At 32.6% G+C, this 72,089-nt stretch overlaps 3 protein-coding genes and 1 long non-coding RNA gene across 13 annotated transcripts; 3 read left to right on the forward strand and 1 right to left on the reverse strand.

Moving 5' to 3' along the window:
• Positions 1-3,436: 3,436 nt before the first annotated feature.
• On the reverse strand, positions 3,437-5,511 carry LOC112283491 (putative eukaryotic translation initiation factor 5-1). 2 transcript variants are annotated; one of them, XM_090251121.1, is made up of 2 exons: positions 5,370-5,511; positions 3,437-5,027 (listed from the first exon to the last, which is right to left on the reverse strand). In XM_090251121.1, the coding sequence occupies exon 2, from the start codon at positions 4,980-4,982 to the stop codon at positions 3,627-3,629; it is 1,356 nt and encodes a 451-aa protein (XP_090107247.1). In that variant the 5' UTR covers positions 4,983-5,027; positions 5,370-5,511; the 3' UTR covers positions 3,437-3,626. The 2 variants fall into 2 exon arrangements, with proteins under 2 accessions (XP_090107247.1, XP_024377973.1); XM_024522205.3 differs by lacking the exon at positions 5,370-5,511 and having other exon boundaries at positions 3,437-5,039.
• A 5,733-nt stretch (positions 5,512-11,244) lies between these two features.
• Positions 11,245-13,091, forward strand: LOC149989139 (uncharacterized). 3 transcript variants are annotated; one of them, XR_016503497.1, is made up of 3 exons: positions 11,245-11,798; positions 12,236-12,507; positions 12,639-13,091. It is a non-coding gene; the product is annotated as an uncharacterized LOC149989139 (long non-coding RNA). The 3 variants fall into 3 exon arrangements; XR_016503496.1 differs by having other exon boundaries at positions 12,236-12,501; XR_016503498.1 differs by having other exon boundaries at positions 12,329-12,501.
• Positions 13,092-23,231: 10,140 nt separating this feature from the next.
• LOC112283141 (dihydroceramide fatty acyl 2-hydroxylase FAH2) lies at positions 23,232-27,805 on the forward strand. The gene is made up of 8 exons (XM_024521501.3): positions 23,232-23,998; positions 25,059-25,198; positions 25,549-25,639; positions 25,923-26,015; positions 26,180-26,376; positions 26,593-26,698; positions 26,842-26,988; positions 27,181-27,805. The coding sequence occupies exons 1-8, from the start codon at positions 23,813-23,815 to the stop codon at positions 27,304-27,306; spliced, it is 1,086 nt and encodes a 361-aa protein (XP_024377269.1). The 5' UTR covers positions 23,232-23,812; the 3' UTR covers positions 27,307-27,805.
• Positions 27,806-40,807: 13,002 nt separating this feature from the next.
• LOC112283750 (uncharacterized) lies at positions 40,808-48,082 on the forward strand. 7 transcript variants are annotated; one of them, XM_024522844.3, is made up of 16 exons: positions 40,844-41,340; positions 41,562-41,656; positions 41,872-42,248; positions 42,624-42,807; positions 43,097-43,165; positions 43,335-43,433; positions 43,563-43,642; positions 43,857-44,042; positions 44,192-44,689; positions 44,956-45,196; positions 45,505-46,211; positions 46,340-46,424; positions 46,656-46,707; positions 46,826-46,875; positions 47,228-47,275; positions 47,547-48,082. In XM_024522844.3, the coding sequence occupies exons 3-16, from the start codon at positions 41,950-41,952 to the stop codon at positions 47,721-47,723; spliced, it is 2,775 nt and encodes a 924-aa protein (XP_024378612.1). In that variant the 5' UTR covers positions 40,844-41,340; positions 41,562-41,656; positions 41,872-41,949; the 3' UTR covers positions 47,724-48,082. The 7 variants fall into 7 exon arrangements, 6 of the variants coding, with proteins under 6 accessions (XP_024378612.1, XP_024378611.1, XP_024378609.1 ...); XM_024522841.3 differs by having other exon boundaries at positions 40,919-41,340; positions 41,562-41,696; XM_090251124.1 differs by having other exon boundaries at positions 40,967-41,340; positions 42,637-42,807.
• The last annotated feature ends 24,007 nt before the right edge of the window (positions 48,083-72,089 follow it).

Below are 72,089 nucleotides of genomic sequence, written 5' to 3' on the forward strand. Positions count from 1 at the left end.
GAATGCTTCTCTTGTAGATAATCACATATTTATCTTAATATAGAAGAATGTATATAAATATTTGTTCAAAAAAATCATAAAAAAAAATCACATAATTCTGTAAAATTTCTTAAAAAAAATTCTAATCTAATCTTTGACCCATATATATATATATATATATATATATATATATATATATATAATGATTAAATATTTTTTCTATAAAATATATAAATCAAAATCGATAAAATAATATTTTATATGACAATAGATTTTTTTATTAAAAAAATATAATATTAATTTCTATGCAAAATTTTAGAAGTATGAATTTTATTTTTAAAAGCTAATTAAAACATATAAATCATACTATCTTAGAAAATATTTAAATTTAAATTTAAAACTTACGTAAAAATAGTATTTTAAATTCTTCAACAAGAAAAAATATATTGGCTTTTTTATATGTAATATTGCATGGTACTTTAAATAAACTTTAGTATATACTCTGAATATTTTGAAATTCTACTTATTATTGTAAACAATACAAAAAAATGCCTTCAATAGGTACACAATCTATGCAATGAATTAATTTTTATTTATGTCTACATTCAAGTAATAATCAATAAATCCAATGTTCTTCTATATGAATTATTTTTGTTACTTAGACATTTAAATTTTATCTGAAATTGTCCAAAAAAATATGTGATTATTGTATAATTTTATTTTTCTTTGATAATTTATTTTTAAGTATGCAAAAATAGATATTAACTTCAATTTACTTGCTTTAGCTAAAAAAACACCATCTTATAAATTTTTGTGCTTAAGATATAGATAATTTGATTTTTCATATTTATTTTTAAAAAACCAAATCAAATATAAAAAAGTTCTAACATTGTGGAGTTATTTTTCTATTGTTTCATTACTTCTATTATTATATTTTAAATCAATATGGTTTGTTTAATTTAATATAGATCTACCTTCAGCTCAAAATACTTATGATGTGTTCTAGACTTATTTCTAAAACTTTATTATATTTAATACTTTAAAATTTTCCAACTATCTTAATAAATCTTATAAATTTCTAATACATTCTATAAAATACTTTGTGGGATCTTATTTTATTACTTAAAACATTTAAAAAACCAATATGAATTTATTTAAGTATTATTAAAATCCAATAAAAACATCATATTTTTTAGATTTATTACATATTTCAGTTTTATTAGATATATTATTAAATTCATGCCATATGTTTCTACATTATTGAGCTTTTTGTTGAAAATAATTTGGATCTTTCTTAACTTTGTTTTTATTTTATGTTAATATATGGTATTTTTTAAAAAACAAAAATGTTACAAAATAAGTTAATGAAAACATATAAATATTAAGTTTTGATTGATTTCTAAAATTATAAAGATCTTTCATATTTAAAATATTTTTGATAAATTTTGTTCATTATTAAGACATGATAAGAATAAGCGTAAGTAGATTGCAAAAGTGAATGCAAATACAACCTATATGGTCTTAGATATGCTGTTAAAACAATTGCAAAAGTATAACTTTATTAATATAAGATAAATTATCTATTTGTAATAGTGCATTTTCGTTGATTAAAGAATATTTTACAAAATAATAGTTTTAAGAATACTTCAAAAGTCTCATCCATCATATTCCAACCTTCAATAATAATTTATAATCAAATCCATTTTTAATTTTTAATTTCTATAATTTAGTAATTGTTTAATTCTCAAATTTTCATCATATTAGGTAAAGATTATAATAATGGTGGGTGGGTCAGTTGTGATGGGTTGGTCAATTGTGTAAAAATAAAAATAAATAAAAAATAAATAAACTTCTAAATTCATTTTTTTACTATTGGTTTTTAAAAAATCAAACCTAATCACATTCATCATGATTAGCACATTCTTCATTATAGATAGGTTGATTCAGTAAAAATATAGGTCTATTCAACATTCCCCTATATTTTACATGTATTTTAGATGAAATGATTTTATATAATAAAAAAAAAGTAATGGTAAAAGTTAACATATTAATGAGTAAATCATGTATATATATATTTGTATATTTACATATTCATATACATGAAATGTTGACGTAGAAAGGAATTCATAAAAAGTACTTATGTAAAATTACTTGTATACATAGATTTTAAAATATAATTTTTAATAATAAATCAACTCATTTTTAAATTTTAGATACAAAATATTTGATAGATAACAATTAAACAACTAACAATTACCAACAACCAATTACATGGCCAATATATATATATATATATATATATATAATATTTTTTTTGTAACAATCATGGTTCTAATGATAACATCCTTTTGTCAAGGTTAGGAATTTCACAACAAGGATTTGAATCACCAACTTGCCATCTTTAATAGTTTAAGGTCATTATTGACCATGTGTGCTAGATTTTAGATATAGTACTTAAACTATATATAATACAATATTTCTAAGTTTGTAAAATTCTATCACTGTGGCTTTAATGAATAAATGAAATAAATCGAATGCCACACACTATTTCACCGAATGACAAGTTCGTACACATTCAAATGAAACTAAATTATACATACATGATTGATAAGATTCTATATCATCTGTTAAACAACTACTATTTAGTGTATTCTCTGAAACTATATCAAATTATCAAATTATTAATACTAATGTAGTATTTCAGAGAATCAAATATCATTATAAGCACAATTAAACAATATATTACTTGTTTATTTATTTATTTTCATAAGTACGCAAGTAATCTTTACTTTAATCCTTATCTTCAACCAGGCTAATTGTGGTTGTTAAATGTTGTGGCACACTTGCTAATGGTTCGCGGTCCTTAATTCTATATATCTACGATATAATATTTCTCATTTCATGTACATGTGCATTACTGTCGGATTTAGATTAATAATTATTTCATCGATTGGTCCAAGGGAATATAAATGCAAGGATAGGTAGTTCTACGAGGTTTAGGTTTCCTTTCGACTGTTTCGCATTTGTTGTTGTCCAGCAGTAGACATACCGGTGTATTATTCCTACATCATCATTCGTTCTCAGATAAATGAGGATCTAGTTATTTGAGATTAATAAAAGAAACAAACTTTCATATTCATTGGGTGCCTCTTATAATCTATAGACATATATATATATATATATATATATATATATATATTTCAAAGATTTGGAGTTTACGAAGCACTTAAACTTCACAAAATAAGACCACACGGGACACATTCGCAAATTTAGAGTAAACGTAGATGAGCCACTAAATGGCTGGGCCAATATTGAGCAGCCATCTCACCCATACATGGCTGTCTGTATGTTCCATCAACCCCTGTAAGCAAATGGGGAAAGCAACTTCCGGTCAGGTTAGACGATAAAATATTCTTTAAAAGTAGAAATCAAAAGAAAGATCCACACACACACACAATTGAGGAATACAATGAAGCCAGAAAAACGCTCCATGGAAAGTGCTGCATTCAGGCACATATGAAATGCATCGTGAGAATGCCACACACGCATTGGCTTTCAAGGAGCCGCTTTATCAACCTCCTGTCTAGAAATGCTACCCGAAAGAAGATACTTATCGATGTCGTTACATACTGGAAGCTACCAGGATATCAATCTTCGTCTTCCTCCGATTCAGCCTCGGCGCTACGAAGCCAGTCGATAAATGGAAGTGCGGACTTCCTCACGCAAGCAGCCTTCGATCCTGCACCAGAGCCATTTGCTGAACTTTTCCCGGATGGCACCGCATCGTACCAAAGCAGAATCTGCTCCTCTTCAAGAATCTCTGCATCATACAAGACCTTGAGCAAAAGCGCTATCTCCTTGCTCGCGTTCAGAGGGAGAGCAGCGCAGAAGGTTTCAATCGCAGCCAAAAGATGCTTCTGAGAGGTTTCATCTTGCACAACGGCATCCAAATAAGCTTTCTTCTTGCTAATCTCTTTGTGAAGCCCCTTGCCGCAACCTTCAAACAGCGCAACAAAGAATGCATCCATAGCTTCACTTTGCGGCTCAGCATTGTTCAAAATAGCCGCCATCTGCGCTGGAGTCATCGACTTCATCAAACATTCCTTGAAATCACTTAAAAACTTATCTCGAGGACTGATCTCCTCTCCCTTCGGAGACTCTACTTCTGTCGTCTCGTTCACCTCATTGTCAGCCTCAGACTTCTTAGACGACGACTTTTTCAGCGTCTTGGGCTTGGCAGAAGTCTTAGCTTTAGGAGACGACTCCTTCAAATCATCACCATTCCCAACCATAACCATCTCACTTGTTGCCGCAGTCAACTGCTCAATAATCCTCTTCTTCGCAGCCTCGGCTGAAGTATCAGTCTGCCACTGCACATCGTCCTCCTCTTCATCCACCACAGCTTCATCCTCTTCGGCTTGGCTTGCAGATGGAGAATGTTCTTCATCGTCAGACCCCGTTTTCTTCTTAACAACTTTAGCATCAGATCCTGATTTACTTTTCTTCAGAGCCTCTCGCTTGTTCTTTTTCATCAGCTCGTCCGCAGCCTCTCCCTCCTTGAGACGCTCCTTCTCCGCACGCCGCAGTGCACGGTCCTTCTTTCCGCCCTTCTTCTGTTCAGGAGGGTTCTTTAAAATAAACGTGGTCAACTTATCACGCATGTCAACATCAGACACGTAGCCACAGGCAGCGCACTTCAACGTGATGAGCTGGGTCTTGGTAATGACCACCTCAGTCTCGGGGTTACTGCATCCATAACATTGCACGTACTTTTTGATAAAATTCTCCAGCAGGGACGCAAGTTTTGAGGTATCGTGAGCACCATTCACGATACTGGTGCCAGTCTTCTCGTCATACTTCGATTGAGCCCCGAGCTCACACCCAAAGTACTTGGTGGTGTACGCAGGATTCCTTGCAAGTGCCTTTGCCACATCCACCATGTTGACGACGTTGGTCTTGATTCCGTTTCCACGCCCCTCAATCTTGGTGATGAGCTTGGGCATCTTGTACCTGTAAAAGGCGTCATCGCGATTGCCAGCGCCGATGTTCTGAAGCGCCATGACTGAAGCGTTAAGCAGGCGATGAAGATATTGACTCACGAAAGCGTGACGCGATAATCAGATGAGCCACATGCAACCGAATAGGAGGACTGGATGGACACACGAATTGTTTGTGTCTCTTCCTCGTAGTGGGACAATATTCTCCCAAGAGCCCAACCGACCCCAGGTAGAAGCAGCCGGTTTCAGACATAAAAGAGTATGCCGCCACCTTGCTGTTCACTTCTTCTTCCTCACACCCTCCCTGGGCAACCACTAACCTCCCCCTCTCACAAGCCAATCTCCACTGACGCAATCAAACAAATTCAAATTTATCCACGGAAAAGATCGTACCCGAAACCCTCATATAACCTCCCAAATAGAACAACAAGCGTTCTCAGGAGCCGTCCTGGAAACAAAATACACGAAATCAACTCACAAAAACCGAAAACACAAATCTCCCAAACCAAAACCGGAGGCTCCGAATCTCCACCACACCAGAACCCCAACAGCGTGAGATTCACCCTTAGATACCCAACTCGCGGCACGTCGACGACTCCACACCGATTCGCTCACCGAGCGGCTCAGAAAACGCACATGAGCACAGGAATGCTTGCGTCCGAGAGGGCGATACCACAGCAGCACCACAGCAGCACCACAGCAGCACCACAGCAGCACCACAGCAGCAGAATGCGGGCCAGCACGCAGGGCGAGGGGAAGAAAGATAGAGAGAAATGGCGAGGAACGAGGGTTGAAGAAGCAGCAGCAGCAGCATCCTGAAACGAAGCTCCACAAGTTCCAGAAGACGTGTAGGGTTCCTACCAGAATGGTGGCTGCCCGGCTCGATCTGCCCGCCCCTCCGCCAGCCCAAAACTTTCCCTGCTGCTCCTGCTGCCCCTGCTGTCCTGCTGCCCTTCTTCTGTGCTACGGTATCCGTCCTCCGCGTCAGGGTACGGGTATAATTAAGGGTAACTGTATATTGCTCGGATACGGGTATCGTCTCCCGCATATTGGATTGTGGCGGGTGAACCGGTTTGTGTGTTCACACCGCTCGTTATTTGCCCATTGCTTTTGTTGATTAAGGAGGGATTACCATCTATGCTAAAACAATGATTTGGAACAATCATTTATGTTGCCTACAAATTTTTCTTATTTATACTCAGAAGGCATATTTTTTTTATATATGTTTGTATATACACTTTTTATAACTGTTTGATTAATTTATGGTAAAAATAAAATAAAATAAACTAGAATTCATAGATTTTGATTGCTAAGTCTTAAGTTGTTAGCGATGAACTTTGAAAAGTCAATCGTTGTATTCAATAATTACAAAAACCCATAAATCTTATTATTCTGGTTTAATCTCGAAATTATAATACAAATGTTAAAAATAACATACATATACTTTAAACGAGTTTAATTTGAGTTCAAGTACCTACATGACAACATTGCAAAATATATCTAGATTTCGCCTGAAGTTTTGGATGTTGGTTGTGAAATTACTACTAAAGTCAAAGTTGTATTATAAAATTTGAGTTTGATGGTCAGTTTTCCAAAAAAATAATCAATTGTTGTCGTTATTCTTATTGACCTATTCAAAGGGGAACTTGTCTAAAATTAAAGATTTGTATACATGAACATACATATGCATCCACTTGAATATTTTTAAATAGTGATTCAGCTTTCATTTTATGAAGAAAATATTTTACATGGAATGATTTTCAAAACTTCTGGAGAAGGGTTTTTTCTTTTTATTTTATTAAAAAAAAAAAAAAAAAAGGGACCAAGGGATTCTACAGTGTCTTGGTTTTAGTACTCAGCAAAATTGATGGAAGAAAAACCACATGTTGGTTTGCATTCAACAATGCAAATGATTCTCTTACTGATATTATTATTTTTTTGCACAATAATTTCAAAAAAAAAAAAAAAAAAAAAAAAACTGAGAATTGTACAAAATGCTTTTTTGTGAATATTGTGCAAGATAGTTTGTTTTTTGAAAGATATTGGAATATGAGATTTATTTGATTTTATGTGATACAAATACATCTTGTTCAAGAATAAAAGTTGATCATTCAAATAATATCCATGTTTACAAATAAAAAGGAAGTAAATACATAAATTGAAAATTTGAAATTTGAATAAAAACTGAGAACATTTGGTATTATTTTTGAATTCTAACTTTTTGACTATACAAATGATTTGCATTGCAAAATTTAAAGCTGGAGTATTGAACCGCCCACTTGCATGAATATATATATATATATATATATATATATAGGTGGAATGTATTAATTAATTTTTTTTTCAACATGGATTGATTATTGTTATTTTTCTTTTCTTTTTAGTTATTTTTATCTTCATATACACATAAAATAACATAGATAAAACTTTTCAAAGAAAAAATATTATATTCTATTTAACATTTTAAATACAAAAATCTACATATATACAGTTACCAATAGAATGCTGAAACAACAAAATAATAAAAGGATGGTTGAAATATTTTTAATATGTACATTATTACAATATTTTAAAATAATGCCAACAATACTGGCAAATGCTAATTTTTATTTTATAAAATAAAAACATAAGAATCATAAAAAAATATGCACACAATAAACATATATAAAATAAATTTTATCTTATTTATGAAGCTCTTAAAGCTAAGAAATACATATGATGCTGCTTGGCTTGGTCTTAGGTTGACTTTGTCAAAGTCTTAGCACTTATAAATTCTAGCTACAACCAAACAGGACTATTAATTGGTTTTGTGGTCAATACCCTTCATTACTAAATAAATACAAGAAAATTTATTTTATAGCTCCTTTAGTTTTACTCTTCATTGAGAACCTTTCTATGCATATACATATTAATTATTTACAATTATTTAAATTATAATTTTAAAATTTTAAAATAAATCCATTAGCATAAGTTTAATTTTAAGATATTTTTTAATTGATTATTTTATATTATCTACAAAAGATCATCATCTATTCCAAGATAAATATATGAGTCTTATTCAATTTATTTTTTATTTTATTTTATTTTAATATTTTATACATCTAACAACCAACCACAAATATTCCAATTGAATTTTATGTACTACCAATCATATAAAAACTCACACTTTTTAAACATTATAAAGTAAAATTTTAATTTCTAGTCACTTAAAATTACAAATGATTCATTCATTTAAATTCCTGTTTCTGAATATTTCGAATCTACATATAATTACACGCTTTTATATATTTTTTACCCACTATTTAATTTAAAGATAAACATTATTGTCATAAAAAACATAGAATATCTAGCAAGTAATCTTCTTTGCAATGACTATAAATAAAATTGGCTATAAATACTCATATTTTTAGCCTCTACTCAGAGTATTACATCAAAGATTCTACAAAAAAACTAAAAGCTTTTCTCTTAGAAAAAATATCAAAAGTTGTAGTAATGATGTCTTAACCAATTAAATCCCATCTACAAAATTTATCAATTATCTCAATTTACACTTCATTGCTGTAACCATTCATTTCCAGAAATTATTGAATAAATGTTTTCTTATAGTTGACTTTATCCATTTTATAAATGAATTGTAATTATTCTACTGTCATTAGTTCTAGTAAAAAAAACCTAGGATTCATAGTGAGTCCACAAAATCTGTATGTAGTTTTAAGTATCACATAATTCTTTTAATTTTTGCCCAATTTTTTGGACCAACTTTTGACATGTATTTACTGAGCAAAGTCACATGTACAAGCTCAACCATTGTACTCACCATAGCATACATGGTGAGCACAAGAGTTGAATCTTGCATGTTTGCAAATTTTGGTATTTTGAACTCTGTAAATATATATATATATATATATATATATATATTAATTGGTTTAATGTGATAATGACTGTAGTTCAATGTCTTATCTAATTCGACCTTCATTCAACTATTTAAATTTCGAAGGTTATTCATTGTATTTGTTTTATCTAAAATAATTTTTATTTTTATTAAAAAATATACTCTAATAATTTGATACAATTAAACTTCATAGTTTATCTTTACTTGATAGAAAAAAATGTTATTATTATTAAAAAAAATACCTCTCATTATTATAAGAACTTAGTAAATAATAAATTAAATTAAATTATTCTCAACAACTTTAGACCATAAGCAATAATAATAACAACAATTGTGTATGTATATACATATAGATAGAAAAGATGAAGGTGCAAACATCAAATATTCTTTGTTATAGTTAATTAAAAAATTAATAAATATTAAATTATATATATATATATATATATTTATATATATTTGGCTCCATCAATGGCCATGATCACCACATAATCAATGGTTCAATTTAGTACATGTCAGTTTTTTGGACAAATCAGTTATTCAAACAAAATTTTATTCATTTATTAACTTTGAGATTACAGCTACCTACAACAAGACTATCATATATTGCTTCAATATTAATTAAAACCATACAATGTACTTCTTGTAATTGATAAAGTTGGGTGGTGTTGTTAAAATATAACAGCGACGATAAAAGAAGAAATTTTTATGATAAAACTATTGATTTTTAAATTATAATAATAGATTTGTACATAATTGTTTTTAAATTTTATAATAATGAAATTAATAAATTTTTGTTCCAATTTTACTTCAAATATTAAGGCAAAGGTATGAAATTAATTTATTTAAGTTATCCATAATTCAATTTTATTATACTATATATATATATATATATATATATTTATATAACAACCAGTGCACACAAAGTGTTGCAAATATGTAGTTACTGTACATTGGTATTTATAAACAAACACAATATATAAACTTTATCTTTCACAAAACTACATATGAGTAGAGGTTGTCAATATACACACTGTTGTAATTATTACAAAGTTTGATTACTAATAATGCCTCCACACTAGATTATTATATATATATTTATATGTCATATTTTTATTTTAGAGTAAAAATAGGCCACAAATACTTTATAATGACCAGACCTGTTATAGACTGAATAACAAAATTATGGGTTACAGCAAAATAAGAAAGTATAATCAGTCTTTGTTATATTCAATTTTTTGGGAATAAAGAAATGATTGATTATACAAAGTTGACTATTTAGTATAGTTTAGTGTTGGTGGTGCAAATTGGAATTTGCAAGATAGATCGACTATAATCCAAAGTTGACTTTAATGATGTTGACCATAACAAAGCTTCACTATATATATAAATAATGTCATCATTTATTTACATTTTTTTGGGGTAATTTTAAAGTTGTAATTGAAATTAAAAATATTAAGATAAATATTTATTTGAAAAATAAATTACCTATACATAATTATTTCTATGCAATTGACAATTTATTTAACAAATATAGATTTGAAAATTTTCAAATCATACTTAAAATCTACATATTCAAAAACATTGTAAACATGATTGCAAAACCTATAAAGTTTTAAGAGCAATTTAAGTTAAACCAAATATATATATATATATATATATATAAGAGAATGTTAAATAGACCCATGCCTATACTAAATAGACCCACTATTGATGAAGAATATGGTAATCATGATGAATGTGGTTGATTATGTTACAACCATAGAATGTTGCAATTTATTTTTTTCATTCAATGCTGCATATTTACTATCTATATATATTTTTCAAATATGCATTGAATCAAAAAAAAAAGAAAAAGAAATAGCTATTCCTTTTCAATACTATTGGGAATAAAAATATTCCTTTAAATAATCACCATTAATGAGTATATTATATTCATGATTGTCTTTGTATAAGTTTTTTAAAATTCTAGTAGTTCATTTTGAAAATATAAATGTCATTACTATTTTAAAGATTTCAATTGTTTTACTAATGTCAATGTATATTAGTTGATACTGTCACACATAATTTTATGATGTGAGACCCAATTCCGTCACCACTTCCAGAAGCATCGTCAGTGACCAACCGAGATCGTTACTCCAATGAATGAAAATTCTTTTATCATCCACATATCCCCGCACCGCCACTTTCTTCGGGACAACGAACTTTCCTCCGTGTGGTGATGAAAGTCGCACATCTGTCCATATATCATCCAAACAGTCAACGACGGTGACGGCTTTGACGACCGTGGGCGTCCGTCGAAGTTTGTCGTCAAAAGCGGCGGAAGGCAAGGTTTTCGTCGTTTTCGTCGTCAGCAGCAGGCTGTGAGAGTCGCCAGTGGATCGTTTCATTCCACAACTCAGGATGCGCTGAGCAATGGTCAGGGCATAGGTTGTTACAAGAGTAACGAAGAGTCACGTTATGTTAAGCTTTTTGGTGTCAAATTGTCTTGAGCTCTAGGGGTTTTACAAGGTCTAGCCATAATAGGCTGAATTAGAAGAAGCAAGATTCAATAGTGCAGTCTTTCAGTGACATCTACTTCATGCCCGTGTTGGAGATCTCATTAAAGATCAAGGTTCTGCTCGAGCAGCTCAATTGTATTTCTGGTTGAACATTGTCTTCGATATCCGGTGCACTGTCACCGTTGTGGAGAATCGATCTTTCTTTATCTTTGTCAGTTTTTGAACCCTTGTGGTTCTATCTTCGGTATAAGAGGTTCATGCAATTATTGGAACTGGTATGGCTTTCTGCAGTAAGATGTTTGGAATAGGAGGTTTCTGGCGCTGAGAATGACTGTTCCTTAAATGGATGCATTTCACGGAGCAGAATATTTTTGTGACAGAAGTCAACCTGTGCGATTTCACTGGAATGTTTTGTCGGTGGAATTTCAGATGGTATGATAATAACACATGAAATATAATTCTGTAGTTCTTTCATACATGGAGTGTGTACCTTCAATGAAATTTTGAAAACTAAGCTTTGTCGTCATGCATTTCTGGTTTCTCAAGCTCAATATCGCTGGAAGCTCTGTTTTGTTTTGAAAGTACAGTTGATGCTCGCTGGGGGTGATTGCTTATATTTCACACTCTGAGGTTCTAATTGCTGTTAGTCTTTATCTGGTGCAAGGACGAGCATTAATCTTAAACCTCAGAATAGAATGTAAAACCTTTCGCATGTACAGAATGTACAGGTTAATCTTGCTGGTTTATAAGCTCTTCTCACTGCTTTGAATGATGGTACTATGGAATGTAAAACATCGCTGAAGGTGAGTTTATTTGATAAGGAAGCGATTGAAGCAACTTCATAGATTACATGTATCTCCTCGTTTTAGGCAAACATCCAATGCCGTCCTAAAGACGCTGGAAAAGAGGAGCGACGGCACAAGGCGCACAATGTGTGTTGACGGAATGGCCTACGTGTGCAGCTGGGAATATTATGGAGTATTCACTGAGAAAGTGGGCTACATCGCATCTTTAATGATATTTGTACCTCGAATAGACTACATGCATTGACTCATGAACGGAGTTTGATGCACATGGAACTGTTCGCTCATTAATTGTCTGCACAGCATCTCAATATCCCATCATGATCGAACAGGTCAGGGTAGGATTCTCCATCCTGACACCCTCTCATTGCTGGTTTCCTATGTCGAGATCGATGTCGTTGAACTATATAATTCTGCACTATAACTCGCTCCCTTCAATAGCTCAATCATGTGGTTGCATGGTGAGCAGACGCGACACAATTCGGAGCTACTGGAGCACGCTTTATCGAGGACTTCATGCAATTGATTCTGGACCCCGTCAAAAGCTCATCCATTCAATTGTACGCTCAATTCCTGAGATGGCGGATCGACAGTAAGATCTATTTTTGAGCATATATTCTTGTGTACACACAAACTTCTTAAAATCACAACTCTAGTCACTCGGTGGATCTGTGATCTTCGAGATTCCGGTGGACTCCCGATGAGCTCATTGCCGTAGCGTCAACTATTAAATAGTGTTTCGACATTCAGATGTGTAAATGGTACGTGGTGAGGTCTGTAACGGAAGCCTTGTGTCTTCACATTTAATATGATACGACAAGAAAGGAGTTCACGTAAAGGAGGCATTGCACATCTGTAAATATAAAATTACTCTGTGGAAGACAAAAACTAAAAAATATTTCCAGAGATTTATTGTTTACTACTTGAAAGGTTCATTTATCAGTTTAACAGGACATCTAATGCAACTATTTCACGAGGGATCCTTTTCCAAAGGCACCTCCTCCTTCAAGGCGTCCATCCGTTGTGGACCTTGGGCAATACGTTACTGAATGAGGTCAATGGCGAGATAAACACCCATACTTTTTTTCTTTTTTCTTTTTTTTTTTTTTTTTTAATATTATTATGCAAGTTGCATACTTGGTTAGTAATTAGAGTCAGGAATTAAGATTTAAGGTTTTGGAATAGAAGGTTAGGATTTAGGGATGGACAATCACGGGCCTAAATGACAACCAAAGAATTCCTATCCATTTAATTATCTATTTTATCTTAAATGAATGTTTAAGAATGTACACTTAAAATACACATTTCTTCTAAGAAAACTATAGAAAATATCATTAGTTTCCTTCTATATATTAAATGTAAGTTTGGTTTTATTTTGTTACAAATAGAAGAATTCCATTGCATTCATAATTGAAATAATAAAACATTAATTCATGTTTTCATTTGCTTTAAGGAATATAATAGATTGTGATATATAATACTTAAATGATAAGAATGTATATATATATATATATATATATATATAGAATAGATCATACATGATTATATTATCACATAGGTCATTGGAATGTCATCTTATTGACATTCTCTATTTACAATTTTAAATATAACATGCCATGTATAATCAATCAAAATTGTTAAAACATATAATTTTAAATCTATTTAATATTAAAAATATTAATGCTACTCAACTTCGATATTACTGAATCATGTTCTTAAATCTTTACTTTACTTACAAGATATAATAAATATAATTATTGCACAATCTTATTTATTAAAGACTTTTGTATTGCATTGAATCTATAAAGTCTATACATGTATAAAAAATATTTATTTTTTATTTTTTTTTAAAAAAATTAAATATTTTAATTAAAAATTAAATTTAATAACCAAGATTATATATTTTTAATTTGTTTTTTTTAAATACTAAAACTAATTTTCTTATTAAAAAGGTTAAATAGTTTTGATTTTATTTTGATTTTTCTTTTAATTTTATTTCTAAAATTTACAAAACCAGTTTTATATCTTAATAGAATATAGAAGTGTCAAATTCTATTGAAATATTATATATTCTATTACATTAAAAATTTTACCAAGCATTAATTACTACATACTTTATATTTTTAAAAACTATATTTAAGTCATACATACGAATAGTATATATATATATATATATAATATTTCTTATATTAATTAATATTTAATAAATTATAATATTTAATAACTATTTAAAAGTTTAAAAATTGATTCTATTTTATAATAAATAATTAATAATCTTTGGTTTTTAATTAAAGATAGAGTTAATTAATAAACGCTATATGGCTATATGTGAGTAGGCAAGACAAGGCTATGTGGCCGTCAAGGCCACTTAACTATATATGATTGGATGAGACAATGCTACATAGTGAAAAAGGCGACATAGTTATTAGAGTGGAAGCAACCATCCTGAATTATAAGGCCTTAAAAATAATGAATTCTATCTTGCCTATAATACAATAATTATAATGATTAATAATTTTTAATATTTGATATTATTATTTTACAATAGATTATATTAATTGACAAATAATACACTACATATATTGAAGACTTGTCATGTTATGTAGATATCTCTATCTTTAATTAAAAACCAAAGATTATTAATCTATGCATAAGAATCTTAAGTGATTACTATGTAGTCATGTTATGTAGATAGTCTTAAGTGTTACTTTGCATTGTATCAGCGATTTAATTTAATTTTTTAATTATTTTTGTATACAAATATTTAAAGTTACAAAGTCTATATTGATTTGTAAATCAAATTAAAGATTTTAATATTTTATTCCTGTCATTTAAGCAAGATTGCTACTTCTACTGTACATATATATATAATCAGTCATTGAAAAAATTAGGTAATATTTAGTTAATTCTAAATTCTAAATTTAATATAAATATTAATTAATTAATTGTAATTACCATAGTGATGTATGTAATTTTTTTTTCTTTTTTGATATAGTCTAATGCTAATTAATTGTGTTGGAATAATGTGACAATTAACTATTTAGTAATAACATATATATATATATATATATATATATATATATAATAAACTTGAAAGGTGCATGTAGACCAGCATTGATATTTTTATACTATCTTAGTCAAAATAATTTAATAAAAAAATTCTAAAATATGAAAATGGTATTTTTAATATTTTTATATTTTAAATATTTAATAATATATTTTATTTTAGGATTTTTTAAAAAATAATTGTACTATTATAAAATAGTAAAAAGAGATAATAAAATAATTTAAAAAATTTATTAATTTCTTTGTTGAATTAAGTTTTATTAATAAAAATATAAAAAATGGTTATCTAAAATTAATAATTTATATATTTTTAGTTTTTAATAATATCTAAAATTTTAATGTATTAATTTATTAGAATCATCTTTTTTTATTATAATTCTATAATTTTTTTTCCACTTAGGTAATTAAAATTTCTTTGTAATTTGTTAAAACTTTGGTCTAATTAGTTTTCAATTTTTAAGGACATGAACCCAAAGAATTTAAATAAAAAAGTGAGCAATTTTTTAAAGAAAATGACAAAAAAAAAGAAATTTTGTTTTTTCACGAAGAAATTGAAATTCCCATTGTAAAAGTTTAAAAAATTAAAGACTCTTGAAACTACTTTTAAAGCAAGAAAGAAGTTAATAAGAGTAAAAAATTCTTCACTCATACCCCTATATATATTATTTAATTAGAAGATACATGGAAACATTTTATAAGACCTTTGATACATGTTTAATTTGCAAAAAACTGGCCAATTTGTACCACAAATGTTTGACATGTGGGATACATAGCCAATTTGTTGACTAAGATTTTAACCTAATAATCACCTTTAGATACATATAAAAGCAAAGTCGTATCTATGAAGATTCTAAAAAGATTCTCTACTTGATATTATCAAATTTATCTACTTTTATATACTACTATATATTCATATAAATACTTATTGAAGTAAATATATATGTTTGTAACATTATCTTTTTTTTTAAAGATATATCTTACAAAAGTAGTCATCACATATTGAAGAAGATCAAGTCACAATAAATTATATTTACTACATTCTTTGATCTTTGGTTTTTTTTTTTTTTTTTTTTTTTTTTTCTAAAGTAGTTGATAGATCATCTTAGCCATTGAAAATGTATCAAATTAAGATAGGAATGCTATACTAATTTTTAATCATTTTTGAGGCCTTTATTACTTTTTTAAAATGAAACGTTTAAAATACCATCAAGAGTGGTTCATATCTCTAATAATATCACCAAACATTAGGAGTTTCTTCTAAGATTATGATATCAAATGCATTATATCTCACCATCAATTTAATAAAGAACATGTTGTTTTTGAAGATTTTGATTTCTATTATATCATCTTAAAAGCTATGACAATTGCAATGTTTCATCTAGTAAGTTAATAAACAATAGTTCTTAGGTTGAATCTATTAGTGTTGATCTTCTATCTCTTTAGGACCACAAAATTAAAATAACTACAATTAAGGATAGTAAATAAATTATAATTTTTATTGAACTTTTTTTTCTTTCTTTGTAGTAAAAAATTCTTTGGCTCATTATTTTGATCTTAATGAGTGTCATCAATAAAAAGTTTTGCCTTTACTACTACATTTGCAAGATTTCTAAATGGCTTCCATGTGCATTCACTAATATCATATCCATACTAATATAAAAAATATTGCAACCTATTCCAATACAACTTTTAGTTTAAAACTTTTTTGACCTCAAATTTTTGATTATTTTCCACTTCTGTAAGACAAAATAACATTTGTCTTTTTTTGAATATATACACTATCATATATGGCTTAAAAAGATATACACAAAATATATGATGGATCTTCATAGAATTTGATATGTATCATTAATAAACAATTAGATTTATTTATTCACAAATAAAAAATGATTCAAGTATATAATAAACCAACTTATCACAAAAGTAATTAGTCTTGATATTACGACAAAGTAATCATACCTTCTATCAAGGTTAAATTTAAGTTTTATTTTTGTAATAGATATTTACATTGATCTTTTATTATCTTTGAGCTTTTTGTAGTTGTGTCTTTATTTTTACATGTAGCTCTGATAAACAATTTGACAAATCTTTTGCTAAAAGATTATGAACTTTTGAGAGGTGTTTATTGAGTAGAAGAATGTATTGTATTATTATAAGCAAACTTTGTTAATGAAAAAAAAGTTGTACAATCATCTAAATTGTAATTAATGATAAATTTCAAATATTATCCCAAAATCATCATATTAATATTAATTTATAGCTTAATAATGAAATTTCTCTAGTTTTAAAAGAATTGATTGTTTTTGATAAAAATATTATATTTTTTTAACTTTTAGAATAAGATTAGAACATCCAAAAAAGATATTTGACAAACCTTATTGTTTTTTTAGCTGATATGTCATTTTAAATTCAAGTCTTGATAAAAACATGTTTTAAAAATTTAATTGATTTGAAAATAATTTAAAAGACGTGGTAATATAAAATATTTGAGGTTCTTATGATTTTCATAAATAGTCACCAAATTACCTTTTAGATAATGGCAACATTCTTAAAATGGATCCACAATGGCAAAAAATTCTTTATTATAGATCTTGTAATTGATCTTGATTACTAAAAAATTTCTTAAATAAAAAAGAATATAATAAAGTTTTTTATTTGTTTCTATTTGTGATAATAATCCACTCAAAGCAAAGTTTAATATATCTATTTTTGTAATACATACTTTAGTGAAGTTGATGCAATATAATATTAGTGGAGAAGTAAAAGTTATCTTATAAAATTCAAATAATACTTCAGCTTCTTTATTTCACTTAAGTTTGTCTTTACATATCAAAGGTGAAAATAAACGTTATTTGAAAGAAATTCTTCATAAAGATTGAATAGTAACTAAAAAATTTCAAAAAACATTAGACAGCTCTTATTGCCATTAAAATCTTTGAATCTATGATAGTTTAAAATTTTTTAGAATCTATCATAAGACCATCATTTGAAATAATGGATTTTAAGAAGTCAATTTTAGTAATATGAAATACATATATTTTTTAAAAATTTTAGTATAAATTCTTGCATCTTTAAATTTTTTTAACACATAACAAACATATAATTTATAATCTTCTAAGTTCTTAGAATAGATTAAAATATAATTTAAATAAAAAACAAAAAAATAATCTAAAAAATTTCAAAAAATATCATTCATAAGATGTTAAAAAGCCATTGATACACTTATTAGTCTAAAAAACATGAAATTATATTTGAAATGACTATCTTTAGTTTAAAATATAGTCTTTTATTTATCTTCTTTATTATGTATATAAAATTAAATATTTTTTATAGATTTATTTTTGTTTAAAGCTTGGATTGATTCAATTGATCAATGTTTTTGGATATTAAAGATAAAAGATCTTTATTATTCATAGTAATTTTATTGATTCCTTGATAATCCATACACATGTTTAGTGATTTACCTTTTTCTTCACAAACAAGATAGAGTCTCAAGTTGGAGATTTTGAATGGCATATAAAAATTTTGGCAAATTTTTCATCAATGTATTCCTTGAATGTAGTTAAATCATTTTATAATAAGCTATAAATTGGTCCAAATAGTAGTTGAGATCCTTCGTAAAGATCAATTAAAAAATCATAAAAAAATATTTTAAAAGAATATATATATATATATATTTTAAAAATATCTTAATAATCTTTATACTAGCTTAGAATTCCACAAAGTCTTTCCATTATTAAAAGTAGATGTGGCATAAATAACACAAAGTGACTATTTATTTGCAATATGTAGGAAAGTTTTTGTATCTATAAGTAAAGATTTTGCTAGACTTATAATTTTTTACTTATTTAATAAAATTCTTAGTTATATTCTAAAAATAATATAGATTAAAAGAAATCCAATCTATTTTAAAATTATCTTTTTTAGCCATGATAAATTTAATATGACTATATTAATAAAAAAATCAAATTATACAAAATATCACAAAAATATTATGACTATTTTTTGCTACTTTGATAAAAAAGATTTTATAGACAACATCTCCAAAAGACAAAAAATAACTATCTATAACTTCTTTCTATAAAAAAATATTATTTTTTACCAAAGATATGCTATATCTTTTGATAAATTCTTCAATTAATATTTTTTACGGACTTTCTGTTTTCTGGTTCTAAAAAAATTTCAATTGTAAAATAAGGAGACAATTTTGAAGAAATAATAAGACCTTCATTAGGTGTTGTATAAGATTCTAATTACATAGTCTCTATTGTAATTAATTTTTTTTTTTTCAAGATATTATCTTTTTTGATAATTATATTCTTCATTTTATGGTTGTATTGTTTCTATAAAGAATATTAAATTGTATGTATAGATTCTTCACAATACAAGTACAATCTTTCTTAACAACAATTTTTTTATATTCAAAAAGATGTTTAAAAAGTAGGGCATTAATTTGTGTGTCTTCCACTTTCAAATATATGTGTTGAAAAAGCATTGATGTAGATTTTGAATTATAAAAATATTAAGGCCAACTTATGTAATTTTTAGCTTAAAATTCAAAAAGCCAAATGTTACACTTTAAAGCAAAGTCAATTGCTTGATTTAATGTTATGGGATCTTATAAGTTCAACATCAAATTCTTTACCTCATATTGTAATTTGTAGAAAAATTGGCTAATAAGTGTAGCATTATCTTACTTAATATTAATTATAAATTATTAAAATTATATAGTATATGATATTATTGATCAATTATCTTATTATAAAATGTAAATCTTATTAGTTGCAATATGAATTACCTCATGTTCTCTAAACAAGAATCAAAATTCTACAAAAAAATATTTTTAATTATTCCATATTGAATCATATCATTCAAGAAAAGATCAAAAGTATGATAAAATAGAACTTAAAAGTAATTTTTTAATAAATTTAACTTGTGATTTTGGAAATGAATAACTTTAAGGTAGGATTTCAATTACCAAGTTTATTTAATTGATATATTCTTGAAACTTTGATCTTGTATCATTAAACTTTTCAAATAAGGCAATTCTTAATTTTCTAATACTCAAACAATATTCCTCTATAAGAGATAAAATATGATTTGATAGAGGGGTTGAAGCAACTCCAACCATTTCTATATCTATACTTCCTACCAATCTTATTGTATCTTGTGGTTGTAAATTGAATTGATGCATTATAAATATTAACTTTGTAATTTGTTCTTGCATTTTTTCCATTGCATTCTTATTTCAATAAGCTTTGTCACAATAATATAATAAGAAAAAAAGATGTATAATCTTATTTAAGATAAGTAAAAAAAAAAACTTGACTTGAGAATAAAGAAAATTTTAAGAACAATATTAATTTAGAAGTAGATAATCCACAACTTCTAATATGCTTATGTCTTATGAAGAAAAATCAATGATCTACTCTTAATGAAGAAAAGACAAAGCTCTAATATTATAAGTGCACTCTTGTCAATCTTTCAAGAATAAGAAGTCAAAAAATATAAATAAAAAAGTAAGTTATTTTTCAAATAAAGACAAAAAAATATATTAAAAAAAATAAAAATGAAATAACTATTTCAAAAGTCTAAAAAATTAAAGATTCTTGAAACTACAATAAAAGTAATTTTTTTTTGAGAAGAGCAAAGAATGCTTCACTGTTACCTTCGTATATACTATATATCTGAGAGCTATGTAGAGACATTATATAGGACCTTTAATATTTGTCTAACTTGCAAGACAAGTTTCCTACATGTATGCTACATGATCAACTTATTGGCTAAGATTTTAACCTAGTAATCACGTATAGACACATATAAAAACAAAGTTATATCTATGAAGATTCTAAGAAGCTTCTTTACTTGATATTATCAAATTTATCTACTTTTACATACTTCTACGTATTCATATTATAAAGATAATTATTAAAGTAAATATGTATGTTAATGATACTAATTTAGGTACTTACATAAATCTTAAAAAAATAAAATTTAATGAATAGGAAACCAATATAGAATATATTTGATGTTAAACGACTTATTAAAAAAATTAATGAAATAATAAATATTAAACTTATAGATTTTGAAATATTATCAAAAAATTAAAGTATAATTATAATAAAAAATTGGATGAAAATAAGCACCTTCAAAATAAAAACTTGTAATTATAATTTTTACTATAAAAATTTATACACTGATTTATTTTCTTAGATAATAAATTATTAAAATTAGTATTTTAAACTCACCAATAATTTTTCCAATTATAAATCTTTAAAATATTAATGCAATATAAATTAATTAAAATAATTTATTAATTTACTTTTAAAACTTAAATATTTATTTATTTTATATACTATGATTTTTATATATATAATTTAATAAAATGAATATATATTATTAAAATATTAAAGAATATTCTATAAAACTTGTACTTATTGTTTAAGTTTGTTGGCAAAACTTACATGCTAGAAATAATTTTTAACTACAATAGGTGCTTTTACTTTATAATAGATGTGGTATTAGCATTTTGTATTTTTTAGATTTTTTACGACTGGAAATAAGTTATTTACTATATGGCTATAAAAACATATTAGAAATTTTAAAAATGAAAATTTATTTGAAAAATACACACAAGTAAATAAAAATAGACTATATATTTAATAAAATAAATCTCTATAATTAATACCTTTTAAAATGTTTTAATGATATATTTTATTAAAAATCATCATTAAACTATTTAGATGTAAAAATTATCTAAATCATATTAAAAAATATCTTTAAATATTTTAAATTTAAAAAAATCTAAGGCTTAATATATTTGTATTAGATATCTTTGGTTCTTAGATATAATCTATTAGTATGTAAATAATAGAAGTAAAATTTTAGTTTAAATATTTAATTTTAATTTTAATTTAATTTAATTTTAAATTTATGTAACTAAATGCTATTTGATACTTTGTAAACTTAAAATGATGTGGTTTATAAATTTTTAATAATATATATTATTTGATCACAAGAAGACTCTAACAAATTACATTTTATAAATAAATGAATATTATGAAATATTCTTGTAATATTTGGTATAGTAGTTTATAATTATCAAATATAGAATTTATTTATTTAACATATTAGATAATATTATTTAATCTTTATTAAAATTTGATCTTTAAAGTTACATAAAATTTACTTGCAAAATAATCATTTTTAGCACACTAACCCTAGTAGTGAATAATTCTTATTGACACAAATTATTTTAAGTTTTGTATAGTAAAAAAAAAAGATCTATAATAAAATATGCTGCAAAGAGTTATCATTTGCCAAAGAGATGGAAATCGAATGCAGGCAAGGATTTTGTCTATTTCTTGATATTGTATTCTTTCTAAGCTTAGGAAACAATGGACAAAGGCACAATATTTTCTGTAATTAATCTTCTCATATTTTCTCAATGAAGCATGCAATATGCACCCTCTGTTCACCTCATTCACTTAAATATCTCTTCTTTAAAATTACCCAACAATATTTGTTTCATATTTTCTTGCAAATTGATAGAGCAAACCATAGTATCTTTCTAGACACATCTACCTTCATCTAAGCCATCTTTTCTCAAGCATCTTCTCTTGGGCTACTAGACTCATCACCAAATTTAAGTCACCAAATGACACAAACAATTTTGTTTAGGAACACACCCAAATCCTTCATTGAATTGAATGAAGATGAAGATTTGGTGTTTAAATAGGATTCATCCATCTTAGCGAATAACATGGGTTTTGTTGATTATAGAAGGTAAGCCATGTGTTTGTTATTTTGTTTATTTGTTTGATTGTTTTGCTCTAATGCCTCTCTCACCGATGCATCCATCGTCATCCTACCATCACCAAAATCTATGCAGTCAGGCGCGTCAGAAAAAAGACAGAATCTAAGGGGCATGCACTGCACTGCACTGCACCGACTGAAATGAATGTTCGTTGTTCGTTGGTTTGCTAATTTATTTGTTCGGTCGTCGATTTCTTTGATGGAGGCTGTATGGCTCCCCTCTCTCTCTCCCAGCTTCGGGGTCGCCAGAGCACGATTTCCCCTTTTAATCATTTTGCTTACGAGTTCCCTTCTTGTCACTGCGACGAGGACAATCATCAAGGGCTTTTCTGCTGTATGCCATTCTGAGTACGAGGCGGCCATTGTGATGGTTATTTTATCGGGGTTTGTTGCGATTTTTTTTTGTTATTGTTTATTTTTTTCTCGCTCCCTTTTTAGCGGATTGAATTCTAGGGGTGAGTAAGCATTGCGGATCAGGGGAGGTGTAGGAATGTGTCTTGGTTGATTGCGATTCTCGTAACCATTTGGATACATTGCACGGCTGCGCGACCATTGAGACCGGGGGGGCGGGGGGGTTGAGAGTTTGTGATTTAAGAGGGAGGGAATGGGCGGGATTAGTAGTAGGAAGCAGGTGCCGTTTTGTTAACTTAAGGCGGAGATCTAGAGTTTTTTTGTTTGGTCAGGAATGGTGGTTCGTGGTGCGCGTTTTAGTTCGAGGTTTTAGACCTTGGAGCTGCCTTTAAGTTGCGCGGTGCATTGAAGATGGCGCCCTTCGTGGATGTCAATGGCGGGAGTGTCGAGGGTGGAGGTATGGAGTACGAGAAAGGAAGGAAATTTAGCGTTGAAGAGGTTGCAGCGCACAAAAATACGAACGACGCGTGGATAGTGGTTGACGGAGAGGTTTACGACGTTACGGCATTTTTGGAGACTCATCCTGGCGGTGCTGAAGTGAGTAGAGAGCTTTTTCCAATGTGCTTATTTGCAGTGAACATTCTGAATCTAAGAAGTCATTTAAGAAACTCTACTTTCTTGTCCATGCGTAGAGGGCTTTGAATGAGAATTGGAGACTAAGACTCTGCGATGCAGTTCACAACCCTGGAGGAAAATGTCGACTATCTTGTGCTCTTAGGGTGGTTTTCCAAGTTCTTCATCCTTTTTTGCATGTGTCAGCACCGAAGTGTATAGGTCATCATATGAATGATTTGATTTGATTTGATTTAATTCACTGGTAGTATTATAATCATTCTACACCTCTTAACAATGTCTCCATCATAAAGCGTCAGAATACTCTGAAGCTCTGTGATTGTTATTGTTGGTTCTACTATACTGGTTAAATCTCAGTGCCATGTACATAGATGAAGGTTTCACGTTTCGCGTGAGTCCACTTAATCAACATATTTTTTCCGAAGCTTGGCTTGAGAAGCATTTTGTAGTCGACTTGCCACCTTTGAGCAATCTACTTGATAGTTAGAGAGATTACTCTAATTTTCTGCAAGTTCTTTGAGGTTCTCAGTCTCTTTTTAGGCGTTCGGGGTTGTTTTACCTTGTTTCCAGTAGCAAGCGCGCTGTGCCTAAAACGTGCCATTCTTATCCTTGTTGAGTTTTGCTTACAAATGGAATTTGGACTCGATAACCGTAAAAGATTTTGAACGATATTGCTTTAATCTTGGATTTTGACGCTTTTATGTGTTTCTCATACTGTAGAAAAACGTGGCCATATGGGGTGCTTCCGGCCGAAGTGTGGCATAAGCGTGTCCATAGACTTTGATTGATAGCTGGCCTGTAGAATCTTACTTTGTCGAAGATGCCAATTCATTTTAAAATACCCACAAGGAAACATTCGCGCCTCACTTGTTTGCGCTAGCTCGTTAAGGAGCACTCTTTCCTCGGATACTACTCATCAATCTCCTTGACTGCCAGTTACATACTTATGCTGGTGTACGCTAACTTGACTTTGGGCGTCGGGAGGCAAAAACATACTCGTGTTTGACATCTTGGATATGCGCAGGTCATTCTAGAGCACCTGAAGGAGAGTGATGTAGGGCAGCTAATGAGGGGTGCCACTAGCACCTTTGACCATGCTCACAGCGAAGCTGCATTCGGTATGCTCAAAGACTATCATGTTGGAAGTCTCGACGGCATATATTGGTAAATTGGCTAAAACTTTAGCCTTTTCTATGGTAGTATCGTACGATCTCTGCTCAGTATCTTTTGTATTTTTTCATGAAGCCTACACGTAAAGAGTCCGCAAGATTTCAGCTTAGCATATTAAGGATTTAGGTACTGGTTTCGAGATAGGCAAAATTATATATTTTTATATAAACGCACATACACATCCACATACACACATTACGCTTGCAAGGAATACGGACTGATGAAAGAGCCAATCCTAATCACATGATGTTGATGTTAAGGGACTTGGTCAGGATGAATAGTTGTTGATCTTATTTACTTCACCCAGATATTTGGTTGAATTTGTGAATATGTTTGGAGAGCAGTGCAGATTCAACGGCTATGCATCCAGCGAAAGAGGTGGATGACAAATCCAAAAAGTTTATGGTAGACTTGGGCAAGCCACTTGTTTTTCAGGTAGAAGTCTTTAGTTTCTAGTTTGTGTTGAACCGTCTGCATGCCGTATGATGTCTGAACAGATTGAAGTAATTAAGTCGGAGTTTAGAAGTGTGCTTCGTCTTTGGTTTGAAGAGAGTTACTTGATTACTCTGAGATTGTTGGGCTTGTAGCATGTTATTTATCTTCAAAATCACCAACGAATGGCGAAGTCGACTGCGACTGAATATTTTTTCATTTTATAGTCTTGAGCAACATCTGTGGACTTAAACAATTTCAATGGTTTTATCCCTGCACGAAACAGGTTGGGCATCTTGGAGACGGATACCAGGAGTGGGTACATCAACCCATCGTGCAGAAAGAGAGTCCACGATTTTTTGCCAGTGATTTTATGGAGGTATACAACCTTGGTTGGCACGCTCATTTCCACGTGGAAACGACGTCCAATATCATCAACTACTCTGCATGATTCAGTATGTCAAATCAGAATAGGAAATGTTAAATGAATAAGTGATTTGGAGTGAAGAACTCTCTTTGCTGAAGCTGTTCAATTGTTTGCAGTCAACAACGAAGACTCTTTGGTGGGTCGTGCCTTTGATATGGATTCCAGTTGTATGCTGGTTGCAAGTCATTGCCATTCGCAGGGGATTTCCTGTTGATAAGTTCATTACTACCATGCCCTTGGGCTTCCTCATTTGGTCACTTGTGGAGTATATCTTGCATCGTTTTCTTTTTCATGTGAAAACTACTAGTTATTGGTAAGTAGAGGATTACTCGAGGCGCATCTTGTCTTTTCACTCAAGTTTTTAGTTTAGCCTTGGCATATGTTATGTTGTCTCTGTTAATTTCGCTGGGTTTAGTCAGCCATTACAAGCAATAATTGAAACAACCGCATTGTGTTGAAGAGAATATCGTGTCATCAGCAGCAACGTGATGGCAGTGTTTCTAATCCGCAAGTGGTCGAATTCTTGTAGGGGAAATACGCTTCATTACTTACTTCATGGCTGCCATCATAAACACCCTATGGATGGTTATCGACTTGTGTTTCCACCAACCTTTGCGACTATGTTCGCTATACCTGTAAGTGCCTCTCCTTGAGATTCAAAATATTCGAGCAACATCATCACTTCGCATCACATGTTTTGATTTGAACTTGCGCTTCGTTCTTACTGTTGACAGAGTCCCAGTTGGGTTTTTGACAAATCTATTGTGTTTTTCACCAGTTATACGGCATGATTAATCTCATGTTTTCAAGAACTTGGGCTCCATCAGTCTTTGGATTTGGTTTACTTGGATATGTTATGTATGATGTCACACATTACTTTATTCACCATGGTTCTGCAGCAAATGATTTTACTCGGAATTTGAAGGTATGCCGACTACACTTTTGATGCTTTATTTACGCGACTGTGTTCCAATAGTATGTTTAACCGTTGGTAATACTCGCCTCGATATCTTATTTTCTTTACCAAGTTTCTGGAGCATTAGGCCTAAGGACTCGTCAGAGACTACTGAGTTGCATAAAAATTCATTCCGAGTCATAATATGAAACTTTGTTGCAGCGATTTCACCTCAACCATCACTTCAAAATGAGGGAAGATAGCTACGGCATTACATCCCCGTTGTGGGATTATGTATTTGGCACCCTTCCGGCTAAATTGAAATATGAATCCAGTGTGCTAAATTGAAGCCCGAAATCTTCATTTGAATACTTCGGGTCTCCGAATGGACCTAGATGCCCGAGAAATGCAGTCGGCGGATTAAAACAGGTTATTGAGGTCATGTTGCTTCCAAACTGCTTCCAGCACTGGACGCTGTGTACTATTACTGGATGGATTCCTGAGATCCTCGCTTAGTCCTTGAGGGGTAACAATGACACATGGCAGTGATATCAGTAGTTTGATTTCTGCGTGTCATATTTTACTTAAAGAAATTAATATCTTAGTGCAGTATTGTCCATTGTTCATTACACTTATTATTTGGAAGCTGTAGGGAACGTGTCTTCTTAGATGGCGTGGGAAATGAACATTTGTGTTCTGCACACTTCATCTCATGCTGTGCGTAGCATGCACGGTACAACTTTCTTTGGATTTTCTTAGAATAGCCAGCACAATTCTTTGTAAAGATATGAGACAAATGTAAGCAGTGTGCCAGAATAAGGTGGAAATAAAGCTTCTCCTTGCCAAATGTGGTTGTTGGAGCAAATGGTTATTCGTTTGTTTTGTCCACGTGGTTGTGTTTTCTAGCTGATCTTTGTAATTGGCATATTAAGAAGAAAACAATTTATCCACATAAACTTTCATTAATAAAAAAGTTTGATTTGATGAGAGTGCCTCATCAACTTTTCAAACCATACATCCTCATGCATTATCAGGAATTACAAATTTGATGTAACATATTTATATCAAATTTGTAAATCAGAAAAAAGTAAAAAGGTGAGTGTTACCTTTTTGTAATTTTTGAATACTTGAGCTACAAAAACATTATTATGGTTCCCCAGACTTGTAAAGAACTTGTTTCAATCAACATTATAGAGCAGCAAGAGAATTTTAAGTGTAACATTCTCAAAAACATAATTCAATTATTTGGTAGTTAATAAGAAAGTTTATGAAAATCTTGTGCAATTAATGGATATCTATCTATCTATTCTACTTCATAAACTTCAAGTCTTGTTGTCAGGGAGTTCATGATTTCAAAATATTCAATGTTTTTTAAATACATTTTTATCTATATTATTATTAAAAAAACCACAAAAAAACTAAAAGCTATGGTTAAAATTTTAAGTTATTATAAACCATATATATTATAATTTAGAAGTATTTATAAGTTGCAAATGTCTTATTAGAAGGAAAGTTATAAAAATGGAGTCTTAGTAAGTCTTGGAGGCAATTACCTTAGTTAGTTTAGTATTTTTTTTTTTTTTATTGTTAAGTATTAAGAGTTAATTATTGAGACCAATGTCTTCATCGGCTCCCTATCTACATGTATTACTTATAAAATCCTATCAATGATTAGATAGTGGTTAGAAGAAGCATGAAAAAGAACTTCATGTCTTTGTAGTTAATTATATAGAAAATAGAATTTTTAGTGGATTTAAATTGATTTTATTACTATAAAAAATCACCAAGATAGAAAAATACAGTCTTATATGGATATTAGTATTATAGAAATATTATAGGATTTTTTAGAATTTATTTAGAATTTATTTTGGATTTTTGATGAATTTTTAGAGAAAATTTCAAGACCTTAGCAAAATTGAGTTTTACCACCTTGAGAGCTATTATGAAGAAATGAAGCAAGATTTGAAGATTATGCAAGGTTTTTAAGCTAATTGGGTGTTTTTTGAACATCGTGGTGAAGTCAAAAATGCAAAAAAAGTAGTTTTACTAGTAGAAAATAGGAGGACCAACAGCTAGTGTAGTCCTTGTAGGAAGAGAGGTGCACAATTCCCATATGGGTTGTAGCACCTTGGGTATAGGTAAGAAGATAAGACTAAGGCCTCAAGACTTTTTCGGACAACCAACATACACTACTCAAGAACCTTTGAGAGGCTCGAACTCCTGATTACTTAAGCAAGTTATCCTTGAAATAAAAATTATTCACTTAATTTTTCTATCATCTACATTATATCTTTAATCTATCATAACTTACTCATAGTAAATTGGAATTAAATGATTTTTATGTCAATTAAAAGATAAAAAAATTATCTATCTTAAAATATAATTTTTACTTTTTACTTTTACTTTTTTCTGGATGAAAATCTATTGAACAGATTGTGACTTAATTTTAGGTGTTGTGATTACTTGATTTCATTTCTTTTACTTGTATTGTGGTTGTTCCTCTTTGGTCTTTTCCCAATTGCTTACTTTACTTCACACCACCAATTACAAGCAACTCTTAATTGAGGATATCTTATAATTGGGATTGAAGAGTGAAATTTACACTCACAGGTATTAAATTTATTTTATTTTTAATGATACTCTTTTCTTTAGATTTTTGAAAGCTGATTATTGAAAACTTGAAAACATCAATATTTAATGTAATAAAAAATCATTTTTTTTAATAGAAAATCAAATTTTTTTTTATAAAAAATCATTTTTTTAATAAAAAATTAATTTTTTTTATAAAAAATCTATAACTTTAATTTCAATTAAATATGCATATAATTTAATTATATACATGATTTTTAGGTTTTATTTTTTAAAAAATTAAAAATTTAATAAAATATCTATCTTTTATATTTATTTTTATATGATTAAAAAATAATTTTTTTTTAATATTTTGTAAACATAAAAATATTTCTTTAAAAAAGATATATATATATATATATATTTAAAGATTTTTGATGCAATTAAAATATGATACTAGAACAAACAAAAGCAAAAGTTCTAATCTTTAGAAGAATCTTATCTATCAATTTTAAACTAAATTATCTATAAACAAAGAATCCCTATTTAATATTTTGATTCTAATATAATATCATGTGAAATCTAATAATTTATGATTAATTAGAAAAAAAAAAAATCTCTCAAAATAGGAACTATTAAGAAGTTGGTAGAATGGGAGCCAAAGAAGATGAATATATGTAATAAATATTTACCCAACTTAAGAAGTTATATAAGTCTAATTATTTTTAGTGGACTAACTTATCTTAGTATTTTAAGAATAATCAAAATAACCTAAGGATGACAAGGGTGATGAATATAACTTAAATAAATATATAATTTTTTAGACAATATAATATGTATGGAAATAATTAATAAAATAAGTTGATATATCAATCTTTCTATCATTCAAATTAATTTATAATACCTTTTATATACTAAGACTCTTTTTTGCTATAAAGGTTTTATACACAGAAGATTTTCAAGAACTTAGTCTATTTAAGAAATCAAATAATACCATATTTTAAAAAATAGATTTTTTTTTCTATTTATTTCTTGTTTAATGTATGTAGAGCTAAGTAAGCATTGAACTTAAAACATCTTGAATCTTTTTGCCAAATTAGATTTAATAGATGAAAATAAACAAGATAATATTTATACATGAAGTAAAGTTGAAAGTTGATTTTGTAATGATAGCATGTAAATATTAAAGTAAAAATAAAAATAAAAAAATTAAAAAGATTTTATAGATATAATTCATAAGTTCACTCTCAACAAATATACCTTCTGATTCAATTCTAGAGCAAGCCAAATAAATATATAAAGTGTATTGAATGTCTATTTTTTTATGTTAAAAATCTTAAATGCATTGAATTTGATCATGTTTAAAATATTTATACTTATTTTTTTAAATATTTAATAAACATTTAGAATGACTTAAATTATAGCGGCTCTCTTATTGTAGACAAAATAACCTTTATGGTCTGAGCCATTCATGATAAGATAGCTAAGATATTATCTAAGATCACTATTCTTAATTTTTTTTTGGCATCTTTGAAAGATATTCCAACTTCTACCTTTAGTGGGTCTTCTCCCTTCACTATAGCAATTAAGTTAGCAATAGCATCTTCATTAAGAATTAAAATAAGTTTTATACTTATCTTTTAATAATACTCCACCTCTTATAATTCAAATGAGTATTCTTTACTCCATCTTCCATAAATTTGGAGCATCTCATGCTTCAAATATTATAGTAATAGTTCTACATCATACCACTTATTAAAAATAATAGACCTTTGGAATTTATTCTTCATTTATGTTTGAAATTTAAGGTTTCAATTTGGCAAGGAAATGCCTCCATCTTGTCTTGAGAATCAATCTCTAACCTTATTGCAAGGATTTTCCTCTATCTTATAAAAAATATCCACACCCAATTTTCAAATCTTCTTAGTGGTATCTAATATTGAAACAAGCTAAAAAGCCTCATCAATATCTATTACTTGCTTGAAGTCTTAAATGTGGTCATTATCCAAGTAGTTTAGTAAAAAAGATCAATAATATCAACTTTTAATATACACCATAAAAGAGACTATGTAAGTCCTTGTAACTATCTAAAGACTTAAGAATAACATGTGCCTACAACTACCACCAATTTTTACAGTTCATTGATAATCTCCTTTGGATCATTATAAGGCCAATAAGCTAACAAGCCAACAAATATAAGGATCTCGCCAACCATCAACCTAACTTCTTTGTTATTATATGCCTATGAATATAGACTAGTATAATAAAAAATAAAAAATATCAAAAAATCTTAAATAATAATACCTACAAGTAGAAAAAGATATCAAAGATAAAAACAAAAAAATTACACTAAATATTCATCCCCAACAACATAAAAGCAGAAATTACAAGTGAATCAAATAATCAACAATTGCATGTAGTTGAAGATTAGAAATAAAAATCAAACCAAAGAAATTAGTACTTGATTGCAATTAATAGTTACAAATCACAAAAACCTATAATAATAAAAGATAATTGCAATAAAAATCTAAATAAAATGAAGAAAAGAGAAAAATCAAGAACTTATTTGGAAAAAAATGATATTAAATAAATACCACTTATATGTTTTAATAATCTCTATTTTATAAAGCAAGAATATTATTAGCTTTTTTGGGCATCTTTTATATAAAAATAATTCAATAATAGTTACTTTAGGACTTTATATGGTCTTAGAGTGAACTTATAAACTTAACATTTAAGAATTATGATTTTATTTATTTATTTATTTCAAAATTATAAGCCTTATAATCGTAAATAATCTATAATTATAAAAATCCTACTATTTCGGAATCTTGTCACTATGTGGATCCTATAATTTTCATGGTTGCATATAACTATGTGGCTTTTTTTACAATGTGATGAATGTTGTTGTCATAACTACCATCAACTTTTGTTATTTATTACTACAAGCTACCAACTACTTTACTTCTATGCATGTCTATAAATAAGATTATTTTTGATTCTTGCACTACTTATCAAAGACCTTTGCAATTCTTCTTAGCTTTCAATCCATCCAATCCATTGCAACTCTATATTGCAATTGTAGTAAAAGGAGCCACAATAATTAATGCCAACTTCAGACTTAAGTATTTGGTCAACAACCAAATTACAAACTAATACAAAATAATAACTACAATATACTGTATTAATAAAAATAAAAATAAAAATAATTTTGAACCTTAATGCTATACTATCTAGTATTACATTATACCAAAATTCTATGCTATTTTGTTTAGTTCACTATTGCATATGGTTTCTAACTCTAATGTGCTTTTATTTGATATCATAGTATCCAAATACCTCAATATATCTAAATAATAGTCAATATCAAAACAATATAACAAATTAATAAAGCAACTTAATATTGCAATAGTGCAACAATACAACAAAATCTTTAAAAATAATTTTCTAAAAAATTAAAGAAGTAATCTTTTAATTTTTTAATTTTTTAATTTTTTAATCTATTTCATTTTAATTTTCTACACTACAAGTTGAAGAAATATCAAAGACATACATATTTACTCTAATAATTACTTAAATAATATGAATATTTAGAAATAAATTAAAATAGATAAATTTAATAAGATTTTAGTAAATAGCTTTTTAAAAGCTTTATAGATGCAACTTTGATTTTACATGTATTTATAGCTAATTAATAGGTTAGAAACTTGAATATTAAGTTAGCCATGTATTACATGTATTGATAGCTTATACTACAAATTAACTATGTGGTGTACATATAGAAAACTTTCCTTGCAATTTAAGTATCATAGACATACATATTTAAATAGATAAGAAGTGCTAAGTAGAAGGTAAATGTAAGTAGACTTGATATTATCTTGTAGTAAAGATTTTTAAAAGCTTTATAGATGCATATTTGACTTTATACATGTTTATAATTGATTGATAGGTTAGAAACTTTACTAACAAGTTAGCCATGTGTTGCACATGTAAATAGCTTGTAGTATAAGCTAACAATGTGGTGCACATATAAGAAACTTGCCTTACAAATTAAGACAAGTGTCTTACAAATTAGACACATGTTAGAGGTTCTATAGGATGTCACCACGTAGTTCTTAGTTGAATAGTATATATAGAAGTAAGTGTGAAGCCTTCTTCACTCTTGTCAATGCTTTTTTATTCCTATTCTTTTTAATCTTCTTGTCTTTGGTAATAGCTATTTTAGTTTAATATTATACCATCTTTGAATGATTCTTCAATCTCTTTGAGTAATACAAGAATATACTAATCTTTTAATTTTTTAAAATTCATGTCCTTGACAATTTGATAAGAATGTTAAATTGTTGTTTTTATTTTGTATTAAAAGTGAGTAGATTACTTCATTTCTATTGTTGTATTTTGAAGGTTGTAAACTATCCATCTTTAAATTTACTTATAATTTTTTAATAGTGATTTTTTTTTAAAAGAGAGTTGACTATATTGCTTTGATGAAACTTTCCTTTGATATTAGAAGTTGCAAATTAATATCCTTTAATTTAACTTTTAGATTTGTTTGCCTTGTCTATAGAAGAAAAAATTATAGATGCTACTTTTAGTGGAAGTAAAAATAGATTTATAATTATTATAAATCTTCATGAGCTTGTTAACACTCTTAGGATAGAAATTTCACATATCTCTAATGTCAATTATAGAAGTAGTATTCTGATACCTATAAAAGAAATCAATAATGAAGTTTAAAGTCCATACCAAAAAGTTATGTAATTGAAAGAAACAAATAAATTAAGTTCATAACTAAATCTAAGAAGTCTTGCTAGTCCAAATATAAGAGAAGAAAGGATAATTATGTCTAAGAAATTCAAAGGAACAAAATAAAAATTTTGAGGATTTCTAGAATAAATAAAGTCTATCTAAGGTTGCATTCTTTTCAATACTTTGGTAGATTCATTTGAGTTAGATTTATAGATGTACTTTTTTTGAAAGTACTTTCTTGATTTGTATCATTGATAAAAAAAACATTCATGTCTAATTTATAATTTAAATTCATTCTTAAAATTTTTTGTAGCTATATCTGGAAAAAGTGATTGAAAAAAAGTAGTAGAAACCAAATTTATATTTTTATAATAAGAATTGTGTTCAGCTACTATATATGCTATAAAATTCTAAAATCTTGTTTGTAATGTAGATTAAAATGACAAAGCCCTTATTAATCAATTTTATTATGAGTTAAAAAATAATATCAAAGATTTATTATTGACAATACTAAGAATAAGCTCATTAAAGAAATTAATTACTCATGCCATTTCATGCAATAATTATCTTTTTGAAAGATGCTTAATAACAAAGATTTGATTAGAGAGGTATAAATTAAGCCATGGCAATAGATTCTAAGTTTACAAAAGCTTATTCATCAAAATCAAAACCTATGCAAATTGACATGTTATGTTTTAGGCTTCCTATTGAGTAAGAAAAAACTCGATGCTATTAAGAAGGTTTATGCTCATATTATAGAAAAAATAAAATTTTAAAATTATAATAGAAATTATGTGGCTAGAATCTTATATAATATCTATAAAAGATCTTATTTTTTCTTTAGATCCTTCACATTTTTTTACAATAGAAGTTTGTTTGAAACAAAAAAATTACAAAGTCTATATTTTTTTAGATTCAAGAATCTCAATTGTTTTTACAAAAAAAATATTTATTAATAAACAAGAAATATTTTTATTCAAGAAACATAAGCTTATCTATGTAAGAGTCAAAGATAGTTGTTTGTTATCCTCTAAAGACATTACCTATAAAATAGTTCTTTTAGATGTAGTAACAAAAGATCATAATAGCTTAGTAATATTTAATGTGATTAGATCTTTTTTCAATTCAATTATTTTAGGATTATTGTGACTAAAGAATTATAATTTTTAAATAGTTTGGAATTTTCATAATTTTAATTTTTTTTATAGTTTAGCTCAAGATCTTACTATTCAAATAGAAATCCATATGTTTAATACAACTAAATCCTTGTTGGTAGATGCAAGAGCTCTTATGCATGCAACAAAAGAAGGATTAACTTTTGCTATATATATTACATATACTTTTAATGAAAAAAAGACTTCAAATGGAATTTCAAGCTAGTACAAAGAATATCAAGACGTTTTAAAGAAGAAAATGTAAATATTCTTCTAGAAGAACATTTCTATGATTATTCCATTTATCTTCAAGACAAAGCTCAACTACCATTCAAACCAATCTATAATTTATTACAAAACAAGTTGGTTGCCTTCAAGGAGTATATTGATTAAAATTTAGCTAAAAACTTCATATGCCATTATAAATCTCTAATAGGAGTTCTTATTTTATTTATGAAGAAAAAAAAGAAAAATATTTAGAGATAAGTATTGACTATCAAAGATCGAATAAGATTACCATAAAAAATAGGTATCTTCTACCTTTGATTTCAAGACTTCTCGATTAACTCAATTAAAAAAAGATCTATATAAAAATAGATCTTAAAAGAATATATAATCTAGTATATATCAAAAAAAGAGATAAATAAAAAAAATATTTTAAACCAAAAATAGGCATTTAAAATATAATGTCATAGCTTTTGGACTTATAAATGTACTAACTTTGTTTCAACATCTAATGAATGATAGTTTTTAGTGGCTCCAAATGTAAAAAGTAATCAAAGATTTTGTAAAATCATGTAATATTTGTTTAAGATCAAAAATTCTTCATCATCAACATTATGGATTTTTTCAGCCATGCTTTATTTCAAAATAACCATAGTCTTCCATTTCAATGGACTTTATCACAAAACTTCTAGTCTCAAGTTTTAATGATTTTATATTTGTGATAATAAATTATTTTATTAAGATGACACATTTTTTTTATCTTGTATAGTATCTATCACAAGTGAAAAAATAATTAAATATTTTTTTAATAATATTTATTGCTATCATAGATTATGAAAGGATATTATATCTAATAGAGGAATTCAATTTGTATCAAGGTTTTAGAGAATTCTTTTCAAGATTCTAAAGGTAGATATAAAACTATCTTTGGCTTTTAATTTCAAATTAATAGACAAATAGAGTAAATGAATCAAATTTTAGAGTAGAATTTGAGATATAACATTAATTATCAATAAGATGATTTGATAATTCTTTTGCCATTAGCAGAGTTTGTTTATAATAATATATTATATTTTTCTAATAAATAAATAAATAAATAAAAATATATACATTTTTATAATTCTAATTATCATTCACAACTTAATACCTTTGAATTTTCAAAAGTTGATAATCCTATTGCAAAAGATTTGGCAAATTATTTATTAGAGCTACATGTAATAATAAAGAAATAATTAAAAGAAGCTTAATAATGACAAAAGATCAATGGATATGTGTATCATAAAGAACAAATTCAATTCTATATTGATAAAAAAATATGGTTACTTTATCATAATATAAAGACTATTTGTCCTCTTGACAAGTTGAATTACTATAGACTTGAGTCATTTCTTATTTACAAATAAATTAATCTAATTATTTATCTATTGTACTTATCAAAGTATATGAAGATCTATCTCATGTTTTATATATTTCTCTTTGAACCATATAAGATAATAGATATATCAAAAAGAAGACAAATGCCACTTCCTCTTATAAAAAAGATAATAATAAAGAATTTGAGATTAAAGAAGTCCTAGATTCAAGGTGGCACCAAAATAGGTTAAAATATCTTATTCAGTGGCACAAATATGATATTAGTGAATGCATATGGAAGCTAGCAAAAAATCTTATGAATACAACAAAGAAGGTTGATGTTTTTCATCAACATCATTCATCAAAACCAAGATAAAGAATAACAAATCTTTATTATAAAATAAATAAGGTCAAAAAAAGATTATATTCTACTTTTTATTTTTATTTTTATTTACAATTTCTGTATATTTTTAATAATTAAGAGATGAAAAATCAATAACCATCAAATTCAACTGAAGAGCTATTGTTTGTTGAATTATCTAATGAAACATTGTAATTATTACAATCTTTATGACATCATAATAGAGATGAAGATCCATAAAAATGTCATATTCTTCTTCAAATAGATGACAAGATACAACACGTTTGGTATCACAACCTTGGAAGAAACTTCCAATGTTTGGTGATTTTGTTAAATATAAAAATGATTCTTAATGATATTATATATGTTTGTTTAAAATTTGTTACAAAGGTTGTAATCATGATTAAATATCAAGGTGATCTTCTTGCCTTAGAATGGAATATTTTTAATAGCTAAGAATATCTATGAATTATCTTTAAAGAAAATAAAAATTATAATATGTTGCAAACACAATTTGATATATTTTGGACTTTATCAAAATGTGATTACCATGCTTTGTGGAACTTGTCCTTGAAAAAAGAGGTAATTTCATGGACATACATATTTACTCCAATAATTATCTTAATAATATGAATGAATAGAAGTAGATTAATATAGATAAATTTGATAAGATCTTAATAAATTACTTCTTAGAAGCCTCATTGATATGGCTATGATTTTACATGTATTTGTAGTTGATGGATAGATTAGAAACTTGACTGATAAATTAGCCACATATTACATGTATTAATAGCTTGTGGTACAAGCTAATTATGTAGTGCACATATAAAAAAAATTGCCATATGTCTTGCAAATTAGACACTTATTAGAGGTCTTATAGAATGTTTTTATTTTGCTCCTAGTTAGGTAATATATATGGAGGCAAGAGTAAAGCCCTCTTCACTCTTATCAATGCTTTTTTAATCTTTAGACTTGTTTTATGGCTTTGTAGTTTTTTAGTCTTTGGTAATAGCCATTCCAATTTCAATATTATATTAGTTTTGAATGAATATCTATTTTTTTTGAATAATATAAGAATATATTAAATTTTTATTTTTTTAAAATTTATACAATTAAAAAATTTAAATAGATCTTCTACCTTGATTTTGATGCAACTCATAGAAACATAAACATCTACCCAAAGTCAATATAAAAAAAGTGTTTTTTTTTTATGAATTTTAGATTTTGTATCTTTCAGGGTTGATAATTTGCACTTTTTTTTTTTTTTTTTTTTTTTTTTTTTTTTATGATTACAAAAACCTTACTTCATCCTAATGATTTACTTTGAAGAAACCCAATATTGGGATTTACTTTGAAGAAACCCAATATCAAAGGGGGACGATTCTGCATTTTACAAACAATCCTTGAGAGACATTGTAAAGAACAAGAGACCACGGTCAAAACTGCACGGTACTTCCAGAGGCGGTCACAGGACCCAACGTGGCCACATGTCCACGAAGCCCATCGATCAAACAAAGAGAAAAAGAGGTAAAGAAGAGCGTGGCGGTGAAGGACGGAGGAAGGTATATTCTACAGTGGGGTACAGAAATAATTCGAATTTTTTTCTAGAGCACCACTTTTGCTGAAAAAATCTTGTTGTTCAATTGAATGCTATGATCATGTTGGAAGGAATCTTTCCCCGATACTTAGCCATCTATTTTTGGAGTGCAAGAGGTGTCTAATTACATGTAATTAGCCATGTGTCTTCAAAATCAAATTGCAAATGTGATGATTAATGTGGAAGTGGTTAGGTGAGCTAAAAAATCACAGTTACAATTAGGCATGCATGCAGCCAGCAAAATGGAGTGATAGCATAGAATGCTTGGATGGGGTGACTTATATAATCCATCTGAAGTTGTGAAGTACATTGCACTGCCACAGATTGAGATTGTGAAGCACATACAGATTTTAGAAGTGTTCTTTTTAGGTTTTGGACATCGTTAGCTTCAGTGACTCCTCTCTGTTAAACTAGAAGTTGGTTTGTGTTGTTTGAAGGCTTATAGCAAGCACCATGAAGTAGAGAACATTGTCCCCTATGCAGAAGAATCAGATTGTGGGGATGAGGAAGGCTGGGATGAAGTGTAAGGACATTGCAGAAGTCTTCAGTGCTCCCTATTCCACCATTTCAACTATCTTGAGTCATTGGAAGGTCCATGGAAGTGTGGAGTCGTTGAAATCACAATGTGGCAGACCCAGGAAGTTGTCTGAGCGAGATTTTTGAGTGTTATGTCGTGCTGTCAGTTCAAATAGAAGGCATACTCTGGTAGAACTTGCAAACTTGGTGAGTGTTTCCCGAACTACTGTTCGACTCTACCTCCGTGAGCTTGGTTTTAGAAATTGTATAGCACCTAAAAAGCCCTATTTGAATGTCAAACATAAAGCAGATAGGCTTGCATTTGCACGTGCTTATGAGAGTTGGACGTTTGAAGATTGGTGTAATATTATTTGGACGGATGAGTCGTCATTCGAAACTGGCAAAAATCCACGGCAAATTAGAGTGTGGCGGAAGGCATACGAAAAATATAATTGGGATTGTATAGCACCAAGTTTTAAGTCTGGGCGTAGTTCAGTGATGGTTTGGGGTGCCTTTACTAGCTTTGATAAGTCTCCATTGGTCACCATTCCTTCAAATAAGAGATCATCAAGTGATTTTGTCACTATTGTTTATGAAGGAGTATTAATTGGCTTTTATTTCTTACATGATGACCCTGAGCAATTGATATTGATGGAGGATGGTGCTCCAGTCCACCGTAACTCATTGCCAGTGGAATGGAGATGTGCTCATGGTATAGAAAAGTTGTTTTGGCCTGCCAATTCACCGGACTTGAATCCAATAGAGAACGTTTGGATGGTTGTAAAAGATTTGCTCAAACATCATAGTAGACCTAATAGTAAGTTAGAAATGATAGAAAAAATTCAATCCGTATGGGATACCATATCTATAGAGTGGCTTCGTACATTGATTTCCACTATGCCTTATAGGATGCAAGCGGTGATTGCAGCTGGGGGTGGTAGTACGAGATGGTAGATAGTATGTAACAAAAAGCTCTCTTGATGTATATTTTCACAATTTTATAATGAAAAATTGTTACAACATGAAACTAGATTCTACTATCTTCGCAATGCACTTTACGGCTCAAAAATGCGTTCATTTTTGAAACTGCTGGAGCTTTTTGAAGTTCAGTGATTTCTAACACTGATTCACTTTGGAAAAAAATTCGAATTATTTCTGTACCCCACTGTACAAACAATCTGCTGCTCCTCGGCTTCGGATCACACCCTGCGCCCGATTCGTCTTCGCCGGTGACGGTGCCCTTTTCTACAGTACTCCATCAATTTCCGGCGATGTTTTTGGACTGGTAGGTCGGTCACGGTCGTGACCTTTACCAGAGGAATTTCGTCGAGGTGGACGTGGGATGGTGGCGAGGTTTGCGAAAGACAGACAGACAGACTGACTGACAGAGCATTGATTGGTGTCCATGGAATGGAAAGGATGTTCGGTGAAGAATCAGTCGGGTTTGCTAGCTCAGGAACGGAATGCGCGATTATGAGGGCATTTGAGGGTAGTATCTGACTGTTCTGAGAACCGATACTTTTTTAGAGTGTTTCGTTGTGTCGGATCTGATGTGGGTCCAGGGGGAGTGTGTATGTGATTGTTCGTGAGAGTTTTTTGGGTAGCAGAGTACGAGTTTGGGGAAACATGGGGGTTTTCAGGCGAATTTTGATGAATATGGGGAAAATTGAGTTTGTGTAATTGGAGCTGGTTGCGAGTGGGGGTTGAAGGTGGGGTTGGTTGGTTATGGTAAAGGACGATTAGGATGAAGTAAGGTTTTCGGAGACATCAGTCTGGGTATAGAGCTTCGATCGTGGACCGTTGGGATGGGAGATTGTAGCAAGAGGGACGCAAAATAAGCTTCGGTTGTGGGAATTCTGGTATTGCGATCACTACGAATTCAATTTGACGTCAGACAGTTCTGAGTTTTGTGTTTTAGGTCATCTTCTTTCTCTTTTTCTTTTTTCTTCCTGAAAATGTATCTGATAATGGCGAGCATAAGCTTCTTGGTATGCGGATTTGGGATTGTTGAGGAATTGAACTCTTGCCGGTAAGTTTTTGGGTCTAACATGGTTGTATTCATGTGCGCATGTGCGGCAAGTGAGGATGTGGGTTAAGGATCAAACGTCTTGTCTTCACGAATAATTGCTTGCAAAATTTAGTCGCTGCAAGTTTTGGACGATCACCGCAATATTGGTGCGACATTGAGCTTTTTATGGTGTGGGCTTTGGCACAAGTAATTACTGAGAACACATTCCAAGTATCCCCGTGATTTTGTGCAGAGAGTGAACATGTGTGTCTTGCTTAGTGAAATCACAATCGAAATTGGACGCCCAGAGTGATGACGGATACTGGGATGAAGGCTTGGGTATGACTTTTAGCATGACGGCGTGAGAGCTTGTTAATTGCAGATATTATGGGGAAATGTTGTATCGATACATGAGCGGAGTTGGGGGAGGCATCAGGTTTGAATCAGGATCTTAGCGAACATGGAGGCTCTTCATGTAGGGGGTGGGAGACAACGAGTCTCTCATTCACAGTCTTCCACCTTCGCTTCTCATGCAGCATCTCTTTCAGTATCGCTTGCGCCTTCAATGCAACCAGCAACCTCGACAGACAATGATGGCGGTCCTAACAGGCGCGGCATGGATAGCAACATGGGGGCACTCTGTGAACATGTGCAATTGGAAGGATGGAAATCGAAAGCTTTCTCAGACATTATCGTCAAAGCAATGGGACGTACTTTCGAGCTTCATCGTTTACTCCTCTCTCGGAGCTCCTTCTTCAGGTTAAGATCTTTGTTGACGCAGATAATAGATACACATGCTTTTGTGTGTATTCCCTGACATAGTGTTTGATGAACTGCAACAAGCTGCTTCTTAGCTTGATGTGCTAATAAGGACTTCTTTTAATGTTACAACCATTTGCTGCATTGTCCCTTTCGTGATTGTGTGCTACGTTGATGGGTGATAATTGTTCGTGGAGAAGCAAGACGTCGTTTAAGACACCTTACTTTGGGAATAAGCTCTAATTTCTTGCCTTTCTATTTCTTGCAAATTAGGGTCATTAAATTGTATTGCTATTGCATTACGTGTGGTGCAATATAACGTCTGTAATTGAGAAAGGAAAGTCCTTTATTTATATGTTGATATGGTGTATTCAGAAACATGCTGCAGGGTCCCTGGAGGGAGGCTGGAGCTCCTGAGGTGACGCTGCAAATAGATGATAAGAACGTGAATGGAGAAGCTGTAGAAACTGCTTTAGCCTATTTGTATGGGCACTATCCAAAGCTTGATGGTAGCAATGCCTTTCGAGTGCTAGCAGCTGGGTCTTTCCTTGATCTTCAGGTAACTTGATCAGAATGATCCTGTCAAATTTAATTTTCTTTGGAAAGGTGCCGGATTCTTTCTCCTGGTACTTGCTTATTAATCACCTTTATGAATTGGCTTCAGAAGCCAAGTTATGTTGCAACTGCTATTGGCTATTTCTTGATGTGCTTGTGAAAATTGTATGGCCTTGAGTGTTCAGATTCAGTACTAGGTCTGCTACAGAAGCACTAAGGATTGCACTGGGTTGCAGCCCATTTTTTCAGAATTTTCGAACTTCCACATCTGAATAGTGAATTTGTCTTTTCAGGATTTATGCTCACTTTGCACAAACTTTATTATCTCTGAGCTTTGGACTGAGAACTTTCTTGCTTACCAGGTAAGTTGCACTTGTTCAGGTAAATGCTTCAAAAGATTCAGGTTTATTTCTTATAGCAGTTAAGCACCTGTTTAATTTTCTGTTTACAGTGTTGCCTGGTTTGACATAGTTGAAGGACAATAGTTAGAGTATTTGCCAATATCACTAATGCTTCCTCGCTGAGTGGCAGGCGTTTGCTGAAAGTCAAGATTATGGAGTACACGGTGAAAGGGTACGCAAGGCATGTTGGGGTTATCTTTGTCGTGGTGCAGCGGTTGAGCTTCGGGAGGTTAGTTTTCTTCACAACTGGGTCGTGAGTGTGCTTGAACATACACTCATGCTGAAGCACGAAGTTGCGCATGCTTATATTTTGTCAACAAGGTGAATTTCATGTAAAATCATCGGTTTGTCCTTGCAGATCCTTCCAAAGCTTTCTACGCAAACCTTGAGGAAGCTGCTGACATCCGATGAACTCTGGGTGTTGAATGAAGAAAAGAGGTATGCTGTACACCTCTCAATTACTGTTTTTCATATCAGTATGATTGGTAGGGCTGGAAATTCATGTTTAGAGTGATCCTGACAATTACTGAATAATTATTGTTAATTTTGATTCAGTCAAATTTGCAAGTTCCCATCGAGTGATTGCTGTCAGAAAACTGTTCTTTTCGTTTAAAGAAAACTTTTCTGAAACGTGGTGGTCTTGTGACGGCAGATTTGAACTTGCATTACACGTTTTTCTAGCTCGCGGTGTGGTGCTCGAGATGCCACAGGTGCCAAACACTGATTTTATAGGTTCCCCTATGACAGGGAACCTTGCACCAGAGGATTTAATTTTCTGTGCGTGCTCTGCTGATAAGGATCGGAAACTCGAAACCACTCTTGACAAAGTCACTTCTAGGTGAGCTTATCATTGTGTTCCTATTCAAAGATTTATTCTTTTCCTTTTTCTTGTTTTTGACAGAAGCGGTTTTCATAGATTTTGCATGTTTCAACTCGCATCGGGTTATAAGAGCACGTTTATTGATACCAGTTCGAATTTGAGGTTAGGTCGACATCAAGTGAAGTGGAGGGTCATCTGTCGCTGGAGGATGCACCAGTTCCGGCAACGGCTCAAGTCACAGAAAGTGTGCGCGACATTTTGTTTGAACTTGTCGACTCAGCTGTTCCTATTTTGTCTGCCGCATTTTCCCAACAGAGTTCTACTAACTCCATACGAGGTGATCAACGTGAAGGAGCGTCAGTGTGCATGTACGACCATGGTTTGGGGGCTTTGAACGGGAAACCTTTGAAGGAGGTAGATCCAGCACAACCTTTTATTGAGATACGCAAAGATGGAGAAGCTTGCACTAGTGGGGATACATGTGCTACTCCGGATCAATTGAGTTTCTCTGGTATTGAGCCGGGGTTTTGTGGGCGGTTCTGCTACGAAGAACCTTGGCATCCTCCTCGAACTGGTGAACAGGTTGGTCTTGGTCCTTGCTCACCATCACCGGAGACGACTTCGTCCTCCCCTAGTAGTAAAGTAATTGAGGATCAGTGGCCAAGGTACTGGCTCGTCTCCAATCCTGCTTTTAGAATCATATGAGCTGTTTGTCCAGGTTTCTTCCTGATGTTTTCGCTCACAGAAATGAAGCTAATGCGTTTGATTGCTCGTCGTTATCGATCAAGCAAAGGATTGATCTTTTTAGAAGCTACTTATACTATATCATGATTCAGCGTTAAGTCTCGGGCACATGTCTTCATAGAGTTTTTTTGATTCCGTAGTAACCTTTTTATGTTTGTCCCTAATAAAATATGCTCTTGTGCACCAGGGATAATGCATGCCCGATATTCTCATGGGGTGGGCGAGTGGTGGAGAGTAGAGTGAAAAAAGCTTTTCCCAATAGTGGAAATTGGGGCTCAGCAGAAGACTGGGAGGCTTTCCTAGGAGTATTCGAAGGTGGAGGTGTCCTCTATTGTCATATGGCGTTTGATGATTTGCTCTACATGCGAGGGCGCCTGGAAGAGCTTGGTTTTCCATGCAAAGCAGTTGCTGATAGCTTGTGGTTACAGGTACTATACTTATGATCAGATATAGCACCTTTTTACACACCCTTGTGCTGCTAAAAACATTTAGTGTCCTTTTCATGTGATATATCGCACATCCTTGCGTTCGTATCTTTGCACTACGAGGGTTCTTGTTCTAGTTAGTAGAACAAGAACTAAACGGAGACTCAAAATATTTGATGGGAGTTGTAACCGAAACTAGATTCTCTGCATCTCCAATGAGGATTAACCTGTCGGTTTGGTAAATTTGTGGTTGAACCTGTTGATTCTCTGCTCTTGTTCTCATTTTTTCTTGTCAATGCCGGTTATTGCAGACACTTTTACGGCAACAAGTTTTGACCATCGCTGCCGACACTTGTAGGAATTGTAGTCTTGTGTATGGAAATTGCAGTTGTCGTCAAGTCGGCTCAAGTTATGCTCATGGGAGAACACCAAGTCTACACCATAGAGACGACGGCCAAAGTGCGGGCCCTGTACCCACTGGAATTTTTCCTGGGGCAGAGAGAATCGGTGGCAACTCAGGTAGCGGAGTTGGTGCAAACTCCCAGTCTGCTGGTCGAGTCCATGTTCGCAACACAATGGATGGTTTAGCAGGTATTGGTCGAGGGACAACTTTTGGACCTCCTGGCAGTTGGCCAGCTCCTAGATTTCTCTACATTCCTTCCTTAGGGGCGTATGGTGCAAGAGGAAACCCCCTGCAGAGTGGAGTTGGAAATAATCAAATCGATCCAAGGCTTGATCTTGTTGGACGTGAGTTACCTCCCGGTGCGCATAGTACACTTGATGGTCGTACTCAAGGAAGCACTGCTTCAGCTAGTGTTCTAGGTCAAGGTCAACCAGATCCCACCTCAAGGGCTGAAGATTCACCAGCTGCATCAAAGCCTGCAGATATTGATGCGATGCTGAACAACATGGACACGAACAAAGCTCTTGCTACAAGGAAATGGGAAGCAGGTGAAGGAGGATCAATATTGTTGGATTTGAACACACCTTTGCGAAGCTTTCCTCCATTCCGGTTTGGGTAAGGTGTTGAAACTTGCAAATGATGCTTTCAAATAGCTCGCTGTTGGTAGATATTTTGTTGTGGGAAGATCATACTCAGTATGCGTCGTAACCAATATGACCTTCTGATTTATAAACCTTTTGCAGGGTTGAATTTGAAGATGTTAATCGCCTTCAAGACGGCCAGTCTAAGCATTCGACAGAAGCTTTTTATGCTGGTTCTTTGTGGAAGGTAAGCACCAGAAAGTTTCTTAAGTTTGTGTGTTCAATGTTGAAATAAATGGTTTCTGTACCATAATTGATTTCTTAATCATTCACTAGCAGTGCCTAAGCCAATTCTGACTAAGCCAATATAGTTTGGTGATGATTGATGGACAAGTATCTCTTTGAGAATTGATGCTTGAATATGCTTCAATGCTTTAAAATCTAGAATTAATATCCTGGTAATCTTTGTGTGGATCAGATTAGTGTGCAAGCCTTCAATGACGAAGATCCGAGGGGGAGGCGCACACTTGGTAATCATGATTTCTGAATGTTCAGATCATCAAGTGTTTTTGTACAATGATGTTGGTAAAGATTAGATTTGATTATTGCTGCCAACGGTTCGCAAGTGAGTAATAATCGGAATTGCAGGTCTTTTCTTGCATAGGCGCAAAGCAGAGGACATGGGTCCTCATAGAAAGGTAGGGTTTAAACAGATAAGTAAATGAAGTACTTTGGTTTTTGAATTTTTCAGTACTTTTAGTTCTACCAAACATGAGGATTACATCTGAAATTTTTGCTTTTGTGCTTTGGTTGATAAGTTATTATTGTACAATTAAGGTCCTAAAATGTCACCAGAAATTGTCATGTATGTTAGAAATGCATTGTTGAGAGGTTGCATGGATTAATTATTGTGTATATTCCAGTAAAAAGCAAGTGGGTGATGTTTTCTCTCGTCAACGATGACCGTCCGCTCCCCTAGTGTGCCTTTGCTGCTTGTTATTTCCCACATTTGTTCCACGCATTGTCTCTGACTGCGAATATTTATTGTAGGTTTCGTTCTACACTGACACCAGAGAAAAGGTGACAGCTCGCTACCAAGTAAGTATATTTTCGATCACAATTGGTTTGAATAGTTCTTAAATTACCAGTTTTTTTAGAAGTAGACGAAAGGCTGTGGTATTCACAATCGCAGTCTCTGTTTACGGATTTTCATTTGGAGCAATTGATGTCATGCATACCATGCATTTATATATGTAGCATGAAAGTAGTGTATTTTTTGGACCATGATACAAAATGCATATTTATGTGTAGCACTAAGGAAAATGCAGTGTAACATGTGGTTTCCATTTCCCTCTCCCCCACCTTGCAGCTGAAATGTCCAGCCAAGCGAGGCGTGATTTCACTTGGAAGCCTTACTCAGGCTGGTACGTTGTTACCCAAGGCACCCAAAGGGTGGGGCTGGCGAACAGCTTTCTTATTTGATGAACTACCAGACGTTCTGCAGGGTGGCTCTCTTCGAGTGGCAGCTGTTGTACAACTTGTCTAACCTGCACCATTAAAGGAGACAATTGCAAGAAATTATTATTTTCTTTGTTGCTTCGAATGTTAGCAATATGAAACAAGGAGAGAAGTATTGTCCTGATTAGTGGGGGGTGTTCCCTTGCGCTGTGGGGACTCGAGCACACAAGTACATGATCTTGTTTGCGAGTAATCACGAAGAGATTGGCTCGCAATTTAGACGGAACCATAACATTTCACTGTAGAAATTTTATGAGGATCGACAACAGTAGTGAGTAATTTAGTCAAATCAGAATGGCGAATCTCATTTTGTAGCTGCTGAACTATCTTCTGAATTTCTTTTTTGTCAATATTACTAGCTCAAGTGCCCAGACCATTGTGATTAAATACCTATCTGACGACCATGTCCTCTTTACTATCAAGTTGCAAAACCTTCAACTTCAGAATCTATTTTTTCACCTTACATAAGCCTCGTACGGCGGTAGTAACCACTTCGGAACAGTTTGTTGGATAGAATCTTACCTTAAGTAGCTTAAATATCCATATTGTTTTGAATTTTTACCCAACTTGTATAAGCAGCTACTCAATTTTTGAACATCTTCATGTAGTTTCAATGTGGTCACTCAATCCTCGACTAGATTCTAGCAACTTGTAGGATAAGGCCATCCGAAGTTTTTCTACGTGCTCTACAGCAAATCTACATGATTTTTGATTGCTTCTACAAGTGACTACTAATGGACAGATTTCGAAACATGAATTAATCTTGAAAAGATAGTTTTCTGAAACAAGGATAAAATCAATACAACTGAAACAAAAATGCAACAAATTTTCAAGATATTGTAGATGTTTAATTTTTGGAAATCAAGAATATTCCCAAATTGTAGAATAATGGTAACAATCTAAAGACCAATGAAAGATTTAGTATAATTCTAATTAAAAAAATATAGACATTGATTTTAATTATTGATACTATTATTTGATTATATTCAACTCTAATTTAACAAAGGTTTTTATCTTTCTTGTGTCTTTTGTAAGTGTTGAAGTATAAGATATGTATACTAAATATGCTTTAAATATTTCATGTCAAAATTTAGGTATTTTTTTCTAAATTAAAAATAGATTTAATTGTACTTAAATATCACATAAGATTTATGTATTTTGAACATATACATCTTTTAAAAATCTTCAATTTAAAATCTTATTTTATAATTAATATTGATTTAAGATACAAATGTTTTTTTTAAAAACTACTTTCAGTATTATAAGTCTTCAATACTAGACATTTATAAATAAATTATACTACATTGTAATTTTCAATCAATTCTTTATTTACAAAAAAATAAATATTTAATTGCACTCCTTTTTTATTGTATTAAATTATTAAATATTAAAAACTTATAAGAATATATATATGTATTATTAAAACAATTTTTTTATAAGTTTTGGACCTTACTTTTAGGTCTTTATTGTAGATCCAACCTACAATGCATGCTTCTAAGTAACTACATAGCCCTATTTAGTTGATCTCTAATTATTCTAAATAAATCAAAACTTGATGTAATATTCATGTATATTCAATCTATATAAAATTCTTTAAAAACTTCAATAGAGCTTTAGTAATATAATGTTTTATATGATAGACTTAAAATAGAATTAAAAAATCTATATAATCATACATTAATCAACTCTTAATTATTTAATTTATTTTACTTCTTTTAAAGAAGTTTCAACAATTTTAGGATTGATTATAAAAAAATATTTTTAATTTACTATCTTATTGATTAAACTAACTTATAAAAGAGATTTAGATTAGAAAAGAAAGTATAATATTGCTAATTTTAATATTTAAAAAAATTTATTAATAAAATTATTAAAAAAATGAATTTGTATATTCTATTGTATAAAAATTTATAAAATTATTCTTTTATATAAAAAATATCCCTTTTAGTTAGAATTTGGCATTATCATAAAAATATTTATTTATTTATTTATTTATTTAATATTTTATTAAAAAAAATTAATAATCAAAATTAATAATGAAATATATTGAAATATTATATATAATTAAAGATCTATTTTAAAGAAAATATTACAATAAAACCTTTCAAAATCAATTATTTTAAAACTAAGCCAAAATTTTTATTGATAAAATATTAATACTAATAAAAAAGAAATTAGGGGAAAAGAAGATAAGAGACGTGTAGCAATAGGCAAAAGAGTGCAAAAGGTGGTAAATAGATAAGCAATGGTGTCTTTTATATAAAAGATGCATTTAGCAAATCCACTTTTATTTTAGTTCAATTTAATTTTTTTAATAATCTTTTGTTTCTCATTTGATGTGCACATGTATATTCCAAAAGCCCACACAAGCCAAGTTCATTGGCTCCATACATATTATACTTTAATGCGATAAAAAGGTCTATTCTTAAGTAATGCAGAAGTACCTTATCAAGTAGTTATTAAATACCTATAGTATGGATATAATGCAAGGCACCATTTTACACACCTTGATGTATAAAAATGAGATGCTATACTTCAAAGCAAATAATGCTAACGCTGTCGTATTACGTGCTTTCCTGCTCAAGAACGCACCGGACGTTTGGCTGTAGAAGGTAGTATGGAGATTCGCTAATATTCAAACAGTCTATCAGTTTTTGACTGTTGAAATATAAACAACTGCAAGAATACACCGTAAATCTATACGGATGTCCTTCGACTGCTCGCCGAAGTCCTTTTTGCCCTAGCCGGTAGGTCTCTAGACGTTACAGAGAACCCCGAACAACCCAAACTGCTAATCTTCGATACCGCTTTATACTCACGATCTTGTATCCACTGACCGTCTCGTTAGATTAACTCAATAAATTTCATTCACTCTGCATACTCAATCCTATAGACACCCTTTTAATTCTTCATCACAGACGTAACTCGATTCCACAAAACAGTCAAGAGTAATCAAACCCACTTCATTAAAAATCCCGATTCACCATTACAACACTGACTTCAGCAACGATTGCCTCAATCTTCCCAAAATCCTATGAAGAAAAAAAACCCAATTCTCTCTCTTCTTTCCCCGCCCAAAGCATGAAGCTAGCTCTCCCGATCCTTCAAAAACTCCCCAAAAAAAAACTTATTCCCTCCCTTCTCTCATTTCTTAACCTTAATTCTGAATTTCTTCAATCTTCCGTCTTGGATCCGGAATTGGCTCCCGCCATCAGAGCTTGGATCCGAAATTGGCTCTCGTCGTCAAAGCTTTTTCCTCCATTTTTACCTTTAAGAGATCCTTTTACCGAAAACAACGTTCCCTGAAACGACACAGAGAACAGGACAACCTGAAACAGAATCGAAACCCCATAATCGGGACCACATTGAGTCGCCCGACCAATTCAAGTTTCATATTGGCTAAGAGTCCAGTAGTAAGACCCGAATGTTCCCGTAATTGGATCAAATTGGTCCTTCGCGTCAGATTGGCTGAGGCTCGTAGTAAGACTTGGATTTTCCAGTAATTAGACTGCATTCGGTTGCTCGACCAATTCAGGTCTCATATTGGGTAAGAGGACCTGGATTGGATGTCTTGAAATTGGATCCAATTGGCTCTTCGAACCAGGCTCACCCGTCGTGTGAATTGGTCCTTTCTCTTCATGGTGACTCCCGTTATTGGAATCGAACGGAGCATTTCAGTATGCCCCGGTTGACTGTAACGGGGTGACTGAACTTGGCCACTCAGTATTTGCACTAGAATTGGTCGTTGCTCCCAATATTCGAGGTAACTGAATATTAATAAAAGTCCCCTTTCTTTATATTTTCACGGTATACTCGTGTTACAACACGACATCCACCCCCTCTGAACCTGTGCATCCTCCGATATGCACCAATTTATCCAATTGCTATTTGATTTAGAATATATTCTCTACGTCTTTGTCCAGTTCGTCTTTGTCACCTTCATTATCCAAATCACTTTCATCTTCTTGCTACATAATTAACTTGCGTAATCCTCCTTCAATATCATATAATCTTTTTCTTTCTTTTCTTTTAAAATCATCAACTTTCTTATACATAATATTTCCATTCTCCAAAATACCAATAAAAACTCGCATCAAAGGCACCTTCATCTCGCGAGAGTACCTCCTCTTTTGTACCTCCATAATCTCGCTTTACAGTCGTAACTCCCCAAAATCCTTAAATCCTTCAACAATCTTTGGCAATGGTTTCTCCCTCAATCTATCTCGATTCCGTTCATGGTTAGGAGGTATTGTTAGAAATTGTACAGCTTTCCTCCCATCTTCGCTACGTACCCTTGCATAAGCAGAACCATTGTCAAGTACTTTTGTTTCCATCCATGTTGCCGTAATATAACGTTGTCCTAAAATCAACGGATAAGACGTTGTATCTTGAACAAAGAAATGTTGCTCCGTCGCAACATCCCCAATCCAAATTTTGATATCTGGACAAGCTCCATATAATTTGCCCCATGTGTTATTAGCTGCTCGTATTGCCCATCCATGTTCCATATCAATTGGCCATTTTTGCTTCTTATAAAGATCTTTAGACATGAGATTTATTTCAGAACCATGGTCGACTAAAGCAACAATTGGTTCATCTATATCTCCTACTTTCACCAATACCTCAGTAGTTGCCCTTGCTCAATGCTTTCGAGTATAATGGCTCAAGGTTTCTATTTCCATGTCACTATAATCTTCGAAACGTACTCGTTGATTATACCCATTCTTTTCATTTGTTGGTTGCTTGTAACCAATATCAACCTCTTCTTCTTCTTTATATATTCTTGCATCAATAGCATGACTCATTCCAGTTTCATCCATTAATTACCTCTTTCGCTTAATGCTGTCAATGATAACATCATGAAACTCCTTCTTTGCAATTTCCAAGACTTCTTTCAATGTGAATTCCACCTTTGCGTTTAATATACGTTCTTCCAACACCCCTTTCAAATTTGTTGCCGCTTCAATGTCAGAAAGTAGCTTATAAGCAATTGATTTGCCCTTATCTTTTGTCTCCTTTGTTTTTTCTTCCAATGATGCTGAGGTATCCTTTACAGGCGATTCTTGTGAAGCTGCCTCCCGAGCCTTGTCTCCTTGAGTTTGCCTCTTAGAAGAATTTCCTTCTCTCGTATCATCAAAATTTCCTCGTCTCTTTTCTTCCATCAAAGCTTCATGTTGGCTCTTAGCAATATATGCATGAACTGAAAGAGACTCAACAGGATCCTCCCAACCTGTTCTATCTCGTATTGTAGCTGCAGTCCTCAATAACGCTTTTCGAGGTAATTTTCCTTCTTGCATTGTAGAAACGGCAGAAGCCCAAAACTCATTAGTTTTCGTATTTCCACCAATTTCATCATCTACTCTAGCACCATAACTTGCACTTTCTCATGTTGCTGTTTCATGCTCTTTTAGGTAATCTTGAACTAATGCTCTCATTCCTCCCTAGCCAAAATTGATTTGAAGAAGATCCTCCCTATCTTTTAATGTTATCTTCCCATCTTTCCAGCAAATAATTCCTTGCTATATCATATTATTAAATTCATTGCAATCTTTTCTAGTGTGTGAAGCATCATCACACCAAATGCATCTTTGTACATATCCTTGTTTTGAAATATTCTTTGAATTATTTGTAGAAGTATTCTCTTCAAGTCTTGCCAATTTGATTTGAAGATCTCGCATTCCTCGTATAATTTCTTCCATCCCCATATCTGCTTTCTTTGATAAGGATGTCGAAGGTTGAACTATAGGCATTGTTGGTGGTGTTGTACGTACTGAAGCTTTGGGTGCTTGTACTGTTTTTGGAATATTGCTCCTATCCTTCCTCCTTTCTCTTTTTGTAAGCAACCCCACCGCATCTTCAACGTTCTTCCACTTTGTTGTCAATCCTTCATCTTCTTCTTTGTCTTCAAGAAGGAGTTCTAATTTCCCTTGCAATTCTCCATCAGCAGCTTGAAGAAATAGATCAACTTTGTTCGGCTCCAATGTTAATTTTTCTACCTTTGATAATTGAGAGTATTGCCTCTCAAATTCCCTTAGTAGCTCTGTTGCTTGCAAATTCTTATTGGGCCGTTCAATCCATTCCAGAAACAGCTTTTTAGTAACGCGATCAGCATCTTCCAAGAAATATTCGTCTTTCAATGCATGTGAAAAAACCTCCCATGAATTCCCATAATGATCCGTAATCGATGTAATATGGTCTCTTATCTCCGATATCGTGGCAAGTCCAAATAGTTCAACCATTTTCTTCTCAGAAACTCGATTTAATTCCATTTCACGAACATAACATCTTAAATACCTTGAAATATTCCTTCCATCAAATTGATCAATTTTATTGACCACTGCTTGCAATGCTTTGGTTGCCAAAGCTTCCTTTCGATCATTGCTTTGCTGTTGCTGCATTGATAATGAAAAGGCTTGAAACATACTAGCAATAGACGGATCCATGTGCATACCTTGTCCTTTAGAAGAACCCCCACCAAAAACTCCTCCCAAAGATCCTTCAAAATTTTTATTTTCGTTCTCCATAAAAATAAAAATAAAATCAAACAAAATCCAATACCTTCCACCTCAAGCTTTCACGTCAGGTTCACCACTTTTGTCGTATTATGTACTTTCCTGCTCGAGAACGCGCAGGGCGTCTGGCTGTAGAAGGTAGTATGGAGATTCGCTAATATTCAAACAGTCTATCGATTTTTTGACTGTTGGAATATAAACAACTGCAAGAATACACCGTAAATCTATACGGATGCCCTTCAACTGCTCGCCAAAGTCCTTTTTGTCCCAGCCGGTAGGTCTCTAGACGTTACAGAGAACCCCGAACAGTCCAAACTGCTAATCTTCGATACCGCTTTATACTCATGATCTTGTATCCATTGACTGTCTTGTTAGATTAACTCAATAAATTTCATTCATTCTGCATACTCAATCCTATAGACACCCTTTTAATTCTTCATCACAGACGTAACTTGATTTCACAAAACAGTCAAGAGTAATCAAACCTACTTCATTAAAAATCCCGATTCACCATTATAACATTGACTTTAGCAACGATTGCCTCAGTCTTCCCAAAACCCTATGAAGAAAAAAAATCCAATTCTCTGTCTTTTTTCCCCACCCGAAGCATGAAGCTAGCTCTCTGATCCCTCAAAAACTCCTCCAAAACATATTCTCTTCCCTCTCATTTCTTAACCTTAATTCTGAATTTCTTCAATCCTCCATCTTGGATCCGGAATTGACTCCCACCGTCAGAGCTTGGATCCGAAATTGGCTCTCGTCATCAGAGCTTTCTCCTTCGTTTTTACCTTTAAGAGATCTTTTTACCGAAAACAACGTTCCTTGAAACGGCACAGAGAACAGGACAGCCTGAAACAGAATCGAAACCCCGTAATGGAGACCACATTGAGTCGCCCGACCAATTCAGGTCTCATATTGGCTAAGAGTCCAGTAGTAAGACCCGCATGTTCCCGTAATTGGATCAAATTGGTCCTTCACGTCAGATTAGCTGAGGCCCGTAGTAAGACTTGGATTTTCCCGTAATTAGACTACATTGGGTTGCCCGACCAATTTAGGTCTCATATCGAGTAAGAGGACCTGGATTGGATTCTTGAAATTGGATCCAATTGGCTCTTCGAATCAGGCTCACCCGTCATGTGAATTGGTCCTTTCCCTTCATGGTGACTCCCGTTATTGGAATCGAATGGAGCATTTCAGTATGCCTCGGCTGATTGTAACGGGGTGACTAAACCTGGCCACTCAGTATTTGCACTGGAGTTGGTCGTTGCTCTCAATATTCGAGGTAACTGAACATTAATAAAAGTCTCCTTTCTTTATATTTTCACGGTATACTCGTGTTACAACATGATAGCGGTTATGATATCAATGAGCGAATATGAGAACCAGCGAAAAATCTTATCAATGCATTGTAAAAGATATATGAGTTTCATCAACACTATCCTCAGAAAGCTAAGCCCTTTCAATGAAAGTTTTTCAGTGAAGTCCCTTCTCCTTGAAGCCTCTTAATCCTCATCCTTACAAAGAAAGAGGAGAAGGAACCTCTAAAAGACATAGTTAGAGACTATAAATTTGTAACCTGAGTCCATTCCTCCATGGTTAGTACTTGTTTTTTCGGTCTGATATGCATAGCCAAGAGATAGATACCATACCAATTATGTCTTCTCAATCGAGTATATCACGAAGATGATCTCGAGATGAAAAATTGCCATGACCATGAAGACGATAGAGGATACCTAGTAATACGTTGCTAGTGATTGTATTTGAGGTAGAATCTGTCTATGGTGATCTTCTCGAAAGAATATTTGCAGGGTATTTTTACAATGAAGACACGGAAGTTCATACCTGGTTGGAAATCGAAGGCATAGGACACTATCGTTGATTACAAGGATCAATGAACTACTTGCTGTGTGAGCAATAATTGGAGTATATTGTAGATACTATGCGACAAATTTTTAACTTCTTATGTTGGTACTGACTCATAATAGGAGTGCTTCTTGAAGTCCTCGAAGCTAAAAGAAGAGGATAATATCAAGGACATACACTATAAAGTTGTAGAAAATTCTAGAAGGTTCTAGAGAAGCTTTGTAGTTTGTAGAAGCTACTTGAAAAGCTTTCAAGCTCGTGGAAGCTGCTTGAGAGTTTCCTAGCTTGTAGTATATATAGGAGCTGAGATTGAGGGGATCCTTAGTCTCGACAATACACCTCTTGGAGCTCTAGCTCACCTCTCTAGTGTTGTTCTTCTACTCATCTGATTAATCTAGTTCTTGCAGATTCTTCTTGAGCTTCTTATTTAGATTTCTAGTTAGTATTCTAAATTCGTGACAGTGTACCATATATCTAAGTTGATCACAAGTAGCTAATATGACATGTGATCAACTCATAAAACAAGTAGTCAACATGTGAGATACATGGTTAAGTTTTCAACCTTCTAATCATCTATAAATACTTATAAAATCAAATCTAAGTCTATAAAGCTTCTCAGAAGTTTTTCTATAAGATATTAACAAATTTACTTACTTTTACTTCTGCTTAGCTTTTTTTATCTTTCTGATTATCAATGCCAATATTAATGCTAATAACAAAGTTTTAGTATCTAATATTGTTTTCAATATCATTCAATGTCCTTCAAATCTAGTAGTACTTAGTTTCTCTTAGTTTTAATTACATAATCCTAATATTTATTAGAAATTATGGAAGGTCACTTTAAGATCTATTTTTAACAATAGCAAACCATCTCAATTTTTATTTGCGATATCTAAAGTATTTAAACTTATTGTAGAAGATGATAATATATTTATTATTTTTTTAGCATCTATTTTTTATTCGAATAAAGCATACAATAAAGTTCAAAAATAATACAAAGAGTACCAAGATGAGTTTGAAAAGAAGAATGTTGATATCTTATCAAAATACCAACCTTATGATTATGCAATGGATCTTTAAGAAATAACTCAACTACTATTTGAAGTAATTTATAACTTTTTGCATAATGAACTTTTGCTTTGAATGAATACATTGATGAAAATTTGCAAAGAATTTTGTACAACATTCATAATTTCTTACATGTGCATTAATACTCTTTTTAGAAAAAAAATAAGATCTTTGCAAATGTGTATAGATTATTATAGATTTAACAAACTAACCTAAAAGAATTATTATTCTTTGTCTTTAATATTATAACTCTCTGATCAACTAAGTGAAATTAAGACCTATACTAAAATATATATATCCAAAGAGCTTATAACTTAGTACATATCAAAGAAGGAGATGAATTAAAGACTATATTTTGGATTATGCATCACGTTCATTCAATTGCATGTTGTTAGCATTGTTTTTGCCAAATTGCCTATAAGATTAAATGTTGAGACATTTACAATTCCAAATCTATCCATTTGAAATAATAAACTTTCTATTAGCTTATAATTGTTGCAATAATCTTATACTTTTTTTCTTAGTCAACTTGCCTTTGATTTTTAATGTGATCCTAATTATTGTTTACTCACTTAATAAGGTCTTTTTCTATGTCATTATATAAAAGTTTGTAGTGGATTTTATCTTTTGCGTTGTCGTATTGTAACACGAGTATACCGTGAAAATATAAAGAAGTGGGACTTTTATTAATATTCAGTTACCTCGAATATTGGAAGCAACGACCACTTCCAGTGCAAATACTGAGTGGCCAGGTTCAGTCACCCCGTTACAGTCAGCCAGGGCATACTGAAATGCTCCGTTCGATTCCAATAACGGGAGTCACCATGAAGAGAAAGGACCAATTCACACGACGGGTGAGCCTGGTTCGAAGAGCCAATTGGATCCAATTTCAAGACATCCAATCCAGGTCCTCTTACCCAATATGAGACGTGAATTGGTCGAGCAACCGAATGCAGTCTAATTATGTGAAAAATCCAAGTCTTACTACGGGCCTCAGCCAATCTGACGTGAAGGACCAATTTGATCCAATTACGGGAACATCCGGGTCTTCCTATTGGACTCTTAGCCAATATGAGACCTGAATTGGTCGGGCGACTCAATGTGGTCCCGATTACGGGGTTTCGATTCTGTTTCAGGCTGTCCTATTTTCTGTGCTGTTTCAGGGAACGTTGTTTTCGGTAAAAAGATCTCTTAAAGGTAAAAATGGAGGAAAAAGCTTTGACGATGAGAGCCAATTTTGGATCCAAGCTCTGACGGCGAGAGCCAATCTCGGATCCAAGACGGAAGATTGAAGAAATTCAGAATTAAGGTTAAGAAATGAGAGAAGGGAGGGAATAAGTTTTTTTTGGAGGAGTTTTTGAAGGATTGGAAGAGCTAGCTTCATGCTTCGGGCGGGGAAAGAAGACAGAGAATTGGGTTTTTTTTCTTCATAGGGTTTTGGGAAGACTGAGGCAATCGTTGCTGAAGTCAATGTTATAATGGTGAATCGGGATTTTTAATGAAGTGGGTTTGATTACTCTTGACTGTTTTGTGAAATCGAGTTACGTCTGTGATGAAGAATTAAAAGGGTGTCTATAGGATTGAGTATGCAGAGTGAATGAAATTTATTGAGTTAATCTAACGAGACGGTCAGTGGATACAAGATCGTGAGTATAAAGCGGTATCAAAGATTAGCAGTTTGGGTTGTTCGGGATTCTCTGTAACGTCTAGAGACCTACCGGCTGGGACAAAAAGGACTTTGGCGAGCAGTCGAAGGACATCCATATAGATTTACGGTGTATTCTTGCAGTTGTTTATATTTCAACAGTCAAAAACTGATAGACTATTTGAATATTAGCGAATCTCCATACTACCTTCTACAGCCAGACGCCCTGCGCGTTCTCGAGCAGGAAAGTACATAATACGACAAAAGTGGTGAACCTGACGTGAAAGCTTGAGGTGGAAGGTATTGGATTTTGTTTGATTTTATTTTTATTTTTATGGAGAACGAAAATAAAAATTTTGAAGGATCTTTGGGAGGAGTTTCTGGTGGGGGTTCTTCTAAAGGACAAGGTATGCACATGGATCCGTCTATTGCTAGTATGTTTCAAGCCTTTTCATTATCAATGCAGCAATAGCAAAGCAATGATCGAAAGGAAGCTTTGGCAACCAAAGCATTGCAAGCAGTGGTCAATAAAATTGATCAATTTGATGGAAGGAATATTTCAAGGTATTTAAGATGTTATGTTCGTGAAATGGAATTAAATCGGGTTTCTGAGAAGAAAATGGTTGAACTATTTGGACTTGCCACGATATCGGAGATAAGAGACCATATTACATCGATTACGGATCATTATGGGAATTCATGGGAGGTTTTTTCACATGCATTGAAAGACGAATATTTCTTGGAAGATGCTGATCGCGTTACTAAAAAGCTGTTTCTGGAATGGATTGAACGGCCCAATAAGAATTTGCAAGCAACAGAGCTACTAAGGGAATTTGAGAGGCAATACTCTCAATTATCAAAGGTAGAAAAATTAACATTGGAGCCGAACAAAGTTGATCTATTTCTTCAAGCTGCTGATGGAGAATTGCAAGGGAAATTAGAACTCCTTCTTGAAGACAAAGAAGAAGATGAAGGATTGACAACAAAGTGGAAGAACGTTGAAGATGCGGTGGGGTTGCTTACAAAAAGAGAAAGGAGGAAGGATAGGAGCAATATTCCAAAAACAGTACAAGCACCCAAAGCTTCAGTACGTACAACACCACCAACAATGCCTATAGTTCAACCTTCGGCATCCTTATCAAAGAAAGCACATATGGGGATGGAAGAAATTATACGAGGAATGCGAGATCTTCAAATCAAATTAGCAAGACTTGAAGAGAATACTTCTACAAATAATTCAAAGAATGTTTCAAAACAAGGATATGTACAAAGATGCATTTGGTGTGATGACGCTTCACACACTAGAAAAGATTGCAATGAATTTAATAATATGATACAGCAAGGAAGTATTTGCTGGAAAGATGGGAAGATAACATTAAAAGATAGGGAGGATCTTCTTCAAACCAATTTTGGCAAGGGAGGAATGAGAGCATTGGTTCAAGATTACCTAAAAGAGCATGAAACAGCAACATGAGAAAGTGCAAGTTATGGTGCTAGAGTAGATGATGAAATTGGTGGAAGTACGGAAACTAGTGAGTTTTGGGCTTCTGCCGTTTCTACAATGCAAGAAGGAAAATTACCTCGAGAAGCGTTATTGAGGACTGCAGTTATAATACGAGGTAGAACAGGTTGGGAGGATCCTGTTGAGTCTCTTTCAGTTCATGCATATATTGATAAGAGCCAACATGAAGCTTTGATGGAAGAAAAGAGACGAGGAAATTTTGATGATACGAGAGAAGGAAATTCTTCTAAGAGGCAAACTCAAGGAGACAAGGCTCGGGAGGCAGCTTCACAAAAATTACCTCTAAAGGATACCTCAGCATCATTGGAAGAAGAAACAAAGGAGACAAAAGATAAGAGCAAATCAATTGCTTATAAGCTACTTTCTGACATTGAAGCGGCAACAAATTTGAAAGGGGTGTTGGAAGAATGTATATTAAACGCTAAGGTGGAATTCACATTGAAAGAAGTTTTGAAAATTGCAAAGAAGGAGTTTCATGATGTTATCATTGACAGCATTAAGCGAAAGAGGCAATTAATGGATGAAACTGGAATGAGTCATACTATTGATGCAAGAATATATAAAGAAGAAGAAGAGGTTGATATTGGTTACAAGCAACCAGCAAATGAAAAGAATGGGTATAATCAACGAGTACATTTCGAAGATTATAGTGACAAGGAAATAGAAATCTTGAGCCATTATACTCGAAAGCATTGAGCAAGGGCAACTACTGAGGTATTGGTAAAAGTAGGAGATATAGATGAACCAATTGTTGCTTTAGTCGACCATGGTTCTGAAATAAATCTCATGTCTAAAGATCTTTATAAGAAGCAAAAATGGCCAATTGATATGGAACATGGATGGACAATACGAGCAGCTAATAACACACGAGGCAAATTATATGGAGCTTGTCCAGATGTCAAAATTTGGATTGGGGATGTTGCGACGGAGCAACATTTCTTTGTTCAAGATACAACGTCTTATCCGTTGATTTTAGGACAACGTTATATTACGGCAACACGGATGGAAACAAAAATACTTGACAATGGTTCTGCTTATGCAAGGGTACGTAGCGAAGATGGGAGGAAAGCTGTACAATTTCTAACAATACCTCCTAACCATGAACGGAATCGAGATAGGTTGAGGGAGAAACCATTGCCAAAGATTGTTGAAAGATTTAAGGATTTTGGGAAGGTACCACTGTAAAGTGAGATTATGAGGTACAAAAGAGGAGGTTCTCTTGCAAGATGAAGGTGCCTTTGATGCGAGTTTTTATTGGTATTTTCGAGAATGGAAATATTATGTATAAGAAAGTTGATGATTTTAAAAGAAAAGAAAGAAAAAGATTATATGATATTGAAGGAGAATTACGCAAGTTAAGTAAGCAGCAAGAGATTGAAAGTGATTTGGATAATGAAGGTGACAAAGACGAACTGGACAAAGACGTAGAGAATATATTCTAAATCAAATAGCAATTGGATAAATTGGTGCATATCAGAGGATGCACAGGTTCAGAGGGGGTGGATGTCGTGTTGTAACACGAGTATACCATGAAAATATAAAGAAAGGGGACTTTTATTAATATTCAGTTACCTCGAATATTGGGAGCAACGACCAACTCCAGTGCAAATACTGAGTGGCCAGGTTCAGTCACCCCGTTACAGTCAGCCGGGGCATACTGAAATACTCCATTCGATTCCAATAATGGGAGTCACCATGAAGAGAAAGGACCAATTCACACGACGGGTGAGCCTGATTCGAAGAGCCAATTGGATCCAATTTCAAGAATCCAATCCAGGTCCTCTTACTTGATATGAGACCTAAATTAGTCGGACAACCCAATGTAGTCTAATTACTGGAAAATCCAAGTCTTACTACGGGCCTCAGCCAATCTGACGCGAAGGACCAACTTGATCCAATTATGGGAACATCCGGGTCTTACTACTGGATTCTTAGCCAATATGAGACTTGAATTGGTCGCGCGACTCAATGTGGTCCTGTTTACGGGGTTTCGATTCTGTTTCAGGCTGTCCTGTTCTCTGTGCCGTTTCAGGGAACGTTGTTTTTGATAAAAGGATCTCTTAAAGGTAAAAATGGAGGTGAAAGCTCTAACGATGAGAGCCAATTTCGGATCCAAGCTCTGACGGTGGGAGCCAATTCCGGATCCAAGATGGAGGATTGAAGAAATTCAGAATTAAGGTTAAGAAATGAGAGGGGAGAGAATAAGTTTTGGAGGAGTTTTTGAGGGATCAGAGAGCTAGCTTCATGCTTCGGGCGGGGAAAAAAGATAGAGAATTGGGTTTTTTTTCTTCATAGGGTTTTGGGAAGACTGAGGCAATCGTTGCTGAAGTCAGTGTTGTAATGGTGAATCGAGATTTTTAATGAAGTGGGTTTGATTACTCTTGACTGTTTTGTGAAATCGAGTTACGTCTGTGATGAAGAATTAAAAAGGTGTCTATAGGATTGAGTATGCAGAGTGAATGAAATTTATTGAGTTAATCTAACGAGACGGTCAATGGATACAAGATCGTGAGTATAAAGCGGTACCAAAGATTAGCAGTTTGGATTGTTCGGGGTTCTCTGTAACATCTAGAGACCTACCGACTGGGACAGAAAGGAATTTGGCAAGTAGTCGAAGGGCATCCGTATAGATTTACGGTATATTCTTGTAGTTGTTTATATTCCAACAGTCAAAAAACCGATAGACTGTTTGAATATTAGCGAATCTCCATACTACCTTCTACAGCCAGATGCCCGACGCGTTCTCGAGTAGGAAAGCACGTAATACGAGACCGATGTAATGCACTAAGTATTTCAATTTCCCCCACTTATGCCACGAATTTAGTACCTTTTCCACTTCGTATTCTTTGTGGTTTTAAATTTTAATACTAGGTGGCGGACATTACACTCTTCCAGGAAAAGACGACTCTCGATAAGGCTCTCATAAAGAAACATGAAAGACTTGATGTACCTTCATAGCATCCGATAATCCCAGACAATATACCACTAGATTAATTTGCTTCTGAATGACAAATGGTCCCAATCTTCGGTAGTCCAACTTATTACATGGCTACTTAGTTTTGATATTATGTTGAAGCAGCCATACTTTATAACCAATTTTGAAAGTAGGTGCCTGATTCCGAAATTTGTCTATGGATGCCTTGTAAGCTTCTTGGACGGTTTGCAATTGAAGCTTCAATGTAGTTTGAAACTTCGATAGTTGTTTCACAAATCCTTCAACTGCTGAGTTGTAATTGGTTAACGAACTTAACAAATCAAACTTCGGATGATATCCATAGTTGGAAAAGAATAGTGTTTGTTGAGTCGACGCATGAAGGGTGTTGTTATATGCAAACTCGGCTATCAATAGATATGCAATCTAATCATCTTGCTGATAGTTGATGCTACATCGTAAATACTATTCTAAAATTTGATTCACTCATTCCATTTGGCCGTTAGTTTGAGGATAGAAAGTCGAAGAAAGCTTGATATCATCCTTCAATATCTCAAAGAGAGATCTCTAGAACTTTGATACAAATTGGGTTTCTCAATCCGACATAATACCATCTAGTAAACGATGATATCGATACATACTATCAAGGAAGAGTCTTGCTGTGTCTTTGCTTGATGATGTTTTCTTGCAAGGAACAAAGTGTGCCATCTTTGTAAGTCGATCAACCACAACAAAAATGCTGTCAAATAAATTTGATGGCGGCAAATTCGTAATAAAGTCCATGGAAATTGAAGACCATAGCCAACGTGGAATAGGCAATGGCTGAAGAAGACCATAAAGACAATACTAAGGATTCTTGGATCTTGAACAAATGTCACAAGAGATGACAAAACCCTTGACATCCTTCCACATTTGGGGCCACCAAAATCTCAAGAAATAAGTTTCAAGGTCTTATTGAATCCAAAATGTCCCGCAGCTGGAAAGTCATGTCGAGATTGGAGAACTCGAAGTCATGCTAGTCCCTTTGGAATATACAACCGCTCTTCAAAGTATAAAAGATCTCCTTCCACCTTGAACTTGTCATTATTGACATGTTGCATGATATCGAAGGCTATAGAATCTCCAATAGTTGCAATACATACCTGGTTGAGGAAGTCAGCATCAATTGGTATTATAGCAAAGCAAAGCCTGAATAGTTTTGACTTCAACAATATTATACACTGTTCATCAAACGCTGCTTTTTCAGCCTTTGGCGCTAAATACAATCTCCTTGATAATACATTGGATAGTCATTGTTGCTTCTCAAGCCGATAAATAATAACAAAGTCAAACCTAAATAGCAACATATTCCATCGAGCTTGATGATGATTCAGAATCCGAGCCGACATAAAGTACTCCAAATTCTTGTGATCCATATATACAATCATTGGATGCACAACTCCTTCAAAAAAGTGACGCCACTCTTGGAAAGAATCCACTATTGCAAGAAGTTCTTTATCATAGATTTCATAGTTGATCTCGACAGCAGCAAACTTTTAAGAGTAGAACGCAAGTGGATGAAGCTTCTCATGTGCGCCTATCTGCAAAAGTACAACTCCTATAGTAAAATCTGAAGCATCGATCTCCAAATAGAAGACCTTTGTAAAATCCGGATGTATCAAGATTGGACCCATAGTAAATATTGTCTTAAGATCTTGAAATACTTTTTCCGCTAGAGGTTCCTATTCGAGCTTGTCTTTACATGTCAACCAAGTGAACGAAGCAGTAACTTGAGAATAATTCTTGATGAAGAACCGATAGAAGTTAGTAAAGCCAAAAAATCATTATACATCTCTAATCGTCTTTGGAACTTCCTATGATACGATTGCTTCCACCTTCTTAGGATCCATCTTCAAGCCTTCCGTAATTGCAATGAATTCCAAAAATTCCATCTCAGTTTGATTAAACAAGCACTTCTCAAACTTGGCATAAAGTCCTCATTCACGGAGTTTTTCAAGGACCAAACGAACGTATTTTTCATGCTCTTCTACTTTTTTGAAAAATATCAAAATATCATCTAGATAGATGACAACAAAATCGTGAAGGTGCTCCCAAAAGATGTCATTCATCATGTATTGAAAGACCGCCGGAGCATTGGTAAGACTGAAAGGCATGACATTATATTCAAAATGGCCATACCTTGTATGGAAAGTTGTCTTCCATTCGTCTCCTTTCTTGATTTGCACGAGGTTGTAAGCTCCTCTTAGAGCAATCTTTATAAAGATCTTTATACACCCAACTTGCTCTAGAAGACTTGATATCAAGGGTAATGGATAACGATTCTTCTTTGTCATCTTGTTGAGACCTTGATAATCCACGTACATCCGTAGCAAGCCATCTTTCTTCTTCACAAATAAGATTGGTGTCTTAGCTGGCGACTTCGAATGACGAATGAAGTTTTTGGCTAGATTCTTGTCAATATACTTTTGCAACTCTGCTAACTCCATCTGCGACAAATTGTAGATTGGGCCAAAAAATAGTTGTGCTCCTTTTTGCAAGTCTATGGCACAATCATATGGTCGATGCTCTGGTAGCATGTCGGCATTCTTCTTTTGAAACTCATTTTTAAAATCCTTATATTACTTTAATATATTTTCTGTCAAAATCTTCTCTCCGCTGGTTAGAGTCGCATAAATGACAAACGATGTGCCTTCCTTGGATGATATTATAAATGCTCTTGCTCTAATAAATATGGATTTTTTGATTTGGGATCTTCTAACATGCTTGTTTTTGGAATGTTCTATAAGAAATGTCATCCTTCATTGTCGGGATAGAGAGAGTTTGCCTCAAGAAAATGCTGGGCTTCTGGTTGTCACTAATTATTCAATCAAGATTGAAAATAAGAAAAGCCCTAATTTTATATATAATTTTTCTCTTTTTGAGTAATTACACCAAATACACAATCCTCAAATAACCCACAACTTCCAAAATATGATAAAATCTTCTAATACCTTGTTTATTCTTATGTGGAGATTTTTCCAAATTTCAACACCTCATATCTCCTAATCCAACCGTCCAAAAAAACTCAAATTTTATATGAAGTACTGATGTATCCTTATTAACTTCTACAAGAATTTTCAACTGCAAATTCATTGCAGATCTTGAGATATCTTGAAAACCCTAACATCTGCTTCAAACCCTTGTTTTTATACATTTGCGTGCAATTTTCTTCATATCTCACAAAATATAAGCTCAAATTCCACAAAATTTGTATGTATAGCTTTTTAACACAAAATTTTATATTCTCAAAAAGTTTGATCTAAAAATTCATCCGAAAACTCAAGTTATGGCTCCAACTATTACTACAAACAAACCCGCATACTTACTTCTTTTGATTTGGAAGTACCGCCTTCAACTCCTTACAACTCCTTCATATGAATTCCAAAATCAATAATTCTTTCGTAAAAGATATAGGCCTTAAAATCGCTCTTCCAATCGCACCTTTCGATCTTCAAAAGCTAATGTAAAACTCCTTGTACTTTCAAAAGAGTAACAATATGTCTTAAATAAACACCTTAACTTCAAACGGCTATAACCTCTTCATTCTAACTCCAAATCCTCTAATTTTTATACACAAATTGTACCCCAAACCTTAAAATTTATAATCCTAGCTTGTAACCTCCGAATGCCTTCGAAAGAGGAACCCTAATCCCTAATAAGACCTCAGGAAGCCTCCTTGAAGCCCATTGGGCATGGCCTTCGACCTATAGGAATGAAGTTTTCCATTCCTTGCCTTCATTCAACCATGCCTTGCTTTCATTCCTCCCAATTAGCCTCCTACTAGTTTAGATTTTCATCTTTAGGTTTCCACCTTCTCCCAAGGCTTCATACTAAATATTTAGGTCATATATATATATATATATATATATATATATTTTAATGTCAAAATCAAAATAAGTAAAGAAATAAAGTAAAGTTTCTTATACTAACTTCTTTTAATTTAATCTATTAGCCACTCTAATGCACATCTAGATTTATTAACATATAATATATTTTAATTAATTTTACAAATTGTAAGCATTTACAGTACAACATTATAACCTCCAATCTATAGATGGATTATGCATTTCTATCCAAGAAAAACCAAAAATAACAAGGTTTGATGGGATTCTAATAATATTAAAAATAATTTAACAACTATGGTTTTTAAACGTCACCTCTATAGGTTTTGATTCATGGATAACACTACCAGACAATAAAGATCGTTCATCTATTACTTCTACGTGAACGGGTTGTTAGGGACATATTCCTTAGAACTTTCTAGAGAGAAGTTTCTAGAACCTTCTAGAAAACAAGCCTTTGGAACCTTCTAGAAGAGAAGCCTCTCGAACCTTTTAGAGAGAAGTTTCTAGAAGCTTCTAGAAAGGAAGTCTCTGGAACCTTCTAGAAGAGAAGTTTCTAGAAGCTTCTAGAAAGGAAGCCTCTAGAACTTTCTAGAAGCTTCCTAGTTAATAGAAGTAGCTCGAGAAGCTTCCTAAGTAGGAGTATATATAGGGATCGAGGCTGAAGAGTTCTTCAGTCTCGACAACACATCTCTTGGAGTTCTAGCTCACCTTTCTGGTGTTGTTCTTGTACTCATCTGTTTAATCTAGTTCTGCTACTTCTTCTTGAACTTCTTGTTAGATTTCAAGTCTGTATTTTGTGTCCGTGACAGTTTGTCGAGACTGCACTAACTGGAGATATCAGAGCTAGTTCTTTTTTAGTAGAGTGTAGATTACCCCTCTTCTTGAAGGTATATTAGCATTTCTAGAGGTTGCGGATTACCCTCCTCTAAACTGATACTTCTTGTGTTATAATATTGGAGTCTTATTCTTCTTGGAGAGAGTGGATTACCCCTCTTCTTGAAATTCTTAAGGCGTTTTATAGGTTGTGGATTACCCTCCTATAAACCAATATTGCCTCTTATAGGGTCATTTTTGTCCTTCTTTTAGAATGGCCGGAGGTCAAGACATTAGTATGACAGAAAGTTCGGAGTCTAAGTTAGATGCTATTATGAATGCCCTCGCTACGTTATCACAAAGAACTGCAGAGATTGAAGGAGTGGTGGCAAGGCTTCACAATGATGGAGTATCTTGGATAGCACAATCTAAACTACACCAGCCTCAAACTTCTGCACTTGGAGAAACAACTTTACCTCAGGTTCGACAAGAACCACTAGTTCTACAACATAAAGAGCCTCGAGTTAGCCTTCAAGATAAGTTTGATGGAACACGTTCCAAGTTTCGAAGATTCGTCAATCAAATCAGGTTGATAACAGTTTTACAGCCCGAACGATATCCAACGGAGGAGTCACGTGTTGGGCTTATTGGAACCTTACTTACGGGACAAGTTCTATCATGGTTTGCTCCTTTGTTTGAGAAACGATCATCCATATTAAACAACTTCGAAACCTTTTTGGAAGCATTTACGGAAGCATTTGGTGAACACGATAAGGTTCGATGGGCTACAACAAAGATCCGGTCGCTACGACAAGGGATGCGTTCTACATCAGTTTATGCTTCGGATTTCAGGCAATTAATATGCGACATCAATTGGGATGAAGAAGCGTTGATGAGTCAATTCTATTGGGATTTAAGAGATGATGTGAAGGATTTGCTGTTAATTCTTCCTGATCCACGAACGCTCAATGAAGCCATTAGCCAAGCTGTGAAGTGCGATAATCGCCTATTCCAACGTCGCCAAGACCAACGCTCAAGACAACATACAATTCACCATGCTCCAACTATGTCGACAAGCAGTGTGAATTTGCATTCAGAGGTGGAAGACATGCAAATTGATGCGGTATGTATCAAATCTCTTACTATAGAAGAAAAAAAGCGACGTATGGAAGAAAATTTATGCTTCTATTGTGGTGGAGAAGGCCACAAAGTCGGAAACTGCCCCAAAAAGCAAAATCGAGGCATAGTCAAGACTAGGGGAGTATTTGTTTAGAAAAATGAGGATGCCCAGCCACAATAGGAACCGTGCGGCTGGACAATGAAATATCCCAACAACAATTAGGTTCCTTTCTTTCTGCCCAACCTGCACTTTATTTTCCAATCCCTCTGTTTATCGGCCCTCAAAAACTAAGAACCTTAGCACTACTAGACTCAGGAGCATCTGCTTGTTTTTTAGACGAAGAATTTATAAAGCATCATAAGATCCCTTTAGTACAAAAATCAAAACCTGTTCATGTTGAGGTCATAGATGGGCGACCTTTATTATCTGGTAGCATCACCCATGAATCAAAACCTATAGAAGTAACGTTTAAAGACCATAGTAGTCATATTATTTTTAATATTATTAAAACCCCATCAAATCCTATTATTCTTGGTCTTTCTTGGTTGAAAAAACATAATCCATTGATAGATTGGAGGTTGCGGAAGATGACTTTTCTCACAAAACCACCCAAGAAAAAACTTAGTAAAAAACCTCGAAAAAAGAAATCCTTATTCATTGGAGCAAGAGCGTTTATAAGATCATCTAAGGAAGGCACTCCATTTGTCATTTATGCGGCTCCAACTATTGAGGAAAAGATCTCAACAGCAAGTATACCGGAGCAATATAAGGATTTTGAAGACGTATTTCAAAAGAAGAATGCCGACATACTACCGGAACACCGACCATATGATTGTGCCATAGACTTGCAAGAAGGAGCACAACCACCTTTTGGCCCAATCTACAATCTATCGCAAACGGAGTTGGTAGAGTTGCAAAAGTACATCGACGAGAATCTAGCCAAGAACTTCATTCGTCATTCAAAATCATCAGCTGGAGCACCCATCTTATTTGTGAAGAAGAAAGATGGATCATTACGGATGTGTGTGGACTATCGAGGCCTCAACAAGGTAACAAAGAAAAATCGTTACCTATTACCCTTGATTTCTAGTCTCTTAGAACAACTTAGACGTGCGAAGATCTTTACAAAAATTGATCTAAGGGGAGCTTATAATCTCGAACAAATCAAGGAAGGAGATGAGTGGAAGACAGCATTCCGTACAAGGTATGGTCATTTCGAATATAATGTCATGCCTTTTGGTCTTACCAATGCTCCAACGGTTTTCCAACATATGATGAATGACATCTTTCGAGAACACCTCGATGATTTTGTTGTCATCTACTTGGACGATATTCTAATATTCTCTAAAAATGAGGAAGAGCATGAGGAGCATGTTCGTTTGGTCTTGGAGAAACTACGCAAGCGAGGACTATATGTCAAATTAGAAAAGTGTTTATTTCACTAGACGGAGATGGAATTTTTGGGGTTCATTGCGACTACAGAAGGATTGAAGATGGACCCCAAGAAAGTAGAAGCAATCATGTCTTGGGAGGTTCCGAAGACGGTTAGAGACATACAATGCTTTCTTGGTTTTGCTAACTTCTATCAGATCTTCATCAAGAATTATTCTCAAGTTGCTCCTCCTCTCACTCGATTAACATGCAAGGATAAGTTGGAATGGGGACCTTTGGCGGAGAAGGCGTTTCAAGATTTGAAGACAGCATTTACTACAGCTCCAATTTTGGTACATCCAGACTTTACAAAGGCCTTCTATTTAGAAACTGATGCTTCAGATTTTGCTTTGGGAGCTGTGCTTTCACAAATGAGTGAAGATAAGAAGCTCCATCTAGTTGCATTCTATTCTCAGAAGTTCTCTGCTGCTGAAATCAATTATGAGATGCACGATAAGGAACTTCTTGCTATAGTGGATTCTTTCGAAGAATGGTGTCACTTTCTTGAAAGAACTGCACATCCAGTAACCGTATATACGGATCACAAGAATTTGGAGTATTTCATGACGGCTCGATTTTTAAATCGACGTCAAGCTCGGTGGAATATGTCGCTATCTAGATTCGATTTTTTTATCACTTATCGACCTAGAAGGCAGCAAGGACTATCCGATGCTTTATCAAGGAGATCATATCTTGCACCAAAGGCTGGAGAAGCAACGTTTGATCAATAATGTACAACGTTATTGAAGCCAGAGAGATTTCAACTTTGTGCTACTATTGTATCATTTGATGCTGACTTCCTAAACCAGGTACGTGCTATGACCATTAAAGATTCAATAGCCATTGATATCAAATAACGTACTAATGACTACAAGTTCAAGGTGGAGGGAGATCTTTTATACTTTGAAGAGCGATTGTACATTCCAAAAGGACTAGCACGACTCCGAGTTCTTCAATCTCGCCATGATTTTTCAACTGCGGGACATTTTGGATTCAACAAGACCTTGGAGCTTATTTCCCGAGATTTTTTGGTGGCTCCAAATGTGGAAGGATGTGAAAGATTTTGTCATCTCTTGTGACATCTATTCAAGATCTAAGAATCCTCGGCATCACCCTTATGGACTTCTACAGCCATTGCCAATTCCACGTCGACCATGGTCTTCAATTTCTATGGACTTCATCACGGACTTGCCATCATCAAACTCATTTGACAGCATCTTTGTCGTGGTAGATCGGCTTACGAAGATGGCACACTTTGTTCCTTGTAAGAAGACATTGTCCAGTGAAGTCACAGCAAGACTCTTTCTCGATAATGTGTATCGATATCATGGACTACCAGATGATATCATATCAGATCGAGGTACCCAGTTCGTGTCAAAGTTTTGGAGATCTCTCTTTGGGATATTGAAGGTGGATATCAAGCTTTCTTCAGCTTTTCATCCTCAAACTGATGGCCAAACGGAATGGGTGAACCAAGTCTTGGAGCAGTACTTACGATGCAACATCAACTATCAGCAAGACGATTGGACTGCATATCTACCGCTAGCCGAGTTTACATATAACAACACCTTCCATGCATCAACTCAACAAACACCATTCTTTTC

The sequence above is a fragment of the Physcomitrium patens genome, chromosome 6 (assembly GCF_059467195.1).
Source record: "Physcomitrium patens ecotype Gransden chromosome 6, ASM5946719v1, whole genome shotgun sequence".
Classification (NCBI taxonomy): Eukaryota; Viridiplantae; Streptophyta; class Bryopsida; order Funariales; family Funariaceae; genus Physcomitrium; species Physcomitrium patens.

Bases quoted from the DNA above. Each gene is read 5' to 3' on its own strand.
- LOC112283491 (XM_024522205.3), bottom strand. From the start codon at position 5,039: ATGGCGCTTCAGAACATCGGCGCTGGCAATCGCGATGACGCCTTTTAC.
- LOC112283141 (XM_024521501.3), top strand. From the start codon at position 23,813: ATGGCGCCCTTCGTGGATGTCAATGGCGGGAGTGTCGAGGGTGGAGGT. The intron at 26,377-26,592 runs GTAAGTAGAGGA...GAATTCTTGTAG, and splicing joins GTGAAAACTACTAGTTATTG to GGGAAATACGCTTCATTACT. The intron at 26,699-26,841 runs GTAAGTGCCTCT...GTTTTTCACCAG, and splicing joins CGACTATGTTCGCTATACCT to TTATACGGCATGATTAATCT.
- LOC112283750 (XM_024522844.3), top strand. From the start codon at position 41,950: ATGGAGGCTCTTCATGTAGGGGGTGGGAGACAACGAGTCTCTCATTCA. The intron at 45,197-45,504 runs GTACTATACTTA...CGGTTATTGCAG, and splicing joins CTGATAGCTTGTGGTTACAG to ACACTTTTACGGCAACAAGT. The intron at 46,212-46,339 runs GTAAGGTGTTGA...AACCTTTTGCAG, and splicing joins TTTCCTCCATTCCGGTTTGG to GGTTGAATTTGAAGATGTTA.